General features: G+C 44.1%; 1 protein-coding gene across 1 annotated transcript; it reads left to right on the plus strand.

The window, feature by feature from the left end:
- Positions 1 to 23,818: 23,818 nt before the first annotated feature.
- LOC121534938 (neuronal tyrosine-phosphorylated phosphoinositide-3-kinase adapter 2) lies at positions 23,819 to 52,486 on the plus strand. The gene is made up of 7 exons (XM_041841570.2): positions 23,819 to 24,589; positions 27,038 to 27,241; positions 38,592 to 38,914; positions 44,027 to 45,106; positions 47,220 to 48,305; positions 49,633 to 49,730; positions 49,847 to 52,486. Exons 2-7 carry the CDS (start codon positions 27,063 to 27,065, stop codon positions 50,045 to 50,047), a joined length of 2,967 nt encoding a protein of 988 aa, XP_041697504.1. The 5' UTR covers positions 23,819 to 24,589; positions 27,038 to 27,062; the 3' UTR covers positions 50,048 to 52,486.
- Positions 52,487 to 72,089: the final 19,603 nt, after the last annotated feature.

The raw sequence follows: 72,089 nt of genomic DNA on the forward strand, positions 1-72,089 counted from the left end.
GTTTCCCAAGACCTTTAATAAAATCCTTGTTTTGGTTGAACCTGGCCTCCTTGCACTACTTGAGCAATCCCGCTGAAAGCTGTGTAGCCTCTCGTGACATCACACCAGTTTCCCTATTTTCTTATGGTCTTGCCTACGCCTAGCAAACAGTTTTTTAAATTATATGAGAAAAACACATTTTATTTGGAACGGCCAGCCAGACAAAATTAAACTGGCCTATTTATATAATGAAAATTCTTGCTACCAATATAATGTTATTTGTATGGGGTACATAATCTTCCCAGCTCTGCAGATATGGCTGCGAAGAGACAGAATCATTAGATCATTTGTTTTGGTACTGTCCATTTATAGCTTGTTTTTGGACACAGGTCCAGGAATGGCTGAAGGATTGCAATATTTACCAGTAACTGGAGACGTCGGTTCAGCTTCAACAATTAATCTTCTCCTTTCCCCCTTCTGATAACTAGGTGGCGAATCGCATCTCTGCATGTCTGGCAGACATATCAGTGTGGATGATGGATCCTCGTAAATCCTCGATGGATCCTCGGAAAACTGACTATCCTACCGATCCTTGACTTCGGCGATGTCATTTACAAAATAGCCTCCAACACTCTACTCAGCAAATTGGATGTAGTCTATCACAGTGCCATCCGTTTTGTCTCCAAAGCCCCATACACTACCCACCACTGTGACCTGTACGCTCTTGTTGGCTGGTCCTCACTACATGTTCGCCGTCAAACCCACTGGCTCCAGGCCATCTATAAATCACTGCTAGGCAAATCCCCGCCTTATCTTAGCTCATTGGTCACCATAGCAGCACCCACCCGTAGTCTGCGCTCCAGCAGGTATATCTCACTGGTCATTCCCAAAGCCAACACCTCCTTTGGCCGCCATTCCTTCCAGTTCTCTGCTGCCAATGACTGGAATGAATTGCAAAAATCTCTGAAGCTGGAGACTCTTATCTCCCTCACTAACTTTAAGCATCAGTTGTCAGAGCACCTTACCGATCACTGCACATTTCAGCCCATCTGAAATTAGCCCGCCCAACTACCTCATCCCTATATTGTTATTTATTTTGCTATTTTGCACCCCAGTATCTCTATTTGCACATACTCTCTTGCACATCTAGCATTCCAGTGTTAATACTAATTGTAATTATTTTGCACTATAGCCTATTTATTGCCTTACCTCCATAACTTGCTACATTTGCACACACTGTATATATATTTTCTGTTGTATTTTATGACCTTATGTTTTTTTTACCCCATATGTAACTCTGTGTTGTTGTTTTTATCGCACTGCTTTTCTTTATCTTAGCCAGGTCGCAGTTGTAAATGAGAACTTGTTCTCAACTGGCTTACCTGGTTAAATAAAGGTGAAATAAAAAAATAAAAAAATGGATCACCACCTCAAGCTGAACATCGGCAAGACGGAGCTACTCTTCCTCCCGGGGAAGGACTGCCCGCTCCATGATCTCGCCATCACAGTTGACAACTGTGTCCTCCACCCAGAGTGCAAATAACCTTGGCGTGACCCTGGACAACACCCTGTCGTTCTCCGCTAACATCAAAGCGGTGACCCAATCCTGTAGGTTCATGCTCTACAACATTCGCAGAGTACGACCCTACCTTACACAGGAAGCGGCACAGGTCCTAATCCAGGCACTTGTCATCTCCCGTCTGGATTATTGCAAGTCGCTGTTGGCTGGGCTCCCTGCCTGTACCATTAAACCCCTACAACTCATCCAGAACGCTGCAGCCTGTCTGGTGTTCAACCTTTCCAAGTTCTCTCATGTCACCCCGCTCCTCTGCACACTCCACTGGCTTCCAGTTGAAGCTCGCATCTGCTACAAGACCATGGTGCTTGCCTACGGAGCTGTGAGGGGAACGGCACCTCCGTACCTTCAGGCTCTGATCAGTCCCTACACCCAAACGAGGGCATTGCGTTCATCCACCTCTGGCCTGCTGGTCCCCCTACCTCTGCGGAAGCTCAGTTCCCGCTCAGCCCAGTCAAAACTATTTGCTGCTCTGGCACCCCAATGGTGGAACAAGCTCCCTCACGACGCCAGGACAGCGGAGTCACTCACCACCTTCCGGAGACACTTGAAACCCCACCTCTTTAAGGAATACCTTGGATAGGATAAAAGTAATCCTTCTACCCCACCCCCACAAAATATAATATATATATATATATATATATATATATATATATATATATATATATATATATATATACAGTGAGGGAAAAAAGTATTTGATCCCCTGCTGATTTTGTACGTTTTCCCACTGACAAAGAAATGATCAGTCTATAATTTTAATGGTAGGCTTATTTGAACAGTGAGAGACAGAATAACAACAAAAAATCCAGAAAAACGCATGTAAAAAATGTTAGAAATTGATTTGCATTTTAATGAGGGAAATAAGTATTTGACCCCTCTGCAAAACATGTCTTAGTACTTGGTGGCAAAACCCTTGTTGGCAATCACAGAGGTCAGACGTTTCTTGTAGTTGGCCACCAGGTTTGCACACATCTCAAGAGGGATTTTGTCCCACTCCTCTTTGCAGATCTTCTCCAAGTCATTAAGGTTTCGAGGCTGACGTTTGGCAACTCGAACCTTCAGCTCCCTCCACAGATTTTCTATGGGATTAAGGTCTGGAGACTGGCTAGGCTACTCCAGGACCTTAATGTGCTTCTTCTTGAGCCACTCCTTTGTTGCCTTGGCTGTCTGTTTTGGGTCATTGTCATGCTGGAATACCCATCCACGACCCATTTTCAATGCCCTGGCTGAGGGAAGGAGGTTCTCACCCAAGATTTGACGGTACATGGCCCCGTCCATCGTCCCTTTGATGCGGTGAAGTTGTCCTGTCCCCTTAGCAGAAAAACACCCCCAAAGCATAATGTTTCCACCTCCATGTTTGACGGTGGGGAAGGTGTTCTTGGGGTCATAGGCAGCATTCCTCCTCCTCCAAACACAGCAAGTTGAGTTGATGCCAAAGAGCTCCATTTTGGTCTCATCTGACCACAACACTTTCATCCAGTTCTCCTCTGAATCATTCAGATGTTCATTGGCAAACTTCAGACGGGCCTGTATATGTGCTTTCTTGAGCAGGGGGACCTTGCGGGTGCTGCAGGATTTCAGTCCTTCACGGCGTAGTGTGTTACCAATTGTTTTCTTGGTGACTATGGTCCCAGCTGCCTTGAGATCATTGACAAGATCCTCCCGTGTAGTTCTGGGCTGATTCCTCACCGTTCTCATGATCATTGCAACTCCACGAGGTGAGATCTTGCATGGAGCCCCAGGGAGATTGACAGTTCTTTTGTGTTTCTTCCATTTGCGAATAATCGCACCAACTGTTGTCACCTTCTCACCAAGCTGCTTGGCGATGGTCTTGTAGCCCATTCCAGCCTTGTGTAGATCTACAATCTTGTCCCTGACATCCTTGGAGAGCTCTTTGGTCTTAGCAATGGTGGAGAGTTTGGAATCAGATTGCTTGATTGCTTCTGTGGACAGGTGTCTTTTATACAGGTAACAAGCTGAGATTAGGAGCACTCCCTTTAAGAGTGTGCTCCTAATCTCAGCTCGTTACCTATATAAAAGACACCTGGGAGCCATAAATCTTTCTGATTGAGAGGGGGTCAAATACTTATTTCCCTCATTAAAATGCTAATCAATTTATAAAATTTTTGACATGCGATTTTCTGGACTTTTCTGTTGTTATTCTGTCTCTCACTGTTCAAATAAACCTACCATTAAAATAATAGTCTGATCATTTCTTTGTCTGTGGGCCAACGTACAAAATCAGCAGGGGATCAAATACTTTTTTTCCCTCACTGTATATATATATATATATATATATATATATATATATATATATATATATATATTTGTAAAGTGGTTGTCCCACTGGCTATCATAAGGTGAATGCACCAATTTGTAAGTCGCTCTGGATAAGAGCGTCTGCTAAATGACAAAAATGTAAATGTAAATGTAAATGAAGTGAATCAGTTTGTTAAACAGATGGTTAATCGGAGCAGCTGAAGGGAGAAGGTCAATTCCATTTAAATTCAGGAATTTACATGGAAATGACTCCATTCCTTCCTATTTATATATTTACATATTACATATTAATTACATACATATTTGTTAGGGACAGTCATACATTTGATCAATAGATACATTGGAAGGTATTCAATCATTTAATTAATATAATAGGATGAGGGAAACACATGGTACAATGCTTTGACTACCTGTTGCCGTATTGACGAGGTGTCCACTAAACCTGAATCGTCAGGGGTCATGTCCAGGTCAAGGGCCAAGTGACCAGTCCTACAGAAAAAAGCAGAACACATTATAATACTTTCAAAATATGACAGAACACAAATGGATTCACCACATGAAAAATATTTTTTATCTTTACTGGCAGCAACACTGCAAAAGCCAACATCTCCATACTGTATCCCTAATTGTATTCACAATTTTCACAATTGAATTCACAATACTACCTACCTCACCTCACTTCTAAATTGGAAATCTAGTAACTAGAAGACTCACTCAAGACTGGTTGGTTCTAGAGTTTCCACGGGTGTCCTCTGTTAGGGAAGAGTGCTTTCAGTTAATATGCCCCTCAGTCCTGGAATGACCTACAGGTCACTCTAAAACTTGATTATTTGGTCCCAAAAGGTGAATTTAGGGCTCTGATAAAAAAAATGTGACCAGTGAAAACTGCACTTGTTTTGATTGATTATACTGTATATACACACTGTATATTTATTTTTACTGCCCTTTTGAATGTAACGTAATTTATTTGAAATGTTGTAACTTACATTTTGTAGTGATTATGCTTGAATTGTTGCTCACATTGCTCACATTGCTTGAACTGTTGTTCTCAGGGCACCATTGGAAATGAGACTCAATGGGTTCCCCTTTTTTAAATAAAGGTTAATAAATAAACATTCTGAATACTTGACTCAGAGAATTGGAATTGTTTTTCAACTTTGAAAAACGGACAAATCAGTTTTAGCTGCGCAAAACACTCCATTACCACTCTGAGAGGGGTTAGCCCAAAGGTGAGAAGTCATGACTCGGTGCGTCAGCATCATTATTGAGGGGGTAGGAAAGGGTTTATGCCAATACAGCAGTACCTGAGCAAACAGAAGCGAACATGAGCCAACTCCATGCAGTCTAATGTCATACCATTAGAACACGCACACACATAGGTCAAAGTCACCTTGATTCAGCGCAAAAGAAGGACAAAGTCATCATGAACAAATATAAAGAGGGGCTATAGTCGACAGACTGGCTGTATGATGTTATTCTGGAGAATCACTGATGTTGCAAGATAGAATAGTCCAAGGAAACCTGTTAATAGTAGGTACACCAGGGGTGTCCAACCTTTTCTAGCATGAGATCTACTTTCAATTATGAAACATGTTGCAAGCTACTCATAAATTTTTTCCTAGCTTCCAAATAGGCACTCAGTTTGATACTCTCAAAATTACAATGATCAAATCAAATCAAATTTTATTGGTCACATGCGCCAAATACAACAGGTGTAGACCTTACAGTGAAATGCTTACTTACAAGCCCTTAACCAACAATGCAGTTTTAAGAAAAATAAGTGTTAAGTAAAAAAATTGATAAGTAAAAAATTAAAAATTAAAATAATTAAAGAGCAGCAGTAAAATAACAGTAGCGAGGCTATATACAGGGGCTACCAGTACAGAGTCAATGTGCGGGGGCACAGGTTAGTCGAGGTAATTGAGGTAATATGTACAGTACCAGTCAAAGGTTTGGACACACCTACTCATTCCAGGGTTTTTCTTAATTTTTACTATTTTCTACATTGTAGAATAATAGGGAAGACATCAAAACTATGAAATAACACATATGGAATCATGTAGTAACCAAAAAAGTGTTAAACAAATTTACCACCGGGGTGGCCCGTCAGGAAGTCCAGGATCCAGTTGCAGAGGGAGGTGTTTAGTCCCAGGGTCCTTTGCTTAGTGATGAGCTTTGAGGGAACTATGGTGTTGAACGCTGAGCTGTAGTCAATTGATAGCATTCTCACGTAGGTGTTCCTTTGTCCAGGTGGGAAAGGGCAGTGTGGAGTGCAATAGAGATTGCATCATCTGTGGATCTGTTGGGGCGGTATGCAAATTGGAGTGGGTCCAGGGTTTCTGGGATAATGGTGTTGATGTGAGCCATGCCCAGCCTTCCAAAGCCCTTCATGGCTACAGACGTGAGTGCTACGGGTCGGTAGTCATTTAGGCAGGTTACCTTAGTGTTCTTGGGCACAGGGACTATGGTGGCTTTACAGACAGGTTGAAAATGTCAGTGAAGACACTTGCCAGTTACTCAGCGCATGCTCGGAGTACACATCCTGGTAATCCATCTGGTCCTGTGGCCTTGTGAATGTTGACCTGTTTAAAGGTCTTACTCACATCGACTTCGGAGAGCTTGATCACACAGTCATCCGGAACAGCTGATGCTCTCATGCATGCTTCAGTGTTGCTTGCCTCGAAGCGAGCATAGATGTAATTTAGCTCATCTGGTAGGCTTGTGTCACTGGGCAGCTTGCGGCTGTGCTTCCCTTTGTAGTCCGTAATAGTTTGCAAGCCCTGCCACATCTGACGAGCTTCGGAGCAGGTGTAGTACGATTCAATCTTAGTCCTGTATTGATGCTTTGCCTGTTTGATGGTTCGTTGGAGGGCATATTGGGATTTCTTATAAGCGTCCGGGTTAGAGTCCAGCTCCTTGAAAGTGGCAGCTCTACCCTTTAGCTCAGTGCGGATGTTGCCTGTAATCCATGGCTTCTGGTTGGGGTATGTACAGTGAGGTAAGAAAGTATTTGATCTCCTGCTGATTTTGTACGTTTGCCCACTGACAAAGACATGATCAGTCTATAATGTTAATGGTAGGTTTATTTGAACAGTGAGAGACAGAATAACAACAACAATAATCCAGAAAAACGCATGTCAAAAATGTTATAAATTGATTTGCATTTTAATGAGGGAAATAAGTATTTGACCCCCTCTCAATCAGAAAGATTTCTGGCTCCCAGGTGTCTTTTATACAGGTAACGAGCTGAGATTAGGAGCACACTCTTAAAGGGAGTGCTCCTAATCTCAGTTTGTTACCTGTATAAAAGACACCTGTCCACAGAAGCAATCAATCAATCAGATTCCAAACTCTCCACCATGGCCAAGACCAAAGAGCTCTCCAAGGATGTCAGGGACAAGATTGTAGACCTACACAAGGCTGGAATGGGCTACAAGACCATCGCCAAGCAGCTTGGTGAGAAGGTGACAACAGTTGGTGCGATTATTCGCAAATGGAAGAAACACAAAAGAACTGTCAATCTCCCTCGGCCTGGGGCTCCATGCAAGATCTCACCTCGTGGAGTTGCAATGATCATGACTCAACTCAACTCGCCGTGTTTGGAGGAGGAGGAATGCTGCCTATGACCCCAAGAACACCATCCCCACCGTCAAACATGGAGGTGGAAACATTATGCTTTGGGGGTGTTTTTCTGGTAAGGGGACAGGACAACTTAATCGCATCAAAGGGACGATGGACGGGGCCATGTACCGTCAAATCTTGGGTAAGAACCTTCTTCCCTCAGCCAGGGCATTGAAAATGGATCGTGGATGGGTATTCCAGCATGACAATGACCCAAAACACACGGCCAAGGCAACAAAGGAGTGGCTCAAGAAGAAGCACATTAAGGTCCTAAAGTGGCCTAGCCAGTCTCCAGACCTTAATCCCATAGAAAATCTGTGGAGGGAGCTGAAGGTTTGAGTTGCCAACCATCAGCCTCGAAACCTTAATGACTTGGAGAAGATCTGCAAAGAGGAGTGGAACAAAATCCCTCCTGAGATGTGTGCAAACCTGGTAGCCAACTACAATAAACATCTGACCTCTGTGATTGCCAACAAGAGTTTTGCCACCAAGTACTAAGTCATGTTTTGCAGAGGGGTCAAATACTTATTTCCCTCATTAAAATGCAAAACAATGTATAACATTTTTGACATGCGTTTTTCTGGATTTTGTTGTTGTTATTCTGTCTCTCACTGTTCAAATAAACTACCATTAAAATTATAGACTGATCATGTCTTTGTCAGTGGGCAAACGTACAAAATCAGCAGGGGATCAAATACTTTTTTCCCTCACTGTATATATATATATATTGTAAAGTGGTTGTCCCACTGTGGGGACGACGTCATCGATGCAGTTATTGATGAAGCCAGTGACTGATGTGATGTACTCCTCAATGCCATCGGAAGAATCCCAGAACATATTCCAGTCTGTGCTAGCAAAACAGTCCTTTAGCTTAGCATCTGCGTCATCTGACCACTTCTGTAATGAGTGAGTCACTGGTACTTTCTGCTTTAGTTTTTGCTTGTAAGCCGGAATTAGGAGGATGTAATTATGGTCAGATTTGCAAAATTGAGGGCGAGGGAGAACTTTGTATGTGTCTCTGTGTGTGGAGTAAAGGTGGTCTAGAGTTGTTTTTCCCTCTGGTTGCACATTTAACATGCTGGTAGAAATTAGGTAAAACGGATTTAAGTTTCCCTGCATTAAAGTCCCCGGGCACTAGGAGCGGCGCCTCTGGATGAGCATTTTCTTGTTTGCTTATGGCCTTATACAGCTCGTTGAATGCGGTCCTAGTGCCAGCATCGGTTTGCGGTGGTAAACAGACAGCTACGATAAATATAGATGAAAACTCTCTTGGTAAATAGTGTGGTCTACAGCTTATCATGAGATACTCTACCTCAAGCGAGCAAACCTCGAGACTTCCTTAATATTAGATTTCGTGCACCAGCTGTTATTTACAAATATACATAGACCGCCACCGCTTGTCTTACCGGAGGCAGCTGTTCTATCTTGCCGATGCACCGAAACCCCCCCCAGCTGTATGTTATCCATGTCGTCGTTCAGCCACGACTCGTGAAACATAAGATATTACAGTTTTTAATGTCCCGTTGGTAGGATATTCTTGATCAGAGCTCATCCATTTTATTATCCAATGACTGTACGTTGGCTAATAGGACTGATGGTAGAGGCAGTTTACCCACTCGCCGTCGGATCCTTACAAGGCACCCCTACCTACGTCCACGATATCTCCGTCTCTTCTTCATGCGAATGACAGGGATTTGGGCCTTGTCGGGTGTCTGAAGTAAATCCTTCGCATCCGACTCGTTAAATAAAAAATCTTCATCCAGTACAAGGTAAGTAATCGCTGTCCTGATATCCAGAAGCTATTTTCGGTCATAAGAGACGGTGGCAGAAACATTATGTACAAAATAAGTTACAAATAACACGAAAAAACACACACACAATAGCACAATTGGTTAGGAGCCTGTAAAATGGCAGCCATCTCCTCCGGCGCCATTATGGGAACTCCAACAGACAGTGCACTGCTACTCCCCTCTCCTTCTCCATCCTCCTACCCCTCTTTCCCTTCATTGATCACCTGTTATACACTCTTGTTCAACCGCCTTCTCAACTCCCCTTAACTTGTGCCTTTGTCGCGCTTTCGTCCTCTGTTTTCTCCTCGCTGTCTCACCACCGTCACTCTCAAACTCCTCTGATCAGAATATCTGTGAGAAAACAAACACATCCAACATGTTCAGGAATAATACTATCAGAGTGTATTTTAATTTACAAAGCACTGATTCTATTAAACTAGTACAACACTGGAAACCAGCTCAAATTAACTGTGGGAAACCTGGCTACTATGGCGAAAGAGCACACAGCTCCCTTTGTTGAACCTTGGCTCATGACATCATGCTTCGTTACCATGACCTCATTGCTACATCTTTAATAAACATGAATCACTGTGTGACATTCAAATAGTATACCATGTAGCATTGCTTTTCTAGGCAAATATAACATAAAGTCACCACAAGCAGAAAGAGTGAAGAAACAGGCAATTCTTCAAATATTCAATTGTTCTGAATGAAGACGATGTCACGCCCTGGCTCTGGGGACTATGTTATGTTGAGCCAGGGTGTGTGATTCTATGTTTGTATATCTATGTTGGCCTGAGTGACTCCCAATCAGAGGCAACGAGTGTCAGCTGGTTGTCTCTGATTGGGAGCCATATTTAACTGTCTGGCTTTTCACTTTGTGTTGTGGTTTCTTGTTCCGTTAAGGTTTGTTGATGTAACCAAGGACGTCACGTTTCGTTGTTTTGATCGTGTGATCATTCGTATAATAAATATGTTTGCTTTCAACGCTGCGCCTTGGTCCTCCTCTTTGGTAGACGATCGTGACAGAAGAAACCACCATAACAGGACCAAGCAGCGTGAAGAAGAGAGAGGATGGACTTGGGAGCAGTGGAGTAGGAGTCTCGACTGGGCCAAGCCAAGCGAAGAGGAGAGAGGTTGGACTTTGGAGCAGTGGGGTGAGAGTCTGGCGAGAGGGATGGAGGCCTTGGCCACGGGTAGGCGTGAAGCCCATAATTTTTTTAGGGGGGGGCTAACGCCGTGGACGACGGGGCAGCAGGAGGCTGCCAGGTTACGGGAGTCACTGGTCACCAGGGGGAAGGAGGATGTAGAGGCACGGCGAGAGGTACTGGCGTGTGTTGCCAGTCCGGTCCGGCCTGTTCCTGATCCCCACGTAGGGCCAGTGGTGTGTGTTCCCAGTACGGTCCGGCCTGTTCCTGCCACTCCCACCAAGTCTGTGGTGCGCGTCGCCAGCCCAGTCCGGCCCATCCAAGCTCCCCGCACCAAGTCTGTGGTGCGCGTCACCAGCCCAGTCCGGCCCGTTCCTTCTCTCCGCACCAAATCTGTGGTGCGCGTCGCCAGCCCAGTCCGGCCCATTCCTGCTCCCCGCACCAAGTCTGTGGTGCGTTTCGTCAGCCCTGTCCGGCCCGTTCCTGCTCTCCGCACCAAGTCTGTGGTGCGCGTCGCCAGCCCAGTCCGGCCCATTCCTGCTCCCCGCACCAAGTCTGTGGTGCGGTTCGTCAGCCCTGTCCGGCCCGTTCCTGCTCTCCGCACCATGTCTGTGGTGCGCGTCGTCAGCCCGGCTCGGCCCGTTCCTGCTCCCCGCACCAAGTCAGTGGTGTGCTTCGTCAGCCCAGTCCGGCCTGTCCCTGCTCCACGCACCAAGCCTACGGTGTGCGTCGTCAGCCTGGTAAGGCCCGTTCCTCCTCCACGCACCAAGCCAGGGGTGCGCGTCGTCAGTCCAGCACAACCCGTGCCTGGGTCATGTCCGGAGCCGGATCCGCCGCCGAGGCGGAGTGCCCACCCGGTCCCTCCCCTGTTGTGGTTGTTTGGCGCGGTCGGAGTCCGCGCCTTTGGGGGGGGGTACTGTCACGCCCTGGCTCTGGGGACTATGTTATGTTGAGCCAGGGTGTGTGATTCTATGTTTGTATATCTATGTTGGCCTGAGTGACTCCCAATCAGAGGCAACGAGTGTCAGCTGGTTGTCTCTGATTGGGAGCCATATTTAACTGTCTGGCTTTTCACTTTGTGTTGTGGTTTCTTGTTCCGTTAAGGTTTGTTGATGTAACCAAGGACGTCACGTTTCGTTGTTTTGATCGTGTGATCATTCGTATAATAAATATGTTTGCTTTCAACGCTGCGCCTTGGTCCTCCTCTTTGGTAGACGATCGTGACAGACGAACCATCTAAATGTGCGAGGATCAGGCTACACTGCTTCGTTGTTCAACCAAAACTGTCTGTATTAAACACAATTAAAGTATTGAAATGTAAAGATCTGCTTAAATCTTTCAGTGAGTTACTGCAACTACTGATTGCGTTCTATCCATGAACCTGTTTGTTGGGTTCTCTCTCCATGACAACTGTGAAGTCATCTTTTGTGATGTCAAGCATCAGTGTTACATCACCAAATGTCACAATTTGTAACCATGACTTACATTTCTTTAATTCTATCCATTCTGTCACTATAGCAACCACTTTATGATGTCAGAGCTGATTACACAGGCTGAGGCAAGTTGTAACCTAGGGCTTTCTTCAACCTAGGTTGTAATCCATTTCAATTAAATGAAAACATTGACATTATATCAGTCTCATTCGTTTCTTTCTGTATTTGCTGTTAGAAATATTGGCTACTTAAAGGGGCAATCTGCTGTTCAAACAATGACAAAGCGGTCACCTCGCGGCCTTGCCACTGTTTTGGTAAAGAGCTGAGGGATGAGGCTGGAGAAATGTCCATCCATGACCATCAACATTATAGTTGTTTTTAGGCATTACATTGTTTACAGACATTGGAGTAAAACAAGCTTATATTTGGGGTTCTGATGGGGTTTAAGACATTAAAAGTAAGTTTATGTGGCATGTGTATATACTGTATATAATGTACAGTGGGTATAGAAAGTCACCACCCCCTTTCAAAATGTTCACCTTTTGTTGCCTTACAGCCTGAAATGAAAACACATAATATTAGACTTTTTCCGGCTTTATTTACACACAGTAACTCACAATATCTAAGTGAATTAAAAAAACTAAAAAACTAAAGAAATTAATTTAAAGTAAAACAGTAAAATTTGGATAAGTGAACACCCCCCCTTAGATTTGCAATTGCAAACTTGCTGAGGTATAACCAACCACCTTCCAGATCATAAATCAACCTAATTGGCTTCCATATGTGATCAATTGTACTGACTTTGATTAGTTCAGAATATCAGCAGTTGTTCATAGAGGACTCCACTGCTTAGTAGTGCAATTCAAAGCAAAGAATCCCCTATGGGCGGAAAAGTACTTTCAAAAGATCTACGAGATAAAGTTGTGGAAAGGCACAAGTCAGGGGATGGATATAAAAAGATTTCAAAGGCTTTGTCTATCCCTCTGAACACAGTTAAGACCATTATTAAGAAGTGGAAGGCGTATGGCACCACCCAGACCCTGCGTAGATCAGGCCGTCCCTCCAAACTGGATGACCGGGCAAGGAGGAGACTGTTCAGAGAGGCTACCAAGAAGCCAATGGCGACTTTGAAGGAGCTTCAGACCTTTATGGCAAAGACTGGTCAATGTGTGCATGTGACCACAATATCACAAGCGCTCCACAAATCTGGCCTCTATGGGAGGGTGGCAAGAAAAAAAACACTCCTCACAAAAAGCCATATCAAGTCTCGTTTGAGTTTTGCCAAAAAGCACATTGTAGATTCTGAGGCCAAGTGGCAAAAGGTGCTGTGGTCAGATGAGACCAATTTACTTTGGCCTGAACGCAAAACGATATGTCTGGCGAAAACCCAATACACCACCCAAAGAACACCATGCCTACAGTAAAGCACGGCGGTGGCAGCATTCTGTTGTGGGGGTGTTTCTTTTCAGCAGGGACTGGAGCACTTGTCAGGATAGAAGGGAAAATGTACAGTGCAAAATACCGACAGATGCTTGAGGAGAACCTGCAGCCCTCTGCCAGGAAGTTGAAAATGGGAAGATGGTTCACGTTTCAACATGACAATGACCCAAAGCACACCACCAAAGCAACCATACAGTGGCTGAAGGACAAGAAGGTGAGTGTCATTGAGCGGCCTAGTCAGAGCCCCGACCTAAATCCCATCGAGAATCTGTGGAATGACTTGAAGAGTGCAGTCCATGAGAGGTCACCATGCAATTTGACTAGGCTTGAACAATTCTGCAAGGAAGAATGGGCAAATATTGCGGAATCTAGGTGTGCAAAGTTAGTAGAGACGTATTCAAAGAGACTCATGGCTGTAATTCAAGCAAAAGGTGGTTCCACCAAGTATTAACTCAGGGGAGTGTTCACTTATCCAAATAGGGTATTTTACTGTTTTAATTTTAATACATTCAGAGTTTATTTTTTTATTATTGGATATTGTGGGTTACTGTGTGTAAATAAAGCTGGAAAAAGTCTGATTTGATGTGTTTTCATTTCAGGCTGTAAGGCAACAAAAGGTGAATATTTTTGAAAGAGGGTGGTGACATTCTATACCCACTGTATATATATACACTGCTCAAAAAAATAAAGGGAACACTTCAACAACACAATGTAACTCCAAGTCAATCACACTTCTGTGAAATCAAACTGTCCACTTAGGAAGCAACACTGATTGACAATACATTTCACATGCTGTTGTACAAATGGAATAGACAACAGGTGGAAATTATAGGCAATTAGCAAGACACCCCCAATAAAGGACTGGTTTTGCAGGTGGTGACCACAGACCACTTCTCAGTTCCTATGCTTCCTGGCTGATGTTTTGGTCACTTTTGAATGCTGGCGGTGCTTTCACTCTAGTGGTAGCATGAGACGGAGTTTACAACCCACACAAGTGGCTCAGGTAGTGCAGCTCATCCAGGATGGCACATCAATGCGAGCTGTGGCAAGAAGGTTTGCTGTGTCTGTCAGCGTAGTGTCCAGAGCATGGAGGTGCTACCAGGAGACAGGCCAGTACATCAGGAGACGTGGAGGAGGCCGTAGGAGGGCAACAACCCAGCAGCAGGACTGCTACCTCCGCCTTTGTGCAAGGAGGAGCAGGAGGAGCACTGCCAGAGCCCTGCAAAATGACCTCCAGCAGGCCACAAATGTGCATGTGTCTGCTCAAACGGTCAGAAACAGACTCCATGAGGGTGGTATGAGGGCCCGACGTCCACAGGTGGGGGTTGTGCTTACAGCCCAACACCGTGCAGGACGTTTGGCATTTGCCAGAGAACACCAAGATTGGCAAATTCGCCACTGGCGCCCTGTGCTCTTCACAGATGAAAGCAGGTTCACACGTGACAGTCTGGAGACGCCATGGAGAACGTTCTGCTGCCTGCAACATCCTCCAGCATGACCGGTTTGGCGGTGGGTCAGTCATGGTGTGGGGTGGCATTTCTTTGGGGGGCCGAGCCCTCCATGTGCTCGCCAGAGGTAGCCTGACTGCCATTAGGTACCGAGATGAGATCCTCAGACCCCTTGTGAGACCATATGCTGGTGCGGTTGACCCTGGGTTCCTCCTAATGCCAGACAATGCTAGACCTCATGTGGCTGGAGTGTGTCAGCAGTTCCTGCAAGAGGAAGGCATTGATACTATGGACTGGCCCGCCCGTTCCCCAGACCTGAATCCAATTGAGCACATCTGGGACATCATGTCTCGCTCCATCCACCAACGCCACGTTGCACCACAGACTGTCCAGGAGTTGGCGGATACTTTAGTCCAGGTCTGGGAGGAGATCCCTCAGGAGACCATCCGCCACCTCATCAGGAGCATGCCCAGGCATTGTAGGGAGGTCATACAGACACGTGGAGGCCACACACACTACTGAGCCTCATTTTGACTTGTTTTAAGGACATTACATCAAAGTTGGATCAGCCTGTAGTGTGGTTTTCCACTTTAATTTTGAGGGTGACTCCAAATCCAGACCTCCATGGGTTGATAAATTTGATTTCCATTGATACTTTTTGTGTGATTGTGTTGTCAGCACATTCAACTATGTAAAGAAAAAAGTATTTAATAAGATTATTTCATTCATTCAGATCTAGGATGTGTTATTTTAGTGTTCCCTTTCTTTTTTTGAGCAGTGTATATATAAGCCCTATCACTCTCTCACAACTGCCCTAGAACTCATGTTAACCAGCCATTCACTGACCGCAACCTTGTGGTTATCATGCATTTTTTTCTCAGTAGTTGTTCAATGTGCTTACTCTGTCAGAAAAAGGCCATTAGAAGAAAAATCCAGTTTCTTTCAAAGAAAACACAAAACAATTGTGGACCCTATAGGTCCACTAAAATGAAGATTGCTAACTTACTTACCAACAAAGTCTCCTGTGTCAGTCAAACTGCAGTTGTGAAGCTCGTGTTCTGGCTTTCTGTCCCCAAAGCTCTCTCTCCATGCCAACCCCATTGTGATGTCATGCCTGTAGCACCTGTAACTGTGACATCACAGTTAGACAACTGGCTACAGTAGGAGCAAATAGGTAGCCATTGATCTATTGACATAATTAAAATCCTGGTCTTGCACTCTTCCATACACTCACTCTTGTGTTATTTTTCAGAATCACACAAACTCGCCATATACGTCTTTGCAATACTGAATCACCTAATTGCATTTTGCTGAAACATTTTTCCTCATCAGAATTAAGACAGGATCATTTGTTTTTAGCAGTTCAGTTTGGAGCCTGTGTTCGCTGATTTAGGCCAACAGATGGCACTCAGTATCTGCACGTTCAGTGGAACTTGTTTTGAGGGTGAAACCAGGTGGCCATAAGTATCAACATCAATATCTTTAATAAAGTGCACACCACCTAGTACAGTCACCTCCGTAACCTCAGTGCATTAACAATAATATCCAATGACTCCTATGCTTAACCTCTACAGTCATCACCATAACCACAGTTAATTTCAAAACGGTCAACACCGTAACCACAGTGCACCTCTCACACATAGTCGTCATCTCCATAACCTCATTGCATCTCCTGGTCAACTCCGTAACCACTGTTCCCCTCCGACGTGTCCATCCGTTGAACACTCAGGGATGAGGAGGGTCTTCTGTCTGGGTCCAGCCTGTCTGCAGCCATGCATTGGGCTTTAGCCCATCAGTTTTGGACGTCTAAACTGGGGATTTAAGGGCTTATGGGGGGTTAAACCCCCGGATTCAAGCCCCCAGGCGCCTGTTTGAGGGATTACACTCCTCAGACCTCCATTTTCACCTCTTCATCTTGGCTAACGAGAAGTGGGGGTTGTCTTTGTGGTCGTGTCTCGGCCTGACAACTCTGGGGGCAAGCGATCTCTAAATGACTGGGCTAGCTGCTCTTAGATGTTAAAGAGATTCTCCTGTACTTTTGTATACTTTTTAGCCAGTAGCTCTGAAAGTAGCGCCCATGAGCCAAAAGTGGTCCCCAAAAATGTCATACTACAGATGTAGGATCTTAATTTGAGCCAGTTTGCTACAGCAGAAAAATAATCCTGCAGCAACAGGAAATGTGAATTATTATGTGTATTAAAATTAATGGACATTTTTTGTAGGGGTTTAGAAATACTTTTTAAACCTTGAATACACTACAAGTTTGCATTTCCTGCTGTGCAGGAAAATTCTCATCAACAAAAGAGTGATCAAATTAAGATCCTGCATCTGTACGTCACAAATGTGCAGATATGTGCACCACGTCATTGCTCTCTCTCTCTCTCTCTCTCTCTCTCTCTCTCTCGCTCTACTGTGTCTGCGCTTGCTAGCTGTCACTCAACTGGCGAGGGGCTGAAGCTTATTGCCTGAAAAGCTTACAGAAAACAGTCGTTTTCAAACTAGGGATTTCATGGCTAATTGAGGTAAGACAGTAATTCTGCTCATAGATTATGCATGTATGAACTACACATTGACACATCCAGCCCAAAGCGGGAGGTTTAAAAAATACTTACTAGTCTCCAAAATACCAGAGCATGTCTTTAAATCCCCTATTTAAGCGGTTCTGGACCGGTTTTGACTGACTTTTTGGTGTACAAATCGCTCTGTGAAAGTTGCAGGCTTCAGTGCCTTATAGTGACAGAAAGCCCCATCTGTCTGCTACCGCTTGAAGTGTTAGGTTTCACACTCCAAATTCGCATATGGAGTGACGTGTCACGTTGTCTGGCCTATCCAGACAAATAATCAATTTGCTCTCCCTCTGAACAGCCTGGGAGGTGGCATATTCCAGGGGACAGTCTAGCGAATGCAGCAGTCGTAGTTTCATTTCGATGTGATATTCTCAGCCGGATTCTCAGCTCTCAACATTAAAAAATACTAAATAACTTAGTAGAATTGAAACACGACCACTTTCTCTTGGTCACAAAGGGACGAAACCGCTATGTCGTCAGTTATATGAAATGGGGCCAAATTTGTACTGTCACTAATTATGATCATATTTATTTGACAATTATACGTTTCAATCTCACAGTAAGGTAGTTTGTCATTTGATTGATACTATATTTAGAAAGCAGTTCAGTCATTTCAAGCCTTGTTCCTTCACTTTTGTTGAATAGTATGTTTCTTCTTCACATTTTCATAATATTTGTACACCTCAGTAATTTATAACTATTTTTACCAGAAAGGTGAGTTTCAGACCTTTGTAGAACTATGCAGCATTGCTAGTTATTGTTTATGGACATCTCATGAAAAAATATTACTTTTAGGCATGTCTATTTGGGTGGAAATTTACATTTTGCCATATTGTTCAAGAGGTTAGAAGGTTGTGTAAGTGGGACACGGTACATGCTGTATTGTAATGTAAAGACGAATGCTGAGGAACTTTACAGTGTTGTGACAGATAGAAGCCAGTGGAATGCACCATATCTTTTTGAGGGGGGTCTGATGCAACAGCAAAAACATCAGAAGAACAGACATCAAAGATTCGACGTATGTCTACAACAGTATTAACATATCGATGATATTGACTACACAATGGACTGCTCTGCTCTAATGGCTTACAACAACTGCCTATACTAGCAGTATGGTAATGATTTGACAATATGGATGTGTGCATGCGCTGCATGTGTGTGTATTTGTGTGTGAGAATGAGGTCAACTTTGTGCCTATGTGAATGAATGGAAAAGTGTGAGTGCGTGTTTGTGAGTGCATGTATGGGTGTGTTTTTGTGTGTGCCTTTGTTTACCGGTATGTGGTTTTGTGTGTGCGCATGTTCCGGTATTGGTGCGTGTATTGGTGTGCTGGCCAGAGCGCAAAGCTTACGCTCCACTTCAGTGTGTGTGTGTGTGTGTGTGTGTGTGTGTGTGTGTGTGTGTGTGTGTGTGTGTGTGTGTGTGTGTGTGTGTGTGGTGTGTGTGTTCCGGTATGCCAGGTGTCCGTGCACTTGCTGGCCAGAGCGGGAAGCTTACGCTTCACTTTATAAGGGGGCCTACAGGGGTGGAAGTAAGCTGCCCTGAAACTTTAATGAGAGTCTGACATCTTCAACACGACTGTCTCACTGCCCTCATCCTCATCCAACACTCCCTAAAGAGAGAGAAAACCAGACAGACAGCCTACTTTACTACCAGACAGACATTCTGCGGTCTCCTACACACAAAGACACTATTGACACTATTTATGGAGTTTTATTGTGAAGATCAACAGCTAGCTACAAAAATAGGTTTCCACTCATGTTTTAATTATCTTGTGTATAGTACATTAAATGTACATGCAAGTTGATGTTGACTTGTTGATGACTGTTCCTAACGATTTTGCTTTCTTAATTGTTTTTGATTGATTGGCTAATTGTCCTATAGCCACATCATACGCCAATTACAGTAGCAGATCAATATTAGTTTACATCGTTACGTGCTTGGCTGAACTGTAAAAACACTGGAGTACCATAAATTCAATATTGGGAAAGCCCTGATTAATTATGAGATCTACTGTAAATCAATGACCCATATCAACAATGTATGCTGACCTCCTATCACTTATATCTACACTACTGTAAGTACATGCACCTCCTTAAAGGAGGACTATCCCATCTCTATTCCTGGGGTTGGGTAGGGTAGTGGTTACGACAGAATTCAAATAGCCTACCTCAGTGGCAGTTACATTGACCAAAACCCTTCATTGGAAGTAGTTCTCTTTTATCCCCTCACCCACCAGAGTCAGTTTAGTTACACTAATAGAGCCTGTTGAGTTACACAAACAGACTCTGTTATCTTTAGTCTGTGTGCACTGACCTCTGCCAGGGAGTAACTGTTCCTTTGAAGTGCAGCACTCACAGGCTGAGGGGAAGAGGTCAGACGGACCTTTTCTTTTGTCCTCTGAAGTGACGGATGTCGGCTGGCTTTGTGTCTGTCCAGTTAACCACGTCGCCCACAGAAGGTACCATTATTAACATGGTTGACACTTCCTTTACAGTGCATTCGACCAGTAAAAACCCCCAGTAAAACAAGCTGGTAGTGACTGGCTATTTAGTTGTGAGATTGACATGTGGTCAATTATTTAGAAATCAATGTCATTTAACTCATATCTGGTTATGGCATACTGTACCTTATGACAAGAGAGCACGTGTGATTCAATTCAAAGTTCTTGATTGATACTCTTACTCAGTACCAGCTCTCATGATGGAAGTACCATTTAAGTACAATTACAGTGCTGGATTAGCCATCTAAAATAACAAGCACATGCACAAGTACATGATATCCACTAGTAGTAATAACAGTCTGGAGCTATAGTTTGTGACTGACAAATCCTGTGTTGAGAAAGTAACTGCACAACAAAACTGAAAAGGACTTGGCTCTTGAATTTGACTGCTTTCTTACTGGGCTACTTATATGCATTTTTAATTTGGGACTGAACCATATCTACAAAAGCTAGTATAGACATACATCTTTTCCTATTGACTTTCGTGTACAGTTCTGCTCGTTCTCTAGGGCTAAAAAGGTACTTAAACAAACGTAACTCTCAACTGCTGACTGAATTTCTGTTGTTCTTATTAATAGATCTATAACATGCAACTTGTAACTAACTCAATCTTAACACTGTAGCTGGTCTCTTACCCACTACTGTGCACTGACAATTAGCCTGATTCTTTCCTCTCCTCCTCTCTGCTGGGGCCTCGATTATCAACCGTGTGTACATTTCTTACAAAATTGAGATTCTGGGATTTGCATGCGCAACAAATTATTGGGATTTATCAAACTGTCGCACACAACATATACGTATGTTTTCATTGATAAATAAGAGCCATACTATACGTGAACGAGCGCTACAACCCCGCCTGGAAAACGTCCTCCATTCACGATTTATGGTAACAAAAATGTCCTCATTTGCTGGGCCATGTGAGTTTTTAAAAGAAAGTGCAAAGTCTAATTTTTATCACATTTCTGTTGTGGTGTGGGTAGAATGTTTTAATCTTTTGCAGTGACTTTTCAAACAAAAAATGCATGCCACTTATAGCGAGTGCCAAACACTGGCTACGCATTCTGCAAGATTGATTGTCTATTCAAACAATTTAAAAGTAAATGCTACAGCCCATACTTCTTTGCAATATTATACACTACATGGCCAAAAGTATGTGGTTGTTGAACATCTCATTCCAAAATCATGGGCATTAATATGGAGTTGGTCCCCCCTTTGCTGCTATAACAGCCTCCACTCTTCTGGGAAAGCCTTTCACTAGATGTTGGAACATTGCTGCGGGGACTTGCTTCCATTCAGCCACAAGAGCATTAGTAAGGTCGGGCACTAATGTTGGGCAATTAGGCCTGGCTCGCACTCGGCGTTCCAATTCATCCCAAAGGTGTTTGATGGAGTTGAGTTCAGGGCTCTGTGCAGGCCAGTCAAGTTCTTCCACACTGATCTTGACAAACCATTTTTGTATGGACCTCGCTTTGTGCACGGGGCATTGTCATGTTGAAATAGGAAAGGGCCTTCCCCAAACTGTTGCCACAAAGTTGAAAGCACAGAATCATCTAGAATGTCATTGTATGCTGTAGCGTTAAGATTTCCCTTCACTGGAACTAAGGGGCCTAGCCCGAACCATGAAAAAAAGCCCCAGACCATTATTCCTCCTCCATGCATTCGGGCAGGTAGCGTTCTCCTGGCATCCTCCAAACCCACATTAGTCTGTTGGACTGCCAGATGGTGAAGCATGATTCATCACTCCAGAGAACGCGTTTCCACTGTTCCAGAGTCCAATGGCGGCGAGATTTACACCACTCCAGCTGACGCTTGGCATTACGCATGGTGATCTTAGGCTGCTCGGCCATGGAAACCTATTTCATGAAGCTCACGACTAACAGTTTTTGTGTGCTGAAATTGCTTCCATAGGCAGTTTGGAACTCGGTAGTGAGTGTTGCAACCGAGGACAGATGATCTTTACGCGCTACGCGCTACGTTTCTACTTCACAATAACAGCACTTACAGTTGAACGGGGCAGCTCTAGTAGGGCAGATATTTGACGAACTGACTTGTTGGAAAGGTGGCATCCTATGACGGTGCCACGTTGAAGTCACTGAGCTCTTCAGTATTGGCCATTCTACTGCCAATGTTTGTCTATGGAGATTGCATGGCTGTGTGCTCAATTTTATACACCCGTTGTGTGGCTGAAATAGCCGAATTCACTCATTTGAAGGGGTGTCCACATACTTTGTAGTGTATATTGTTCAATATTTTGTTTATCAATACATGATTGTGTTTCCTTCTCCTGCCTTGGTATAGGCTCTGAGATGACATAGGCTGTGATGTTGCGCTTATATTGTACAGCAATACTGTATCCTACACATACTGTTGAATAGTTCAATAGCTTGGCTATTGAATTAACAATGGATAAATGGTAGACACATTTTTGTTATGTAGCGGGAATAAACCTATTTGACCTTTTGATGTCAGAAAAGTAGGGACAGTTACATGTCCTGCAATATGATTATGATTTAAGCCTACATAATAAAAGTAAAATGAACATAGGCCTATTAGACTACATGCTGCTATGCGATATCATTACCAATGGCAAATGCATCTGTTTTATAATTTGTCCTATGTTTTAATGTTTTTATTAGCCTACCATTATTATAGTTCCCGTCCACCAAATACCTCGATGTTCCCCAAAATAACAACATTAGCATGCAACTCAATTGATCAACCACTAGAAGTTGTGCGTCCGCATGGTTTGAGCTTTGCGCACATTTTTACCAACCTTTGCAGGAAAACTGATGCACGCAAGGTTTAGAGTCTTTTATGTGCGCACGCACCTTTGATAAATGAGGCCCCTGCTCCCTATCTGCTCTGCTCTCTGCAGTCCCTAATTCAACAGCAGTTAATACACCCTCAATTCCCCAATTCACCACCGCCTGTTTCTGTAAACTAATTTTGGTCGCCTCTGACACAGTTTCCCCCCACTCCTCTCTCTGCAGGACTCCTTGTTTCTGCAGCCGAGTGCGAGACCGAGGGGGGGATGGAGGGAGGGGGGAAAGTGAGGGGAGGGGGAGGGGGCGAGGGGAATGGAGGGTAGGGTTGATGAAAACAACAGATCGTTGCTACCCTAATCCTTTTGTGTATACAGTGTTAATCCAGCCGTAAAAGCCCCCTGCAGCCGCGCCTTGTACCCGAGCGCTCCCATCACACAAACAACTAGACTATGTCTTTATGGAAAGCAATGTCTGGACAGTCATACTGTAAACACAGCACTAGCAGCAGTAGCATCTCATAACAAACACACAGCAACACAACCTCAAACTCTAACTGTGCCTGTTGTGTGTCCATTCGTCTGAGTTGCCCCAGGGATGTTACAGCCTTAACATAGATTTCTTCTTTGCGTGTTTGTGCAGAGTGTGTTTTAATTAATATGGGTGTGTTTTGGAAATGGGTTTTTAATTTTTGGGTACTTTCTGACATTTTCTCTATGTGCATTTGTTGTTTTTGTTCCATTTGTGCATACAGAGTTGTTGGTTTGTTTGGTATAGATGTGTGAATGCATACATGTGAATGTAGTCAGTGTATTCATTATGTGCTGTGTTTTTGTGTGTATCCCGGGCTTGTTTACAAGCTGAGAGAGAGAGGGGAGGGGGGAGGAATAGAGGGAGGGAGTGGTAGTGTGGTTGCCAGGGCAGGGGGTGGCTGTGTCTAAAGAGGACACACCCTGGCAGCAGCGGAGGCACCAATGCCCCTCCCACCCCCAACCCCCCTCTTCTCCAACCCACCATGCCAGGCAGCTGATTAGAGAGCTCTCCATGGTGCTGAAAAGAGAAAAACACATTCAGTGCAGCACGGCCATGAGAGAGAGAGAGAGAGAGAGAGAGAGAGAGAGAGAGAGAGAGAGAGAGAGAGAGAGAGAGAGAGAGAGAGAGAGAGAGAGAGAGAGAGAGAGAGAGAGAGAGAGAGAGAGAGAGAGAGAGAGAGAGAGAGAGAGAGAGAGAGAGAGAGAGAGCAGAGAGAGAGAGAAACAGAGAGAGAGAGACAGAGAGAGAAACAGAGAGAGAGAAACAGAGAGAGAGAGAGGGGAAGGTTGAGTAGGCGTGTTCTTTGTGTTGTGATCTGCGCTTCTGAAGCCTGGACTCATCTGCTGTGGCTCAGGCTAGCAGAGAAGAGCTCTGTGTGGATGAGAGCGGCAGTGGAGGGATGCTCCGACTGAACACTCCCTGACACACACACACACCACTCTCCTTTTCAACTACGGACACAAACTGACACACACACCTGGACAGCTGAGAGTTCATCGGATCAGACAGAAGAAGCCACGAAGAACGCCTCCGGAGTGTGTGTTCATTCTGCAGAAAGTGGCTGCAAGTCAAGAGGAGTGTACGCGAGGCTTGTTTGTGTTTGTCAGTGAGGATGTGTGTGTGATGCTGGTAGGGTCTGTGCCAGTGCTGCTGCCTCTTCCCGTGCTCTGTAGCATGTGCAGATGAGTGTGAAGCTGGCCCCTGGGTTGGAGTCTAGCATCGTTTGGACAGAGGGTTTGGATCTCTCCGGCTACCCAGGGGAGGGAGCACTGGCTTGGGCATCCACCGGCCTTGCTGCCCCCTGGCACCGCCCTGGCCCTGGAGGACTCCTCTGAGCAAGCCTTACTGTCGGGAGCGTACAATGGCTACTGGACTTCCCTGTGGATTTAAGTGGAATTCTGCACAGGTGCTCCAGTATCTGTCCGAGTTGTTCAGCGGCTCGCACTGGACTCACCTGGAGAACACTTCTTTGGCCCTCCTCAAGGCAGCAGGGACACAGCTCCACTGTAAGTATCACCACACACACACACACGTGAACGCATGCACACAATCACACACACACACACACACACACACACACCTTCCCCTAACAGTGCCATTGAGTTCATAGGGTACACCTTTGTTACCTGATCCTCTGTATGATGAGTGATGGTTTTCACTGAGCTGGCTGTGCAATTTTTGACACCGCTCGAGAATATCCCCATACCACCTGTGACACCGTTGCCTAGATACAGACATAGTGTGCCACTTTCAATTCCGTTTTGAGAAAAGGGCGCCTCGGACAACCAATTGTTGCAGTCAATGTCACCTAAGGAGAGGAGAGGATGGAGAGGACAAGAAAAAGTGAGGTATAGTGAAGGAAAGAGAGGATCTAGGTTCGGAGCTGCAAAACAATGTTTTAAGAGAAAAGATTGAGTAAAAAATTGCACGCACGGGAGAGAGAGCTTCTCCAATAGATATAGCTGATTTAAAAGAGAGAAAAGACATGAGAAGGAGAAAGAGGTGAAAGAAAATGAAAAGATGAACTGTGCCAGACCATAGGATGAAAAACGGGACTGCAAGGTTTTACTGAAAAACAGTGTGATAAACAAGCTGATTCCAGCGCTGCACAGCGCTGCAGGCTTACAGGGATGACAGAAGCGGGCTTAATTCAGCTCCAGCAGTGTTTGAATCCTGCGTTGCCCCCCTTCCCCGTCACTGACAGAATTTTCCCTCTGCACTTAACACATCCACTTAACATATCACTTAACACTCACTCAACACTTCAACACTGAGATTTCACGATGGGCTTCAACGGTGCTTCACCACTCAGCAGCTTCATGAAACCACTGTGCTTAGAAACTGTGGTACATGGACCAACATTCAACCAGTCGATGCATTGTAGATGTACCTGTGTATCAATGATAAACTTCAACTATGAGGTACAATTCTGCAGCATTAACCGTAGCACTTCAGCTACGAGCTGAAATACAGTACTGTACATTAGGTCTGTCTCTCGTCTCTCTGTGACACTGATTCAAAACTGGGCCCTTTAAAAATGAGTAGTCTCTGGAGCAAACCGGATAGAACTGCCCCACATGCAGTTAAACTCACTAACCCCAACGTAGAGGTTATTCATGGATAGACAGAACAGACAGACAGTAGAGGTATAGTGTGCTAGACAATTTTCTGGTCTTTCTAAGTTAGCCATGCAATCCATCTGGCTGCCCTCCAACCTCTCTGACTCACACACACACACACACACACACACACACACACACACACACAGTCTAACATGCACACACAGACAGACACACAGTCTCTCTCTCACACACACACACACACACACACACACACACACACACACACACACACACACACACACACACACACACACAGTCTAACATGCACACACAGACAGACACACGGTCTCTCTCTCACACACACACACACACACACAGACACGTGCTCATACACGGTCACACACACAAACACACTGTCCCCCAGGCCCCCTCCCCCCGCTCCATACACACACACACACACAGTCCACTCAGTCTCTTAGGCAGATCTGAAAACATTGACCTACATAAGAGCATGCACTGTCTTCTCTTCCGCTACAGACTTCTGCAGGATACACTGTGCTATTGCACACACACATACCGGTACACACACATTCCCTCTCAAACAGCATCTATGCACAGTGTACACTCTGCATCTACACACACACATTGAATCACACACCACATCATTAGATGCTCAACGGTGTGTTTGGATGTGGCTGTAAACAGTGCTGTATTCACCCTCCATTCTCCTCATTTGAGAGCATTAAAGAAAGCAAAGGGATAACAGTCGAACTGACGTCAGGGAAGTCTTTTTTTCAATGGAGCATCCTCCTTCATGCAGCTCGCCTGTGAATCACAACTGTTTGTGGAGGAATCTTATAAAGAATAATCTTGTAGAGAATCAGACAAAAGCACAAACCAGATTATTTGATCAGGAATCGCAGCAGTTCTATGTGGAAATCCAGCACAAACCACAGGACTGCGCATAAATGCAATCAGTACCATAATGCCTGAAATGCTGTATGCATAGTACATTATGTTGAAGGACTTCTCAGTACTGTATGTTGCTTCATCCTAGTCCCCTAAGTATAAGGCTACTGTGTCATTCTCTTTTGTGTTATTTGTTTTCCTTCTTTCATCCTTCTTTCATCTTGATCCATTGAAGTCATTTATCAGAGCGACTAGATAGTGTGGCCCCTTCAGAGCTGTGTGTTTGTACTGTGCGTTCCCCATGTGGGGGGGGGGTAATGATGAAACTTGTGGTCGCAGTCATGACGCAACTATTACCACAAATACTAACAACCCTTTATAAGCAAAAAAAAAAACACCCAGACACAACCACCAGCCACCGTGAACGTCACTGTGCCACTATGCCATATTTGTCATTAACGCTACCCTATGTTCCTCTCGCAGAAGGCTGCCGGATCGCTTGTGAAGAATGATGAGCTCCAAAGAGGAAGAAACTCTGAGATTTTTCCAGTATGTTGAAGATAGCGGACTAAGAGCCTACAGCGGGCTGGTCTCTCAGAACCTGGACCACGCCATGAATGAGAGGAACAGGATTTACCTACAGGAGAAAAACGACAAGAAGAGAAAACAGGAAGAAGCCATAAAGAGGTAGGAGGCTTAAAATGCGTTCATACACCTACAGGATACTCTGGGCCGCAGACCTTTGATAAATAATACATACATACATGTCATGCTTGTCTATAGATGTGAGATGTTGCATCATACTCGTGTGAGGACTTAACATTACATGTAACAAAGCATCAAAGACAGTCATGCATCTTATAATACACCCCAAAACAAACACACACACAAACACTGCATGCTTGTCCAGTTATATATAGATCCACTTATACATTACATGCTTGTAAAGTCACAGGCTTAAGTTGTTGCTCTGTGCTGCTGATGCCACGGACCTCTTACAATCACAGCTAACCTAAGCCTCCAAGACAGACAATGAAACTGGCCCAAACAAGCCCTTAGGGCACCCAGTCCAATCTTTCAAGGAGGCCTTCGGAGTTCCGCTCCCTTAAGCTGGGTGTACACTACGTGATTTTGGCCCCGATTTCGCTGTCCCAGACAAGTTTTTGCGATCGGAGACAAAATCCCATGTCGTTGCCTACTCGGGGAGCGCGGCCATCACCGACGCTCTTTTAAAGTGAACGGGTCAGAGATGGAATCTGAGGGCTACCGAGCCCGTCTTTGAGCAGTCCCAGACGTCCCGATATTTGGAAACGTTTGAATTTATCGGCACAAAATCTGCAATGCTCTTGTACTGTGAGATATGCAACGACAAGATTTGAGAACAGTGATCTTCAATAGCCAATGAGAGCTCTCCAGAGAAGGAGCCAGTAAGATGATGATGTTGTATCGCATCACACAGAATGTGTACTCTCGAGCAGGAGCGATGACTCTGACAAGCTCTTTACACGCAATGTTATTATATTCAAAATGGATTGGCTAGATATTTCAACTCTGTATCGCAAGCATGAATGTCTGACTGAAAACGTTTATGAGGCTGCTTTGAGCCACAGCTCGTTCTAGCTATCTAATCACATCACATCCTTGTTTTAGCGAGACAGTGTAGTATTTTTATGGTGTGTGACCCCCGTCTGTGCACACCACTACGTTGGCAAGACAGAAACACAACAGGAAAGACTGTCATTTAATATGAGAGGCTCAGCGATGTTAGGATTTTAAAAGTCGTGTAGTGTTCCGCCCGGCATTATGGTGCGTCATTCTGATTTGGATCAAAGGCTTGTACTGCATTGGTCAAACTGTTGAGTTTCCATACACAACAGAGAAGAAAGGGGGCATGTACTCTATGTGGTTCTTGAGTGTGTGTGCATGGGTTGTGTGTGTGGGTCTTGAGTGTGTAACATGTCCTCAGTCCCTTCTGTTAAGAGCTCACAGTGTGTGTGTGTCCCGTAAGCTATTACCATAGCTTGGGGTTCCAGTGGGTCAGTGCGGGCCTCTCTACGGAGTAGAGTTAATTTGTCATTTACTGACTTATTTGGGACTTGTCCTTGGCTAGAGGTCGTCCCTGCCTGTTCCACTTGATGGAGAGTAGTTTTAAGGTAGCCTGGTCTCAGATCTGTTTGTGCCGTATAGCCAACCCTTATGGCCGTTGTTTGGCATGGCAACGGCAATAGGACTTGGCAAGACAGCAGAAACAGATGACAACAACCATAGGAGCACAAACAGATCTGGGACCAGGCTAGATTTAGGGGGATTGTGCTCATAAAATTGATGGATGAGCCCACATTCACTATTGGACATGAGTGTTTGGTTTAAGGTTGTTTTTAATGTAGGGCCAATCAACAGAACTATAGGCTATATTTGTTAGCTGGCTAATGATAGAAGAGTGGGCCAAAACTCAAAACCAGTCATACATAATGTGCATAATATTATTTTCTAACTGAGAGTTTGTAATTTCAGTGGTCTGATACAGTGGTTACAAAAAGTTTTGTCTGATTCTGTACAAAGCATTGGAATTCGCATTGGAATAGTCAGTAGTGTCTTGCAAATGTTTGCGTCCTCTTTCACCCTCTGTCCCGGTGAAAGTGAGGCAGAGGAGACTGGTTGTCCTGACTTGGGGATGTGTAGCGGCACCACGTGGCGAACAGGAAGTGGGCGCACAACGTGGGCAGCACGTGGAGACGGCGTGCTTTGGTTGTGTGTGAACAAGTAGGTGCTGTGGAGCAAATGTGTGGTTCACCCATAAAGGATGATAGCAGATGGATAGAGAGTTGCAGGCGTCTGGTTGTGTGCGCTTTCTAATGCTACATGCTAACAGTGGTAGCAGAGTTCCTCGACAGATTCTCTTTCTACATGGTGGCAAAGTCTCTGCAACATCTTCTAGGTCCAGGAAATATGTTCCAAAGCTGAACAGTCATCACTCTTTAAGCCTTGAATGGCATTGATTGCTTTCACCTGTTAAGCTCTGCAAATGTTGTCGAGAGTGTCGAGTATGTGCAGTGCCTTAAAGCTTTGGCCATTTAGTGTCTTCTTCTGATAGTAAATCTGACTTCAACTACAGTTGACTCCTAATATTATAGTGGGTGTCAGCAGTGTATACATTTCCATTCGTTAACTGTACTAGTTCTCTGCACTTGCAATGTTTACACGCACAACACTGTTTATATTAGTAGCATTTATGAGCAAGGTCTATTTGAGCAACCAATAGTGCATGTTTTAAAGCACAAAATCCTAGGTCCTTCAGTCCTATGATGAAACGTTCTATGGAGTGCAGAACAAACTCATAGAACCTTTCACTCAAAAACATTGCAGCAAAAGTTACCTAGCACACCCGACAGCGAGTCTGAAGTCATCCTAACTTTGTACCCATTCCAAGGGAGGTGCTGCCTTGAGGAAAGTGGTATCTAGTGTCCTGATATCTCTCTATCCGTCTCTCAGCTGTTGTCAATGTAAAATATTAATACACAGAAGCTAGAGGAAGAGTATAAAAAATAGCTGGATTTTTGATGAGGCCTATAAGTAGGTCAATGAGATGACCCATTTTTACAGTAACTGATGGAGGGAGAGAGAGGCAAAAAGAGAGAGATTGGTAAGGAGAGAGGGAGAAATAGATATATACGAGAGAGAATGGGAGAGAGAGAACGAGGGAGAATGGGAGAGAGAGAGAGGAGAGGGAGGGGGAGAGAAAATAAACCTGTTAGAAAGAGATTAAGTGTGAAGAGCTCGCTAGCAGGAGATGTGTTCTGCCTGGTGACAGCTGGAACAGCCGCAGGCCAATCAGATCACCACGTTGGTTTGAGTGAGGAGGGTCTTCCTGCCTACACTGCTATCCCACTTGTGTTTCCATTGTATCTGAAGGAGTAGTTATTCACACACACAGGGATATACACACAACTGTTGTCGGGCAGTTCTGGTTCTGTGTCTACACTTGAGTCTCTGTGACTTGGAACGTGCAATATGTCACCAACAAACAAAATAATTGGGTTTATGTGTGAGGTTAACTGTAAGGGAAAAGTCTGTCCATGACACTCAGTGTGTGTTGTCACTCGCACACACGCACGCACGTGCGCATGCACGCACACACACTCTCACACACATGTATATGCACAGCAAACCTCACACACAAACTTAGTTCTGTTATTTTTTGGTGTGTTATTGTGCATTCAATGTCACATAGACTCAAGTAGCATACTGACACAGAGCCAGAACTGCCCGACGACAACCCTTCATCCAACTGTTCCATGTGCACCTGTGGTCTAAGTTCCAGCCAATCACTGGGCAAAGATCCTATAAATAACACACATACACTCCACCAGTTACACACCTGGTGCACACAGTTCTGTATGTGTTTATGTTTATGAGTGCTTTCCTGCAGACACCTGTGTGTGAGCGAGCAGAGCTGAATTATTATTACGTATGATTATGATTACATTATTATTGTCATTTCTGCAGAGTATACAAATTAAGTACCACCATGTTATAGTGAAGCCATATTTCCACATTTCATGGATAAAGTTGTTCTAATTCTAATGAAACGACAAATGATTATGAAATAGGCTAATGTTATGACATTATTATTATAATTTCTGCAGGGTTTATGAGTTAAGAGCAAAAGCTACAACTCGTTACTTGATTTACTACACTGAAAACAATGAAGGTTCTTAAAGGGTTCTTCCTCAGCTGTTAAGGTTCCTTGGAGAACTCTTGGCCGATAAAGAACCTTTGAGTTAAGTGGAGGGTTCTTAACGTGACATCTACGGTTCTTCGGAATTCTAAAAGGTTCTTGAAATAATAATATGCCATTTAGCAGACGCTTTTTTCCAAAGCCACTTACAGTCATGCGTGCATACATTTTTTTGTGTATGGGTGGTCCCGGGAATCGAACCCACTACCCTGGCGTTACAAGCGCCGTGCTCTACCAGCTGAGCTACAGAGCCTGCAGATGTGTCCCTTTTATAGCATACAGCAATTAACACTCAGTTGTGTAAAATAACCCCAGTGTTGGTGATGATAATCAAAGTTGAACCAAAACCATGCCATCGTTATCGTATTTCCCAGCATGCTCTACTGCAGGTAGATTTTTTGAATTGTTTGTTTCAATATCTATGTTTTTGCATGTACATGATTGATTAATTAATCTTATTCTACTCAAATATAAATAACGTACATTTTTCTAAACTAATTCAATCTGTTACTTGTTCCACTTTAGATTGGCTCATATCTTAGTCTTCCTAACCCTGGCAGTCATTCTGTAAGCAAATGTTGGCTATCCCCGCTCTTGCTGGATTCCAGTTGGAATTACACGCATAATGTGACTTTCAGGCCTGATGTGGCCTGTAAACCATGAGTTTCAGGCCACTGTATTAGGGTAAAACTAGGCCCTCAAAATAAGGCCTAATGAAATATGTATTATACTGTCCTAAATAATTATTATTTTATGATAACACAATCACTTAGGATTTTACTTGGTGAAGACCACAGGACTGAACATTTATGAACGCAACAACCATGTCACTAGTAAACACAGTCATGGGTGGTCTAAAATAAACTTGAAAGGCACCCTAGGAAATATGCAAATAAGGCTCAACAACAAGGTGTTGAGTGTATGTGGTTCTTCAAAGAACCATCCCATTTAAGGTTCTTCAGAGAGCCTAAAATGGTTCCCCTATGGCATCGCTCTGAATAACCGTGTTCGGTTTCAACTTGAACCTTGATTTTTAACAGTAAACATAGGGAAAACAATAACTCCTGCCATTCAGATACCATGGTTAGTGTGTTTTATGACAGAAAAAGAAGAATAGAAAAGTACCAAAGAGAGTGTTTGAAATGGGCACTGTCTTCTAGGCTACATAACATCAACAGTGCCAAGCTCCTCTGGGCACAAGGCACGACCAGGAATACACACTGAGAGCGGTGTGATTTTCCCTCCCTGGTCTTGAAAATGCCAGCTCAACGCTACCTCCATCATGGGCGTGACTGGCACGGTCTACTGCAGTGATTCATAACCTGAGGTCCTGGAACCCTCAGGTGGTGTGGGATAGGTTTGATAGCTGGAGGAGGGTAGGTGTCATATAGCTGTACACAAGGGAGGTCTACAGGTTAAAGGAAAGATTCACCCTATTTGAATGCTACATCTGTGAGCGATGTTCTATTGATTCCTGGGGTCATTTCATGTTTTCATGTGTATCTGAGCTATTGTCGTTCAAGCACGCAGAAATTCGGCCGGTATGACATAGCATTGTGATAAAGCCGCTCTCACTACACTGGAAGTTAATAGGAATATGACTTTTAGATCGCAAAAACGTCTATCATATATGTCAGATTTCAATACTGGCTGATATCTCAACGCGGGAGCCATTGATAATATTTTTGCAATATTCCTACCTCGAGAAAATTGTAATTTAACAGAGGGTCCACCACATATCTCCTATTTGTCTGCCTCTTCAGTCCAGGGTGCATTGAATGATGCTATTGCATGGCCGTTGTGAATGTCAGACTCCACTCTGCGAGGCACATCGTTCTGTAAGTTGAACATGGTGAGATTGTATCTCATCCTAAATTGATAGTGCAGTTTGTTTAGGCGATTTTACAGCTAACTAGCTTCTTTACATGCTGATATTGACTTTGGTATTATTGTGTGTAACTACGTTTGGTAGCTAGCTACCTAGCTTGCTAGCCAGCCATCCCATAAAGAGAGCATTGCATTGTGCGTTTTGTAGTCGACTTGAACTGCAACAGATTTCCACAACGATTTTCACATGTTGCTACCAATCTTATTATAACAATAAAATGAAACATTTGTGTTATTTAACACTGTAAATTATAGGAATTAGTGGTTTTGGGTGGATTTTTCCTTCAAGAACTACAGATGGGAGTTTGGGACATGGGACCTGTAGTTTCTCATGTGTGCGTTTGTTGTGCTGAACTGGCCAGCTGCAGGCTTTGTGTCTGGTTTCCGTGGGTACCCTGTTGCTAGGCAATGTTAAGCCCCTGACCAATGAACCCAACCCTCCAAGCTCCTGCTGCTCAGCAGCTGGCTTGGAGTCAGTGGGAGTCAGCAAAGTCACACATGCACACACAAACACGCAAACATCCACCCACCCCCGCACACCCATGCATTCAAGCATTTGTACGCACACAATGTCACAATAATCTTCCAACTTTGTATTTTGACTGACACATTGATTTAATGTATGGATAAACTCTTGGACTTAATTTCCATTATGTGGGCTAAACCATCAAAAGATACCAAAACACAGAAAAGCCATTGGGTTGGTTTTCCTATAACTAACTGATTTAGTGCAGATGATTGATTCCCCTCCATGATAGTAACTAGACAAAAACTGTTTAGAGTACTAACATATCAACATCACTGATTCTGTCCTATTGGTCTTGATAGGACATCCATTCTATGTTGTCCAAAACAACAGTTTTCTAACCTTTTCAAAGAGGCACTCTGCAACTGGAGTACTGTCCCCATCAGGGTTGAACTACATGGGGTTCAACTATCATCCACTGACATTGTGAAAACTCTGCATCGGTGCAATGAGGAGTTTGATTTGTACTTGAGCGCCAACAGAGAAAGATGTAGGGAGGAAGTGCATATTCAACACAGTGGATGATGCACAGTAGTTTGAATGGCCACTATGTGAGTGGGTGTGTGCATATGCCAAAAGTTCCGTAGTTGTGTGGCTGGAGAGATAATATTTGTTAGGCTATTTGTTTTTGTAGGGTTCAATTGATTTACAGGTATGTAAATCAATTGAATGTATGTTTGCCCAAAAAAAAGTAGAAGGGTTGACCTTATACCACAATCAACACATTTTCGTATCTGACGATATCTGATGATATACAGTGCATTCGGAAAGTATTCAGACCCATTCCCTTTTTCCACATTTTGTTATGTTACAGCCTTATTCTACAATTGATTACATTAATTGTTTTCCTCATCAAGCTACACACAATACTCCATTATGACAAAGTGGAAACAGGTTTGTAGAAATTGTTGCAAATTTCTAAAAAATAAAAAACAGAAATACCTTATTTCCATAACTATTCATACCCTTTGCTATAAGACTCGAAATTGAGCTCAGGTGCATCCTGTTTACATTGATAATCCTTGAGATGTTTCTACAACTTGATTGGAGTCTAGCTGTGGTAAATTCAATTGATTGGACATGATTTGGAAAGGCACACACGTGTCTATATAAGGTCCCACAGTTGGGGGGAGGCACAGATCTTGGGAAGGGTACGAAATCATTTCTGCAGCATTGAAGGTCCCCAAGAACACAGTGGCCTCCATCATTCTTAAATGAAAGAAGTTTGGAACCACCAAGACTCTTCCTAGAGCTGGCTGCGCAATTGGGGGAGAAGGGCCTTGGTCAGAGAGGTGACCAAGAACCTGATGGTCACTCTGACAGAGCTCCAGAGTTCCTCTGTGGAGATGGGAGAACCTTCCAGAAGGACAACCATCTCTGTAGCACTGCACCAATCAGGCCTTTATGGTAGAGTGGCCAGACGGAAGACACTCCTCAGTAAAAGGCACATGACAGGCCACTTGGAGTTTGCCAAAAGACACCTAAAGACTCTCAGACCATGAGAAACAAGATTCTCTGGTCTGATGAAACCAAGATTGAACTCTTTGGCCTGAATGCCAAGCATCACGTCTGGAGGAACCCTGCCACCATCCCTATGGTGAAGCATGGTGGTGGCAGCATCATGCTGTGGGGATATTTTTCAGCGGCATGGACTGGGAGAATAGTCAGGATCGAGGGAAAGATGAGTGGAGCAAAGTACAGAGAGATCCTTGATGAAATCCTGCTCCAGAGCTCTCAGGACCTCAGACTGGGGCGAAGGTTCACCTTCCAACAGGACAACGACCCTAAGCACACAGCCAAGACAAAACAGGAGTGACTTCGGGACAAGTCTCTGAATGTCCTTGAGTGGCCCAGCCAGAGCCCGATCGAACATCTCTGGAGAGACCTGAAAATAGCTGTGCAGCGACGCTCCCCATCCAAACTGACAGAGCTTGAGAGGATCTGCAGAGAAGAATGGGAGAAACTCCCCAAATACAGGCATGTCATGCTCAAGAAGACTCATGGCTGTAATTGCTGCCAAAGGTGCTTCAACAAAGTACTGAGTAAAGGGTCTGAATACTTATGTAAATGTGATATTTCAACATTTGCAAACATTTCTAAAAACTGTTTTTGCTTTGCCATTCTGGGGTATTGTGTGTAAATTGATGAGGGGAAAAAACAATTTCATCCATTTCAGAATAAGGCTGTAACGTAACAAAATGTGGAAAAAGTCTTTTTTTTGTCCACCACATCTCCAAACTGCATTTAAACTTTAGCCGTGACATCTTCTGTTTGCTGGTTACCTTTTAAATAAAAATAAATAAAAACAGTACTTGAAATGAAGCTAAAGTCACCACCATCTGGCAGTAAGAGAGTCAGAAATCAACTCTATAGTCCTGTGACTGTTAAAAGCCCCATCCTGCCACATGAACCACTCCATTCAGGCCAATCATCCGTGTTTTTAAAGAGTGATCGATGGTGGCTGGAGTGGGGGACTTCCATCGTGTCATTGTGTCTCTGAGGCTGGGAGCGCTGAGCTAACCGTGCCCAGGGTTAAACACAAATCAATGGCTACCCACAGAGAGATTCTCTCGGCTGAGTGGCACTAACGTGGCTCTCATTGTTGGTGCTTGCATCATTTGAGCCATCACAAAGAGACTAGTGCAAGCGGAAGCACACACACGTGCACAAACAAACATCAAAGTAGACCTCTGTGTGCTATTTTTGGTTCAAGTTCTTGTGAAAGGGCAGACTTCCAGAGGTGAGGGAAGGACTGATGTATCAGTGAGGTTTTAAGTTTTCTCATGCTCTTTATAGATGGATATTTGTCACAGTAACTTACTACAACTGTTTGAATGAAAGATTGATCGATTTATTGTTTATCATTTCTGGATCAATCATTTTGGATTTGAAAGCAATACATTTCAGCTTTATAGTGTTCAGTGCGGTTACATTTGTTTGTTTTTTAATATGCCATTTAGCAGACACTTTTATCCAAAGCGACTTACAGTCATGTGTGCATACATTTTTACGTATGGGTGGTCCCGGGGATCGAACCCACTACCCTGGCGTTACAAGCGCCATGCTCTACCAATTGAGCTACAGTTTTTCCATCCATAATAAATTGTTTCTACAGTTGAAGTCGGAAGTTTACATACACCTTAGCCAAATACACTTAAACTCAGTTTTCCACAATTCCTGACATTTAATCCTAGTAAAAATGTCCTGTCTTAGGTCAGTTAGGATCACCACTTTATTTTAAGAATGTGAAATATCAGAATAATAGTAGAGAGAATTATTTATTTCAGCTTTTATTTATTTCATCACATTCCCAGTCAGAAGTTTACATACACTCAATTAGTATTTGGTAGCATTGCCTTTAAAATGTTTAACTTGGGTCAAATGTTTTGGGTAGCCTTCCACAAGCTTCCCACAATAAGTTGGGTGAATTTTGGCCCATTCCTCCTGACAGAGCTGGTGTAACTGAATCAGGTTAGTAGGCCTCCTTGCTCGCACACGCTTTTTCAGTTCTGCCCACACATTTTCTATAGGATTGAGGTCAGGGCTTTGTGATGGCCACTCCAATACCTTGACTTTGCTGTCCTTAAGCCATTTTGCCCCAACTTTGGAAGTATGCTTGTGGTCATTGTCCATTTGGAAGACCCATTTGCGACCAAGCTTTAACTTCCTGACTGATGTCTTGATTTGTTGCTTCAATATATCCACATAATTTTCCTTCCTCATGATGCCATCTATTTTGTGAAGTGCACCAGTCCCTCCTGCAGCAAAGCACCCCCACAGCATGATGCTGCCACCCCCGTGCTTCACAGTTGGGATGGTGTATTTCGGCTTGCAAGCGACCCCTTTTTTCCTCCAAACATAATGATGGTCATTATGGCCAAACAGTTATATTTTTGTTTCATCAGACCAGAGGACATTTCTCCAAAAAGTACGATCTTTGTCCACATGTGCAGTTGCAAACCGTAGTCTGGCTTTTATATGGCGGTTTTGGAGCAGTGGCTTCTTCCTTGCTGAGCGGCCTTTCAGGTTATGTCGATATAGAACTATTTTTACTGTGGATATAGATACTTTTGTACCTGTTTCCTCCAGCATCTTCACAAGGTCCTTTGCTGTTGTCCTGGGATTGATTTGCACTTTTCGCACCAAAGTATGTTAATCTCTAGGAGACAGAACGCGTCTCTTTCCTGAGCGGTATGACGGCTGTGTGGTCCCATGGTGTTTATACTTGCGTACTATTGCTTGTACAGATGAACGTGGTACCTTCAGGCGTTCGGAAATTGCTCCCAGGGATGAACCAGACTTGTGGAGGTCTACAATTTTCTTTCTGAGGTCTTGGCTGATTTTGTTTAGATTTTCCCATGATGTCAAGCAAAGAGGCACTGAGTTTGAAGGTAGGCCTAGAAATACATCCACAGGTACACCTCCAATTGACTCAAATTATGTCAATTAGCCTATCCGAAGCTTCTAAAGCGTGACATCATTTTCTGGAATTTTCCAAGCTGTTTAAAGGCACAGTCAACTTAGTGCATGTAAACTTCTGACCCACTGGAATTGTGATACAGTGAATTATAAGTGAAATAATATGTCTGTAAATTGTTGGAAAAATTACTTGTGTCATGCACAAAGTAGATGTCCTAACCGACTTGCCAAAACTATAGTTTGTTAACAAGAAATTTGTGGAGTGTTTGAAAAGCGAGTTTTAATGACTCCAACCTAAGTGTATGTAAACTGCCGACTTCAACTGTATATCAAATGTAAAGATAGTTCTGCATACCGTCATGCGTTATGACACGAGCACCTATACTATCAGATTCCAGATCAGTCGTCATGTATCGTAACATAAACATTTCTCTCTCTCCCTCTCTCTCTCTCTCTCTCTCTCTCAGGACGGGTGAAGAGGTGGTGACTGAGGTGAAGCTCCTGCGCATGGGCTCCATGACAATGCCGCCCCCCCCGGAGCGCATGCCCGTGCCCCCCTATCTTGCTTGCGGGCCGGGCTTCACCGTGCGCTCCCAGTCCCTACACTCGGTGGGCGGGGGCAGTAATGGTGGCGGGGAGGAGGAGGTGGGCAGCCCCACCTCCCGCAAGCTGCCCCCGCCCAAACCCAGGAGGGACCCGGCTACCAAGCTGAGCATTTCCTCTGAGACAGTGGACCACAGCCCCACCTTGGTCTGCAGGGGCTGCAGGGCCAATCCGGACAGTTGTGATGGTAAGTATGGAACTGCACGGCTAGCTAAGCAAACATAGCCTGTAATTCAACGTAGCCAAGGCAACATAGCCTGTAATTCAACGTAGCCAAGGCAACATAGCCTGCAATTCAACGTAGCCAAGGCAACATAGCCTGCAATTCAACGTAGCCAAGGCAACATAGCCTGCAATTCAACGTAGCCAAGGCAACATAGCCTGCAATTCAACGTAGCCAAGGCAACATAGCCTGCAATTCAACGTAGCCAAGGCAACATAGCCTGCAATTCAACGTAGCCAAGGCAACATAGCCTGTAATTCAACGTAGCCAAGGCAACATAGGCCTAGTACACACCTATGAAAAAATACTACCCAATGCACAACTACACAAACACACAAGACCATTATGCAACAACGAACAATTACGGAAAAACACAACACAACTATGAAAAACACTGCTGCGTACACATACCACACAGCTAAGAAAACAAACTACAGGACAACACACAACTATACCAACATTACGGAGAAACACTACACCACAATATGCACTGGGTGGTGTACATGTGACAGCACTGTACAGCATTCCTGTCTGACATTACATAACAACACCACACTCCATTTGTCTGAAGCAGGCGATCTCAGAGGGCTGGGCTGTAAACGAATTACAAGCCAGAGTGCAGTGAGTGTACATGAGGTTGAGTGCAGCAATGCGGATGAACTCCATAACAAACCAAACATAGGCTTCTAGTGAGTGAGGCTCTGCTTGGTCATTCAATTCCACTGCTCCTGCCGTTTATATAGGCCTACATGTACAGTATGTCAGCCCAGTCGGCCAATGTTTGCCACTATTACTGCATGGTGGACGTGCGTACAAACTTTCTTTTCATCATACTTTCTCCTCCCCACACGGACATGTTGCAGTGTTAGATCCCCCCCCCCGCTCATCTTAGTCTTGGGATTTCACCACAGGAGGCTGCTGAGGTCTCACGACTCATAATAATAGACGAACCGGAGCAAATGGAATGGTATCAAACACCTGGAAACCATGTGTTTGATGTATTTGATACCATTCCTCCAGTCATTAACATGAGCACGTTCTCCCCAATTAAGGTGCCACCAACCTGACTCTACTAACTCATTCAGGCTTGAGGAGGTTCGAAGGGTGCGTGCGAAGTGACCGGTCTCATTTTTGATGTGCTGTCGAAAGCTAACCGTTTGGAAAATGCCTCCCCACAGCATGTGCAACATACAGTATCTGCGTTCTACAGTGTCTGCTCATCCGTTTTCTCCTTAAAACCCACAAAGACCCAGTTTACATTTCGCAAGAGAATGTGCTCCAAGAATGGTCACATCCGGAGAGATCTGATCTTGATGTCCTGGTGTGACTCGTTTAGCCTATGTGATCAGCTCTAGCATGAATCCTCACCAGGTAGACAAAAGTGATCCGCTCTGCGCCTGTTGTGAGCAAAAGTGTCAGAGGTCACTGCAAGTCGTTGTTGCATGCAATTGGCAATTCACCGGAATTTTATAATAACAGCAGATATCAAAGGAAAACAGATGAATGAAATGAATGATGGAAGCAGGACACATTGGGAAAAATATGATTACTGTAATAGAAAATGTAAATAGAGACAAGGTAATGAATGGATGGACATTCAACCATCTCTAATCAGATATGATTTGTTTTTACTTGATTCATTATAAAAGCAGTAGTGTGGCCTTCTGGTTACTGGAATGGAAACTAATAGAGCATAAGAACCATAAATCACTGTTCAGCTGTAGACTTATATCATATAGCATGAAAACAACAAAATACTTTGACAGAACAAAGAACACCTGCTAAGCAAGGAAACAACAAGTGCTGCAAAAAATGAAGAAATTAACAGGCTATTAAAGTCTTATAGTCTTAAAGGGCTGTGAGAAACTTAAAGGGGAATATACAACCGCATTTGACTGCGTTGCAGTTTGACGTGTGTGCCAATGTGATGGTTGGTTAGGGAGTTGCCCTGGTTGCCTCAGATTGGAGGGGATCACTGTATGCACACAGATCTTCCTCTGCACCACGGCAACCATCCCACAGAAACAAGACCCCCGTAGCTCGGCCAATCAGAACAGCAGCAGGCAGAGAGAGCCAATGAGGCGGCAGCAACGGTTGAGCTCTAAGGCGTCCTGGCCAATCGCCGTCGGAGTGTGGGGGTGTCCATCACAGAAAGCAGGGTTGTTGCGTGAGCCGGAGCAGGCTTTGCGCCGAGCAGGGGGGAGGGGCCAGTCGGAAGCAGAATTCATTCAGGAGGAGCGATTGACCTAGATTCCTTTTCCCCCAGGAGGACAGGGGGTGTGGGTAAACACATCCGCTACGGGGGAGGGGGCGAGAGAGCGGGCGAAGGGAGGCGGGGGAGGATGAACTCATCATCTGTTCGTGAAACAGATCTCAAGATCCACCATGCAACCCAGTTAGTGTAATGATAATAATAACAGGCCACATATCCGTTGCGGAGACACAAATTACACAAAGCCACATCTACAATTGAAACACACACACACACACACACACACACACACACACACACACACACACACACACACACACACACACACACACACACACACACACACACACACACACACACACACACACACACACACACACACACACACACACACACTGGACCACAGCTGACTGTGCTCAAATTTCCTATTATCATCCGGTTGAGAAAATGGTAATGATAAATAAAGACCTGTTGAATTTACAACCTGTGTTTTAATGTGCACTTGTTGGAGGAAAACAATATATTTGCCCTTTACCTGTGTGTGTAGTAGGGATAGATTTAAGTTCAGAGACTATGAATGTTAATATATTGAGGTTGGGTTGAGGTTATGGGTGTACTGTGTATGAAAGATTTCAAAGGGATGAATGGTGTGTGTGTGTGTGTGTGTGTGTCGTGATGGAGGTGGTGAGTCATAGAGAGGAGCATGCGACTGGACCATCTGGCGTCTGAATTATTAAAGGTGTAAAATCTGCAGTTTGAAGGAAACATGTTCCAGCTCTTATCTTCCACTTTCATCTGACCAACGGGAAAAAGGGACACACTAATACACTAATTGACCTAGAAATACACCCTCTCCCTGCACTACAATATACTATAACCAGAACATATCTAGCCTAAAGGAACACCTGTCTCTATATGGCTGTGATATACAAGATCCAAATGGATTCACTGCAATGCTACGTCATACCAACCTGAAAAAACCCACACAGTTTGACCCAGATACACTTAACTACTACACTACCGTATATCTGACCTAAAAACATGAGGTTGAACTGTCTCTATATGTAGTCATACATTATATGAAATATGTGATATCTATTAGCTGAATAAATTAGCTGAATACAATGATATATAGATATATATTATTTATACAGTACCAGTCAAAAGTTTGGACACACCTTCTCATTCAAGGGTTTTTCTATATTTTTACAATTTTCTACATTGTAGAATAATAGTGAAGACATCACAACTATGAAATAACACATATGGAATCATGTAGTAACCAAAAAACTGTTAAACAAATCAAAATATATTTTAGATTTTTTTTAGATCCTTTGCCTTGATGACAGCTTTGCACACTCTTGGCATTCTCTCAACCAGCTTCACCTGGAATGCTTTTCCAACAATCTTAAGGAGTTCCCACATTCTGAGTACTTGTTGGCTGCTTTTCCTTCACTGTGCGGTCCAACTCAATCCAAACCATCACAATTGTTTTGAGGTCGGGTGATTGTGGAGGCCAGGTCATCTGATGCAGCACTCCATCAATCTCCTTCTTGGTCAAATAGCCCTTACAGCCTGGAGGTGTGTTGGGTCATTGTCCTGTTGAAAACCAAATGATAGTCCCACTAAGCGCCTACCATGGGATGGCGTACCAATGGGATGGCGTATCGATTCAGAATGCTGTGGTAGCCATGCTGGTTAAGTGTGCCTTGAATTCTAAATACATCACAGACAGTGTCACCAGCAAAGCACCTCCACACCATCACACCTCCTCCTCCATGCTTCACAGTGTGAACACACATGCGGAGATCATCCGTTCACCTACTCTGCATCTCACAAAGACACGGCGGTTGGAAACAAAATTCTCAAATTTGGACTCATCACTGCCAAAGGACAGATTTCCAACGGTCTAATGTCCATCGCTCGTGTTTCTTGGCCCAAGCAAGTCTCTTCTTATTATTGGTGTTGTTTAGTAGTGGTTTCTTTGCAGCAATTCGACCATGAAGGCCTGATTCAAGCAGTCTCCTCTGAACAGTTGATGTTGAGATGTGTCTGTTACTTGAACTCTGTGAAGCGTTTATTTGGGCTGCAATTTCTGAGGCTGGTAACTATAATGAACCTCTGCAGCAGAGGTAACTCTGGGTCTTCCTTTCCTGTGGCAGTCCTCATGAGAGCCAGTTTCATCATAGCGCTTTATGGTTTTTGCGACTGTACTTGAAGAAACTTTAAAAGTTCTTGAAATTTTCCGTATTGACTGACCTTCATATCTTAAAGTAATGATGGACTATCATTTCTCTTTGCTTATTTGAGCTGTTCTTGCCATAATATCGACTTGGTCTTTTACCAAATAGGGTTATCTTCTGTATACCAACCTTACCTTGTCACAACACAACTGATTGGCTCAAATGCATTAAGAAGGAAATGAATTCCATAAATTAACTTTTAAGAAGGCACACCTGTTAATTTAAATTCATTCCAGGTGACTACCTCATGAAGCTGGTTGAGAGAATGCCAAGAGTGTGCAAAGCTATCATCAAGGCAAAGGCTGGCTACTTTGAAGAATCTCAAATATAAAATATATTTTGATTTGTTTAACACTTTTTTGGTTCATACATGATGTGTTATTTCATAGTTGTGATGTCTTCACTATTATTCTACAATGTAGAAAATAGTAAAAATAAAGAAAACCCCTGGAATGAGTAGGTGTGTCCAAAGTTTTGACTGGTACTGTATATATTTTATACATCCGAGTCAATACATTTTTTTCAGCTATTGCAACCTACATCCGACCCAAAGACATGTAACACGTAATAATACAGTAATGGTTTACTATAATTTCACGTTTTGTTTTTCTGCTCCTTCAGCGCCACAAGGCTGCGGTGAAGACTGCAAGAGGGTCCCTCCCCCCAAACCCAGGAGGAACCCCAACACCCAGCTGAGCACCTCCTTCGATGAGTCCTACATCAGGAAGCACGGAGGCTCCAAGGGTCACTCCCCCTCTGTGGAGCGAGAGCGCAACCCCTCGCCGCCGAGCGACGAGAGCCCCAGCCACCACTCTGACTCGGATGAGCCCGTCTACATCGAGATGGGTGCCAGTGTTGGGGGCGGGGGGCAAACAGAGGCACCCAAGAGTGAGGACGAGGAGCCGGACGAGTCGGTGTACGAGGAGATGAAATACCCCCTCCTGGATGATATGGACTACCGCTGGGACCCCCCGGGATGCCGCTCCGCCTGCCCCACCCCGGCGCCACTGGACCCCGAGCCCCTCAGTCGCTGCTCCACCCCGCGCAACATCCCCCTCTGCGACATCCCCGCGCCCTTCCCCAACCTGCTCACCCACCGGCCGCCCCTCCTGGTGTTCCCCCCTGCGCCGGCCCAGTGCTCGCCAAACTCGGACGAGTCCCCACTCACCCCTCTGGATGCACTGACAAAACTGCCCATGATGGACAACTCCGGTGCCTACAGCAAGTCGCCCACCTCCTCTTCTGAGCCCCCCTCGGCACACCTACGCCGTGAGCTGACCGCCACGCCCACCCTGACCGTGTCGGGTCGCTCGTCGGCCCCGCCCCTGCCCTGCACCCTTTACAAGTCCTCGGCCTCCTCAGCCCATGGCTATCAGCGCAGCCACTCAGCCTGCCCCTCGCCCGTCAGCATGGGCCGCTGCCTAACGCCCCTCAGCCTGATGCGTGCGCCACCCTTCGATAACCCCATTCCCTTCCCAGGCGGGCTGCCACGCAGCGCCTCTGCCACGCCCCACGGAAAGGGCTCGCCCCCCCAGGACTGCATTGCCGGGGGCAGGCTGCATGGGTCAATGCAGAACGTGTCGACGGGGCGCTCACGCACACCGACCAGCCCCCTGGACGAGCTGACCAACCTGTTCACCGCCGGCAGGAACATGATGAAGAAGAATGCCAGCGGGAGGAAGTCCAAGGAGCCTGGGGAGAGTGAGTGTCAATCATTCAGTCAATCAATCAGTCAATCAATGCATGACATGATCTATTTGTCAATCTAGTTACAGAATCAGTCAATATCAACATAGAGGTAACAAAATAGTTCCTCCACAGGTATCCACTATCCAGTCTGATCCAAACTGACTGCAGTGCCATAACCCACACAGTGTAACATTGACATGTTGTTGACACATTGACGCACAAACTACAGCAATGGTTCAAGCTTTTTTGTGAAGTTAGTTATTAGTGGTCTCATCAGTGTCATGTTAATATAAACCCCTTTTCATCTGCTAAAGCAACTTCCAATCCCGCTAAATTAGGAGATACTGCTGCTGATGTTTGCCATGGGTGTTTGTGGGTCTTTGCAAGCATTTCCTTCGTGAGCCCGTTTAATCTATGCCCACCAAACGTAGACTGATACAGATCATATGATTTAATCTGGCCGGATTAGGGAGTAAAGCGGTCAGCATGCCTCTCAAACCCTGCAATGGTATTAAGCCACCGCACAGCATTACTCTTAAATATGTAAACATCATGTTTAAACACAGGAGGCCAATGCGTCCAGTGCAGGACGGTGCCAAAATTACACGAATGGTGAATCCAGATAGTTACCCAACTCCGGAGATTAACACATTTCTATAAAACTTCAGAACCGGTTTTCCGTATTCATACTTCGTCGACCATCCTGTGATCTGTATATTCAGCCATTATATTTCTCCTAGTTACCGACCCCTGTTGAGACATGGCCTGAAACTTCAAGGAATAAAATATGAATTTGTGTTTGAAACCATATACAATACTGTATTGCAAATTGTAAAGGAGTAAATGGTGTGTAGGTATTCAAGACTTGTGTTCCTTAATTGTGGTCACAAGAGCAGTGAAGTGTGTTAATGGGTTTTTATCAGATTGGTTGATGATTTTGAGAGAGATCTAACATAGCAACTAACTCCATGGGAGAATTCCCACTGGTTGAGTGTATTTGAACCCATATAGGGCTATACATAAAAAATGACTGGGCACGTGTCAATCTGCACTTATCTCCGAGAGCTTCATAGCAACCACCAACTCCAAACCAGTCATAGCAACAGAAGGAGCCTCTCTTATTTGCAGCATCCCTCCCAGTGGGGAAGTGGGCCAATCGCAGCGCAGGTCACACCAGCTTCCAACTGATCATGTGCAGCAGCAGCAGCAGGCTTCCTGAGAGACAACCAAGGCTTTTACACCTGATCAGAGAGTTCTATTCCTCTCTTGGCCCAATCAGCTAGTAAAGATTGAAACAAGGGAAACAGCTTCACAGTCACCAATCAGGAGAGAGAAAGAAGCCGTTGCTGACTTCCTGGAATTGTAACACCACAATCTTCTCTGACTGTAGGAAATATTGGTTGGTGGTTCTGGCAAATGTTTGCATCTCGCCTTTTATGCAAATTCTGTGTATTTCTTGGTTTTAATTGGCCTGTGGGATTATTTGTTGGCTCTGTCCTCTTCATGCATATGCAGTAATGTCTTATTGATGCACAGTTCTGTGTTGTCCTTTAGCCCAATAGAGAGAGACAAGTAGAGAGAGATAGAACATTACAATTGTCAAATAGGCCTACTGCATTGTTTTAGAAATATTTCACCAAATATGACAGATTAAAACAGCAAATAAATGTGTGAAATAAGAATGCATTGAAAATGGTTACTGAGCCTTTACCTACCCATTTATACTAGTATCTATGCAATTCACATCCTGGATGTCTCCATGACATCTGTCAAATGAAACAACAGCATTTCCCAGTAATTCAGGCAAAATGACCTCATCTCATGCCAATGGTTCATTGCGCCCACAGCGCATGGGTGACACCAAGTGTCCGTATAGCGTTAGTGCAGTGCTTTAATAAAAAATGTAATCTTTATATAGGCTATGTTTACTAGTTATTTTGTGTTGAAGTAACAGAATATACTACTAACTAATTGGTAGGGACATGCAGGAACTTGGTATTTTAAGGTATTTGACTGTGTTTCTCTTAGGAAATAACAGGAGATACCACTAGGCATAACTAATAACTAGGGACTTGAAGAAACTTGGTATTTTACGGTGTCTGACTGTGTTTCTGCTCTGTTACAGCCGAGTCCAAGAGTAAGCCTAACAGCGAGTCCAGACGTGACGGAAAGGAGCGGCACAGTCACAGCAAGGAGTCCAAACGGGAGAGCAAGGAGTCCAAACGGGAGAGCAAGGAGTCCAAACGGGAGAGCAAGGAGTCCAAACGGGAGAGCAAGGAACGTAGCAAAGAGTCTTCTTCTCACAGACGCGACACCAAGGACAGGGGCTGTAGCAGTGTTGAACCCCTGCCTATGAAACGGGACAGCAGAGACCGGGGTTGTAGTAGTGTGGAGCCCTTGCCTATGACAAGAGACAGCAAAGACAGGGGTTGCACTAGTATTGAGCCCCCGCCTGTCAGACGGGACAGCAAAGACAGGGGCTACAATAACATAGAACTGATGCCTAGGCGCAATAGCAAAGACAGAAGTGTCCACGGCATGGAGCCTTTACTACGGCAGGACAGTAAAGACTCTCCCCGGAATGGTGTGGAGTCCAGACATGACAGCATAGAAAGGCTCAACCACCAGAACCCACCGGATCTTCTACCCAGGCAAGATAGCAAAGACCGAACCAGGAACGAAATGGATTCGAGACATGACAGCAAAGAACAAATGGATCAGCCACCAGAGCTCCTACCCAGACAAAATTGCAAAGATTCACCCAGAAATGGCCTTGAGTGCAGACGTAATAGCAAAGACCGAGACAGGGCGAGCTACGGCCTGGAGTCTAGACAAGAGGGCAAAGAACGAAGTTACAATGGAATGGAGCCCTTACCCCAACAGGACATCAAAGAGTCAGCCAGAAATGGCCTTGAGGCCAGGCGTGACAGCAAGGACAGAAGCTGCAATGGCTCAGAGCTGCCCCCCCGGCGCGATAGCTACGGCAAGAGTGCCAATGGGGTAGATCCTAGGCGCGACAAAGACCGGGTGGGTTACAGCGCAGAAGTTTTACCCAGGCGTGATAGCAGAGATAGGGGGACCTACAGCGTTGAGCAATCAAAAGCACAAGAGAGGAACTGTGTATCAGGGCAACAATCATTGACGGCCACACCAACTCGGCACGGAAGACCTGCTGGCAGTCCGCCAATGATGTTGGGAACTGGCAATACAGGTGAGGATAGCCTAATTGAAATTGCACATACAGCTCAACATAACTTGTGGTAAATTATTTACACGCACTAAACATGTCCTCATCATACACAATTATCTGCAAAGTTTAGAGAGATGCTATACTGTTAATTGCAATAACATGTAAGTAGCGTATCCATAATCAAACAATTTGAACATTCTCTGACTCGGTTGCATGGGTAACTAAAATGTACATACAACCAAGGTTATTACTGATAAGTTATTGGCATAAAATAAACTTGCTAAAGTAAACTATATACACAGTACATTACTGACCCACTGTCAAAGATAGTTTAAAGCAAAGTTGTCAGGACTGTGTGTGTCCTGCTGAGGTAGCCTAGCGGTTGGAGCGTTGGGCCAGTAACCTTGTTTGAATACTCGAGGTGACAAATCTGTCAATGTGCCCTTGAGAAAGGCACTTAACCCTAATTTGCTCCAGAGCCACCGTACTACTATGGCTGACCCTGTAAAACAGGGGTGTCAAACTCATTCCACGGAGGGCTGAGTGTCTGCGGGTTTTCAGTTAAGACCTAGACAACCAGGTGAGGGGAGTTCCTTACTAATTAGTGACTTAATTCATCAATCAAGTACAAGGGTGGAGCGAAAACCCGCAGAAACTCGGCCCTCCGTGGAATGAGTTTGACACGTGCTGTAAAACAACACATTTCACTGCACCTATCCGGTGTGTGTGACAATAAAACATATTTTGAGTGCGCTTGTTAGCTAGCTTGCTAGGCTAATTTAGTCAGGATATTGACTGTCACCTTGGCTGTCAGTTGAAGACATTGAATTAATTATTAGGATATTTAAAGTTTGAAAATTAAAAGAATAAACACCATTTTACACTTTTCAAACGAAATAAGCAACTTACCTAGGCCAACTTTTCTCATCAAGTTGCAGTCTCAAACTCAAGAAAGTTGATTTTCTCTGGTTTTGGCAGAAATACTTAGATAATCACACTGCGCGCGCCCTTGACCAGGTGCAGGTGCTCTTTTGAAACACACTGTAGCCGACATAGCTAGTAGCCTAGGCTACCCAACATATAAAATTAAATATGATTCCAAGTGTTATCTTATAGACAAGACGTAAAACATGGTGAGAGAACTACAAAGTAGCCTACACTATTTATTCTGGTACTGAAAGATGGCAATGGATATCAATTAATGTGGTGGTGATTGGTAAGGGTTTGAGATTGTGTTTAGGCTTGCAACTGTGTATTGCTACACCATAACTTTCTGTTTTGTTGCATGTAAACCATTAAAAGATTGAGCTAAATGTATTAATTTAAATGCATTTGTCCCTTTTTATAGAGCTGAAACCAGCACTTCCGAAGTATGGCCGCTCCTCCTCCGCCCCAGTTACACCCTCTCCCTTGGGGACCCCACAGAGGCAAGCACCAGAGGCACAGGTAATTCGATGAGATAGGCCCCTACTGCAGACCTGGATCAATATCTATTCGTTTTCTTTGATTCTTGAGATGTGCTTGATTTACTTTCCCTGGTTGCCTACTGCTCTTCTCCCCAGGTGCCCCAGATGCCGTGGATGTGTGGGGACAGCACCATGCTGGAGCAGATCGAGAGGAAACGCACCCTGTGCATGGAGATCCGCTCCAGGCAGCGGCACCCAGACAGGAACCTGTGCAAGCAGAAGAGCAACGGGGCCAAAAAGATTCAGCCGCCCCCCTACCCCACACAGACCACTGTGTTCTGGGACACAGCCATCTGACTATAACCAATTATTAACTATAACCCACTTGGCCCCACGCCCAACCCCCATCTAGACTTTGTGCCTACTGATTGGCCTACTCCGCATCACGGGGGTCAGGGGCAGCCAATAAGAGCAGGGAGGGGATCGCTGATGTCAAAGGACAAATGGTGGTTACCATAGCAATATTTCCGCTTGTTCAGGTTGTAATGTTTTCTCGTCATCAATGGTGATATTTGATATTTTTCTATTTCAAGTGACTCCATGTAATATACTTAGTATGAATAGATATTTTCTAAACAAAAAGGGATAAAGCAGCAAAAACTAAGTAGATGTAGAGCAATCCAGTGTTTTTATTTAAGTTTTTGTTTTGGTATTTTACATTTTAAAGCATAATCTATCACGCATAATTATTTATGCCAAATGCTCAATGAATTTCCAGTGCTCTAAGCACTCTTTTGAATGGAGGATATTCTGACTGTCAACACTGCCACTGTTGTAGGTTGAAGAGTTCAGTTGACATAGGTTTCTATCAGAGCCAAAATATTTAGATCTAAATACATGGCTCTGGTTGCCTTTAGCCCTTGGGCCAATGTGTTCTAGAATGTACAATACTTAGTCCTAGAACAGGTCAGGAATCTTGTGCTTCAGTTTGTACGTTTACAAGCTGTGTAGTCAGTCAGAGCCTTTGACAAGGATTTATTTGTTATGAGATGGGGTTGGCTAGCATGTACATAGTACACAACACTAAGATAGAAACAAGGGTGGGTCAGGGAGATAAACCTAAGGACAAACCTATTATCCCAAACCAGCCAAAGCCTGCTGAGGTAAAATTGTGGGTGGGTTTGCATTTTGCAAGGGTTGGTTATCTAATATGGGTTGGTGGCAATAGCTGGCACAGGTCAGCTCTCCTACTCTGCCAGGCACATTGAGGGCATCATCCCACAGAGTAGATACGGTACTCAATTCACACCAACAACCAGCCGGAACAATCAATGCCTAAGCTTTTAGACAAAAACGTAATCTTTCGGCAGAATATGTGTATATTGTGCACTTGCTTGAGAAATAACTTTGAAAAAATATGCTTATATATTTTTTGTAAAATGTAGAGTAGTAGAGCTGTGCCATGTAATACGTTATCACTGGTTGGCTGGGTGGTATGATCGCAGATGACTGGCTGTCTGTGACATGCTGTCATCCGTGACTGGCTGTCTGTGACGCATTATCCCCCGTGATTGGCTGCTTGGCAGCATCCATTTTAGGGATCAGATGATAAGGACCTATAGCGTGGCCACAGCTCTGCAGTATAAGGACATGGGTTGCATAAGGGCCTACAGATCAAGGCTTTGTAAAGTACAGATTAATAATGAAAAACTGCACTACCCATCATCCTCCATCACACTCAATTAGGCTGGATCCATGTCCCGCTACACCTCCACTCCCCCTCTACCTCCTACATCATCTAAAGAGGTTATCTTTTGCATGTAAGAAATGCAATGTCTGCATTGCCAAACTGTTTTAGATGTATCCCCCCCCCCTCCCCTCCCCCATAGACCAGCATGCACCTGCATGGGCAATAGGGGTGTGACTGAAGTCACGGGTGACTCAGGAGTTGCCTCTAACTGTTGTTCCAGGGCCAGATTTCTTAATGGTCTCCTAGGTTATGGTTAGAATTTGGGTAATCTGACCCCAGATCTGTGTTGGGGGATGCTCCTACATCAAGCAATGAATCCCTTTGAGGTTGTTTAAGGTGCAGTGTACTGTAGTGATGTTGGGCATTAACATGGGTGTGAGACCAATAAACGGCTAGAACCCCAAATCTGTTCATTCATTGGCAGACGTGAGCAGCAGTCCTATAGGAATGGAGGAAAGGAAACCTAGGAGTGGCATGAACAACATAACTGGTTAAGCCAGTGCAGTACCCCTTCCATTGAGAAATCAACACGGAGGTCCCACCGAGTCCTTTATCCCTGTATGTGTGTGTGAGTGTGTGTTAGTGTGTGTTAATGTGTGCGAAGCTACACTGTATGCAGGTCAACTCTGAAATGATTGTTTTAAACATGAACTTTTCTGCCCCATGCAGGTCAGAAATGTGTAACGATGTACAATCTCTTTTGTGTGTGTATAGAAAATGTGCACTGTGAAGGGTAGAGAGAGCACAGCACTGTGAAGGGTAGCGAGAGCACAGCACTGTGAATGGTAGAGAGAGCACAGCACTGTGAAGGGTAGAGAGAGCACAGCACTGTGAAGGGTAGAGAGAGCACAGCACTGTGAAGGGTAGAGAGAGCACAGCACTGTGAAGGGTAGAGAGAGCACAGCACTGTCGGAGTCATATGTCTTATTTCTAAAGGAAAAGAAGAAGAAAAAAAATGTTTGAGAAAAATAAGTACTGTATGCTGACTGTCACATGGGTTCTGTTGTCGAGAGAAATAAATATGAACTTCAACCTGCTGTGGAATAGCTCAGACTCCTGGTGAAATATGTGATTGGGCTTTTGGTTTTCACAGTTTACTCTGATTTATTTGGATACATCTGGTTTTTCAATAGTAACCCACATTGTAGTACTCAAAGGGCACTTGGTAAAGTTAATGGAAAAGGTCCCTGTAAACGAGAACATGATTCAAAGGGATTTTTGTTCTTGTGGATGAAACTGTTAAAGAATAAAAACATCTGCTTATCTGTAATACTAACATTTCATAGCACAATTTGATAGCAAATTCAAAACCATAAGAGCACCACTGTTATCAGCACCAACAAATAAAATGGATATTTACACCGACACAAGCAAAAAAATTGAACTATTTCATTTGTCATTTCATTTTGCACAACTAAAAACAGGTATATAACACAGTTATGATGTACGTTTATAGCTGTAATAGCAGTATTGTAAATTATATAAATTATAACATTATGACATGGCTTTTTAATACAACAATATAACATTGCTGGTTATTTCAACTACACAAGTTAAGATCATTTCTGATTAAGGCATACTGTGTCTTTTAGCCTGTAGTCGTTGTGAGAGTGAATAGCTGGTTTTCCACTGTTGAGCACTCTCTGAGAAAGCCAGTGCATTCACATTACTACTTTCCCAGTGTCCGCTTTCACTTCCTGGTCTGGGAGGTGCTCAATGCGGGTTGATCAGTGCTTAACCATTGTGCTTATGACCTGGCCAATGCCCGCCATCAAGAAGTTAGTTAAAAGGATTATCCAGCGAAATGACATCATCTTCCACACTTTATATATTTGTTTCCTTACCTCGAAAGCAGTCTATCGACAAGGATAGACAGCAATCCACAATATGGTTTTGTTAAATTAGCCTCCATGGTCAAATGGTAGATGATGGTGGTAGCCCTGACGAGTTGACAAATAAGGCTCTACAGTGGGAAACCAACAGGGCTAGCATAGCATTGGGAAAAACCAAAATAGCAGTGATGTACTGTAGAGGGGTCGGGGAAGTTTGGTAATCATATTATGAGGTAACTTGATTGAAATAGGAGGTGACGTGGCCTGGAGTGGTTTAGCGATCTAAGCCACTGCCTCTGGAGCACATGTATGATGTATGGCTGCCAGAATGGGTTCAAATCCGGCCCACTGCTCTTTCAGCACTCTCTCTCCTATCTTTCACCTCCATCTCTCTCAATCCAATAAACATCCAATAAAGAAAATAAATAGGAGGTGACATAAGGTGTTCAGCCCTTGGTACACCCGTGGCAGCGGCTGACCTGCTGGCGCTGTTGATTGGCGGCACACGCCAGGGAAGGGGGCGGTGCCAAACTGCTTGGTTAGGGTAACGCGGGTCAGCCAGAAGCTGTAGACATTGGCAAAGTATTGGCACGTGCCACTCCACGAGACTGACCGCCGCCCTCGCCGTCAGCTCCAGAGTGCGGAGAGGATAGTGTGAGCAATACACAGTCATATACACACACTCCTACTGTATATAGATAACACACACACACACACATTACATTAAACATCAACACACAGCTTTGCACACAATAAAGTCATACACACATGCAGAGATCCCCTCCACAAACTCGGGGGGGGGGGGCAGCTGGGGGCGATGTGATCTTGGCTTCGAGGGCATCTCACACACGGCACAGCTGCTGATGTGGGCGAGGATGTCGCGGCCCGACACGGGCATCACGGGCATGGCCGCAGTGGTGGAGAGCCTGTAGGACTTGTCGTTGCGGCTGGCGTGGTCACAGGTGCCTGTGTTGCAGTAGGAGAAGGGCATGGTGCTGAAGACTTGCAGACACGAGCCTGCCTGGCCTGGGGGGAGGGGGGTTGTGTACATGTGAATCGGGGTTGGGGTCAATTCCTTTTTAATTCAGCCAATTCAGAAGGTAAACTGAAATCCCAGATCCAACTTCCAAAAGTTGGGTTAAACTGAACTCTGATGTGAATACATTGAAAGAGCAGACACAAAGTAGAGATGCCTAATAAATCACTATCCTGTCTCTCCCTCTCTCTCTCACACACACACACACACACAAACACACACACACACACACACCAGTTGACCACGGTCACCCTGAGGACCCTGATGACCTGTGGGGAGAGGGAGGGAGAGAGATGAGTTGAGTTGGGTACATGTGTTTACACCGAAGGACTAATGTATACATGTGAGATGAGAGGTTAGTATACTGAATTATGTTGAGATCTACAGTGAGACGGCTTAAGGCTTAGCTACTTCTGTTACTTCTGTTACTTTTGAAGTGAGAGAGTCTGTGTCTCTGTGTGTGCACTGTGTGTGTGCCTTTACCATGTTGTCCCACGAAACCTTGCTGTCCATGAGCGCCTGGGTCTCCTAAAGGTCCAGGTGGACCTAGAGCTCTGTTACTCCCTAGAGGCCCTCGCAACCCAGCATGACCCTTAGGACCCAGGAGAGAACACAAACACCACAACCAGTCAGTGTGGAGGTAAGGGTGCGCGCACACACACACACACACACACACACACACACACACCTCTCCTGTTTCTGTAGGTCACCTACCATGAGGCCCAGCATTGCCCTAGGGCCCAGGGAGCCCAAAGGGGGCTGATACCATCTAAAACGCGACCGGGACGGTCTTTGGGACCTGCAGGGTTATACAGAGGAACCGCGTTGTCAGAGGGACAGGCTAAAACAGCTAGAAGTGTCTCAGTTAGCTCTGCTGGTCTCAGTGCTCACCTGCGTCTGCCGTAGGCACCTGGATGACCTCTTGGTCCGTTGGGGCCCATGTGACCCCCGGGGCCTCTGGCACCTATCAGAAAATATCATTAGGCACCAAATAGAAGAAAACAGACATCGACTTGCCAAAGAAAAAATTGTCATTTTCGTTTTAACACGTTTTCTGTTTTGGAGTTGTGTGTTGTGTGGTTACCTTTCGGTCCTTGTGGTAGTCTGGTGGCCTGGGGAGGGCACTGCAGTCCTAGTGGGACCCAGTTCACCGGGTGGTCCTTAAAACAGAGCACTTGAATACTGGAAAACACACACAGAAACACCTTACACATGGTAACCCCCCCCTACGCACCAGAGTATGTGAGCAGAGCGGAGCTGGAGCAGACCGAGGAGCGGAGCATGCCCAATTTGACTGGAGCGAGATTCCCAAAGTCTGGAGCGTAGGCCTTCACTCCAATTTCATTCCAGTAGCCTCCAGTAGAGCTCAAAGCATTCCTGGCCAAGCATGCATCTGTAGTCTACTAGTATGCTGCTATAGCACCTTGCTTTAGCTACTGTCATGGAGTTCACTAAATATTTTCATAAAGAAACTAATAGAACACACAGGTGCTAAATCAAGGTGAGTTACAAAGATGAGGACTAAGAGCAAGACAGGGAGTGCGGTGATGTAGTGTCCAAAACTAAAGAATCATTGTGGAATATGAAAAGACACTTATCCCGAAAGCATGATGGTGTACTTATTACGCTAAAAGAAAGGAACGAGGTGGGCAGCCAACTATATTGAACAAAAATATAAACGCAATATGCAACAATTTTACTGAGTTGCAGTTCATATAAGGAAATAAGGCAATTTAAATAAATAAATTAGGCCCTAATCTATGGATTTCACATGACTGGGAATACAGATATGCATCTGTTGGTCACAGATACCTTTTTTTTTAAAGGTAGCGGCGTGGATCAGAAAAACAGTCAGTATCTGGTGTGACCACCATTTGCCTCATAAAGCGCGATACATCTCCTTCACATAGAGTTGATCAGGCTGTTGATTGTGGCCTGTGGAATGTTGTCCCAAATCTCTTCAATGGCGGTGCGAAGTTGCTGGATATTGGCAGGAAATGGAACACGCTGTTGTACACGTCGATCCAGAGTATACCAAACATGCTCAATAGGTGACATATCTGGTGAGTATGCAGGCCATGGAAGAACTGGGACATTTTCAGCTTCCAAGAATTGTGTACAGATCTTTGCGACATGGGACAGTGCATTGTCATGCTTAAACATGAGGTGATGGCGGATGAATGAATGACACGACAATGGGCCTCAGGATCTCATCACGGTATCTCTGTGCATTTAAATTGCCATCGATAAAATGGAATTGTGTTTGTTGCCCGTAGCTTATGCCTACCTATATCCATAACCCCACCGCCACCATTTGACAATGTTTTCATCAGAAAACCGCTCGCCCACATGACGCCATAACGTGGTCTGCGGTTGTGTAAGGCTGGTTGGACATACTGCCAAACTCTCTAAAGCGATGTTGGAGGTGGCTTATGGTAGAGAAATTACCATTCAATTCTCTGGCAACAGCTCTGGTGGATTCCTGCAATCAGCATGCCAATTGCACACTCCATCAAAACGTGAGATTTCAGTGGCATTGTGTTGTGTGACAAAACTGCACATTTTAGAGTAGCCTGTGCACCTGTGTAATGATGATGCTGTTTAATTAGCTTCTTGATATGCCACACCTGTCAGGTAGATGGATTATCTTGGCAAAGGAGAAATGCTCACTAACAGGGATGTAAACTCATTTGTGCACTACATTCTAGAGACATAAGCTTTTTGTGCGAATGGAAAAATTCTGGGATCTTTTATTTCAGCTCATAAAACATGGGACCAACACTTTACATGTTGTGTTTATATTTTTGTTCAGTATAAGTGTGTCATTGTAGTAAAGTATTTCAGATCTGTTAAAAGTTTTGTTCATTTTTGTTCTATTATCTATACGATAGGCCATAATAGGATTTTGGCTCAATAGGCCTGGCATATTCCCACTTTCAAGGAGCTTTCTGTTTTGATTGGGTTATTTGGCCTAAAAACCGTTAGGCCTACCTACAGAAGAAAAATAAAAAAAACTCTGCATCTCTGCCCAGCCTGGCAAGAGTGGCCAAAAGGGTGTTTAGCATCCCCAGTGGCTCTGCATTAGCGGAGAGGATATTCTCTACTGCTGGCCTGCTCTCCAGGCACCATCTCGTCAGCCTGAAGCTACAGACTCTGGCCAAACTCGTGTTTCTAAAAATGAATTAAAAGGCATTGTAGACTGAGCCTAATAAGACATTTTTCGATTAATTTGTATTTAATTCTAAGTAAGTCACAGCCTATATGCACAATGTATAGACTATAATGATTTAATACAACAAAATGTTATTTAAATGCTGAGCCCTTTATGTCCCTACCAGCCTATTGTGTTGCACTCGCAAATGCTTCACAATGTATTTCTTTGTAGGCTGTAGCCTTGAACACATTTTTATAATATAGCCTAAATAATTCATTTTCTTCCCTTCTTAGTCTCCATCTGGCTCCTGACCTATTTAGAGTGTTTATATGCTGTTTAATAGGACATGTAGCCTATTTGAAATGATGAGCGCTTCTTACATTTACCTTTTCATGTTTATTAAAATACTTTTCATTCAAATCATATGGTTTGGTTTCAATACTTCAAAACCAAATGGTTGGTCCAGGTAGTCACACAAATAGATGGGTGTTGGTTCAATTGTGATTTTAATGAATGGGGCAAATTCAGAGCGGCAGTTTTTCTTCCTGTGAGAGCAAAGCGGAGCAGTTGGAAAGGATGTGGAGCGTCGTGCTCCACGAGAGATGAGCAGGATTTCTGACCGCTCAACTCCGCTCACATACTGTGCTACGCATTCACTCACTGACAAACAGATACAGACAGACGCAAATACACACACACCTGGAGGTCCATGAATGCCTTCGTATCCTGGGTCTCCGTTGGGTCCTCTAAGTATAGTCTTGATTAAAGACTAATTGATTAGAATCAGGTGATGTTCTTCTGTGCACTCTTCACCTGAACCAACAGGGCGTCCTGGGGATCCTGAGAGACATCACACATTCAATCAACCATACAGGAGTTATTCAGTAGCTAACATCATGTTAACAACCCAACCACTCTAAAAAGCAATTCCATGCAACACTCATTTGTACACCACCCCACCAGGGAACTACACAGAGACGTTTTATACACTACCAGTCAAAAGTTTGGACACACCTACCTAATAGTGAAGACATCAAAACTATGAAACAACACATATGGAATCATGTAGTAAAAAAAAGTGTTAAACAAATCGAAATATATTTTATATTTGAGATTCTTCAAATAGACACTCTTTGCCTTGATGACAGCTTTGCACACTCTTGGCATTCTCTCAACCAGCTTCATGAGATAGTCACCTGGAATGCATTTCAATTAACAGGTGTGCCTTCTTAAAAGTGAATTTGTGGAATTTATACCATACTCTGGAATTCTTATCTTCACATTGCCAACACCCCATCATCCCTAAATAACTTCAAGCGAAGACTGGGGGTCAGCCTGATGAACCAAACTACCCAATAATCCCCTCCATGAAGACTGGGGGTCAGCCTGATGAACCAAACTACCCAATAATCCCCTCCATGAAGACTGGGGGTCAGCCTGATGAACCAAACTACCCAATAATCCCCTCCATGAAGACTGGGGTCAGCCTGATGAACCAAACTACCCAATAATCCCCTCCATGAAGCTGGGGGTCAGCCTGATGAACCAAACTACCCAATAATCCCCTCCATGAAGACTGGGGGTCAGCCTGATGAACCAAACTACCCAGTAATCCCCTCCATGAAGACTGGGGGTCAGCCTGATGAACCAAACTACCCAATAATCCCCTCCATGAAGACTGGGGGTCAGCCTGATGAACCAAACTACCCAATAATCCCCTCCATGTAGCCTAACTCTCACACTCATACACACACACACACATAATCAAACATGGTTTTTGTTGTATACTGAGTATATCATGTACATTTATAATTAATATGCTTTGTTTAACTGATTGAACAAAGTTGTTTTTTTACTTACATTTATTGAGTGGTTTTCATATCAGCCCTTTTGGGCTTCCAACCTCACCTGCACACCGTTTTTACACGTTATTTTTTATCTGTACTGTCTTGTCTTTCACTTATTTTCTTCAGTGCGAATAAATAAAACCTAAAACATATATATATACAGTGGGGAAAAAAAGTATTTAGTCAGCCACCAATTGTGCAAGTTCTCCCACTTAAAAAGATGAGAGAGGCCTGTAATTTTCATCATAGGTACACGTCAACTATGACAGACAAAATGAGAAAAAAAATTCCAGAAAATCACATTGTAGGATTTTTTATGAATTTATTGGCAAATGATGGTGGAAAATAAGTATTTGGTCAATAACAAAAGTTTCTCAATACTTTGTTATATGCCCTTTGTTGGCAATGACACAGGTCAAACGTTTTCTGTAAGTCTTCACAAGGTTTTCACACACTGTTGCTTGTATTTTGGCCCATTCCTCCATGCAGATCTCCTCTAGAGCAGTGATGTTTTGGGGCTGTTGCTGGGCAACACAGACTTTCAACTCCCTCCAAAGATTTTCTATGGGGTTGAGATCTGGAGACTGGCTAGGTCACTCCAGGACCTTGAAATGCTTCTTACGAAGCCACTCCTTCGTTGCCCGGGCGGTGTGTTTGGGATCATTGTCATGCTGAAAGACCCAGCCACGTTTCATCTTCAATGCCCTTGCTGATGGAAGGAGGTTTTCACTCAAAATCTCACGATACATGGCCCCATTCATTCTTTCCTTTGACACGGATCAGTCGTCCTGGTCCCTTTGCAGAAAAAACAGCCCAAAAGCATGATGTTTCCACCCCTATGCTTCACAGTAGGTATGGTGTTCTTTGGATGCAACTCAGCATTCTTTGTCCTCCAAACATGACGAGTTGAGTTTTTACCAAAAAGTTCTATTTTGGTTTCATCTGACCACATGACATTCTCCCAATCCTCTTCTGGATCATCCAAATGCACTTCAGACGGGCCTGGACATGTACTGGCTTAAGCAGGGGGACACGTCTCGCACTGCAGGATTTGAGTCCCTGGCGGCGTAGTGTGTTACTGATGGTAGGCTTTGTTACTTTGGTCCCAGCTCTCTGCAGGTCATTCACTAGGTCCCCCGTTGGTTCTGGGATTTTTGCTCACCGTTCTTGTGATCATTTTGACCCCACGGGGTGAGATCTTGCGTGGAGCCCCAGATTGAGGGAGATTATCAGTGGTCTTGTATGTCTTCCATTTCTAATAATTGCTCCCACAGTTGATTTCTTCAAACCAAGCTGCTTACCTATTGCAGATTCAGTCTTCCCAGCCTGGTGCAAGTCTACAATTTTGTTTCTGGTGTCCTTTGACAGCTCTTTGGTCTTGGCCATTGTGGAGTTTGGAGTGTGACTGTTTGAGGTTGTGGACAGGTGTCTTTTATACTGATAACAAGTTCAAACAGGTGCCATTAATACAGGTAACGAGTGGAGGACAGAGGAGCCTCTTAAAGAAGAAGTTACAGGTCTGTGAGAGCCAGAAATCTTGCTTGTTTGTAGGTGACCAAATACTTATTTTCCACCATAATTTGCAAATAAATTCATTAAAAATCCTACAATGGGATTTTCTGGATTTTTTTCTCAATTTGTCTGTCATAGTTGACGTGTACCTATGATGAAAATTACAGGCCTCTCTCATATTTTTAAGTGGGAGAACATGCACAATTGGTGGCTGACTAAATACTTTTTTCCCCACTGTATATATACAGTGGGGAAAAAAGTATTTAGTCAGCCACCAATTGTGCAAGTTCTCCCACTTAAAAGATGAGAGAGGCCTGTAATTTTCATCATAGGCTACACGTCAACTATGACAGACAAATGAGGGAAAAAAATCCAGAAAATCCCATTGTAGGATTTTTATGAATTTATTTGCAAATTATGGTGGAAAATAAGTATTTGGTCACCTACAAACAAGCAAGATTTGGCTCACAGACCTGTAACTTTTCTTTAAGAGGCTCCTCTGTCCACTCGTTACCTGTATTAATGGCACCTGTTTGAACTTGTTATCAGTATAAAAGACACCTGTCCACAACCTCAAACAGTAATACTCCAAACTCCACTATGGCAAGACCAAAGAGCTGTCAAAGGACACCAGAAACAAAATTGTAGACCTGTACCAGGCTGGGAAGACTGAATCTGCAATAGGTAAGCAGCTTGGTTTGAAGAAATCAACTGTGGGAGCAATTATTAGGAAATGGAAGACATACAAGACCACTGATAATCTCCCTCGATCTGGGGCTCCACGCAAGATCTCACCCCGTGGGGTCAAAATTATCACAAGAACGGTGAGCAAAAATCCCAGAACCAACGGGGGACCTAGTGAATGACCTGCAGAGAGCTGGGACCAAAGTAACAAAGCCTACCATCAGTAACACACTACGCTGCCAGGGACTCAAATCCTGCAGTGCAAGACGTGTCCCCTGCTTAAGCCAGTACATGTCCAGGCCCGTCTGAAGTTTGCTAGAGTGCATTTGGATGATCCAGAAGAATGTCATATGGTCAGATGAAACCAAAATAGAACATTTTGGTAAAAACTCAACTCGTCGTGTTTGGAGGACAAAGAATGCTGAGTTGCATCCAAAGAACACCATACCTACTGTGAAGCATGGGGGTGGAAACATCATGCTTTGGGGCTGTTTTTTCTGCAAAGGGACCAGGACGACTGATCCGGTAAAGGAAAGAATGAATGGGGCCATGTATCGTGAGATTTTTGTGTGAAAACCTCCTTCCATCAGCAAGGGGCATTGAAGATGAAACGTGGCTGGGTCTTTCAGCATGACAATGATCCCAAACACACTTTCCGGGCAACGAAGGAGTGGCTTCGTAAGAAGCATTTCAGGTCCTGGAGTGGCCTAGCCAGTCTCCAGATCTCAACCCCATAGAAAATCTTTGGAGGGAGTTGAAAGTCCGTGTTGCCCAGCGACAGCCCCAAAACATCACTGCTCTAGAGGAGATATGCATGGAGGAATGGGCCAAAATACCAGCAACAGTGTGTGAAAACCTTGTGAAGACTTACAGAAAACATTTGACCTGTGTCATTGCCAACAAAGGGTATATAACAAAGTATTGAGAAACTTTTGTTATTGACCAAATACTTATTTTCCACCATAATTTGCAAACAAATTCATAAAAAATCCCACAATGTGATTTTCGGGATTTTTTTCTCATTTTGTCAGTCATAGTTGACGTGTACCTATGATGAAAATTACAGGCCTCTCATCTTTTTAAGTGGGAGAACTTGCACAATTGGTGGCTGACTAAATACTTTTTTCCCACTATATATATATATATATATATATATATATATATATATATATATATATATATATATATATATACACACATATATATATATATATATATATATATATATATATATACACATACATATATATAATTTGTTGTGATCTAAAACCAGTAAATTAAAAATATTCCAAAAAGAAGAAAAAAAGGCTTAATACAAGTAATTTATCCTATTTCAAGATATAATTGTTTGACATACGAGATATGATCATACACTCATAGTATACAGTGCTACTGTGATGTCACCACTAAACTGTATACAGGGCTGTCAGACTACTGCGATGTCATCTCTAAACTGTATACAGGGCTGTCAGACTACTGTGATGTCATCTCTAAACTGTATACAGTGCTGTCAGACTACTGTGATGTCACCTCTAAACTGTGTGGGAGTTTTAGTCCAGTAGGCTTGGTCAGGGAAAACCGCTCTGTATGATCAACTAATCTCATCTCCTGTATTCTGTTGATGTCATCATCTCAAAGCTGTAATCCGCCCTAATAGCATTGTTTGTGACTGTTTGCTCTGTTTGAAATGTGTCCAAAAGTAGTGCCCCAGATTCTCAGGCTCTTGCCAAAAGTAGTGTAGTGCACTGTATAGGGAATAGGGTGGCATTTTGGATGTATTGTACAGTATTGTGATCACCTCTGTGTCCCGGAGGACCAGGTGGTCCAGGAGTCACCTGTAGAATATGGTCAGGGTTGGAGTTTCAGTTAGGCACGACATCAGGATACAGAGGAGATATTGGTCGGTATTACAGCACTTTCACTCTGATAATAACCCATGTATTGGAAACTTCTCCCCTGTCCCTTTAGCTAATTTTCCCCAAACATCAGACACCCCCTAACCTCGGACACTCTCTAGCGGTTGGAGGACTGAATCACCTCGAGCTCAACATTTAAATGGACTGAAATATAACGGTAAGTTTTGTGACTAACGACACCCTTTTAGCTAGCTGACCACCGATTTTCAGTGCAATTTCTGTAAGTTAAGTTAGGTTTTGAGAGTTTTCAAAAAAGTTATATGTACACATTTTGTGGAACACGCTGCATATTGTAAAATTCGACTGCGCGACAGACCACACCTAATTTAATATCCAACTTTTTACCTCTGAAATATAGCTAACGGATGTTCTAATGTTGCTATCTTAGTTGCTAAATGTTGATAGAACTGCTAAGTAAGCAAAAAGGAAAGAAATTGTAAGTGTTAGATAATACATATCACGAAAACAGCTGCATGTTGTCAAGCTTTACCGTATCAAAATTGGAGTCCTCTGACGGAGGCGTTTTGCACAATCTGCAAAAATGTATTTGGAACTTTGAACCATGAACTTTTTGACACCTATCACTGTTGGCTATGTTTCATCTTACAACAGCTACATAGAGGCAGTATTTAGTTAAATGGTACAATGTGTATGCATCAATATTACACTAATTGGGACACTAATTTTCATTACAGATAACATCAAACAAAAAAACGTGGGTACACTTTCAGTTATTGTGAAAACTTTCATCACCTTTCAATGCCTTAGCTTTGAAATGTAAATGTTTATACATATTCAGATTGAGTTATCTTTCTAAAATGTGTATAGTATGCCAAGTTATTTAGCTACATGTATTTACCACTGCAGCATGGAGAAAGTCAAGAGGAAGCAGTGGAGTGAGGTGGACATGTTCCATGCCATGGAGGACTCGGGGCAGGGATGGCTATCCGCCAGGCTGCCAAGGTTAGGCATCTTTTGTTTTTAGGAGATTACCATGTGTATGTGAATTTTATCTGCTAGTAACAGTTTTCTTTTCTTATCTACCAAGGTGCATGGTGTACCTCGGCAGACCCTGGCGGACAGGCTGAGCGGCCGGGTGACCCATGGTTGTCGCAGTGGACCACCCACATTGCTTGCACCAGAGGATGAAAAGTCTCTGGTGCAGTACTGTATCTACTGCGCCAGCCATGGGTTCCCCTTCACCAGACAGAGGCTGATGAAATACGCCGACAAAATACGCAGGTATTTGGTGTTCTATGTGTTTATGTATGTAGAATGCTGGACTGACTGTTATCAATGTGTGTGATGATGCCAAAACAAACATTTTCATCCTGGATGGACAATTATATATTCTATTCTATTGTAGGTTTCGGCACCCAGGGGAAACAATCCCACCACTGGGGAAGAGGTGGTGGGAAATGTTCAGGAGGAGGCACAAGAACCTAAGCATGAGGAGGCCGGACACCCTGGACAGGGGGAGAGCTGAGTGTGCCACACGTCCGACGATGGACACCTTCTTCACTTCTTATGAGAAGCACTTGGAGGAGAGTGGGTTGAGGGAGAAACCCAGACAAATCTATAACTGCGATGAGTCTGGGTTTCGTAAGCGACCAGAGCAGGCACAGAGTGCTGGCTCCCCGGGGCGCAAAACACGTGTACCAGCAGGCTCCGGGGACCAAGGAGCACATCACAGTGCTGGCCTGCTTCAACACAACTGGGGAGGACATCCCCCCGTTTATCATCTACCCCAAGTGTTTCCCCGGTGGCCACTACACACTGGGAGCCCCCCCCCAAGCCTCGTATGGACGGTCAAGCAATGGCTACATTGACGGGGACCTGTTCAGGAAGTGGTTTCAGCACTTCATTAAGTATGCAGTGAAAGAGCGCCCTCTCCTTCTCCTCTTTGATGGGCACAAGAGCCACATGGACCCGGAAGTGCTCGCGGTGGCACTAAGGGAAGGGGTTATACTTCTTTGTCTTCCACCACACTGCACCCATGTCCTGCAGCCGCTGGACGTGGCATACCTGGCCCTTTAAAGGCTGAGTTCTCCAAGGTAGCTGGAGACCTTAGCCATTTTGACCACTCCTACATGGTAAACAAATCAGAATTTGCCAGAGTATTCCGCTACCCGTACCAGCGATGCAAGGACATGCGCTATGTGGTGGAAGGGTTTAAGAAGTGTGGCCTCTTCCCTTTTGACCCTTCAGCCATTGAAGGGTCCCGTTTAATGCCGTCTCGGACCCTACCGGGTCCCAACACCGCCTCTACTGGAACCAGCAGCAATGTGCCATCCATCAGCACCTCCTCCCCAGCGACCACAGGAGGACCCTCAGCCCCTGCCCCAGTCCCAGCTGCTGCTCCAGTCCCATCCCTAGCTCTAGAAGAGCACCCCCTAATAGAGGGGGGGCTGATAGCGAAGGACCTGGGGCACATCCTTACTGTCCTGAAGTATCGGCTGGACCGATACAGAAGACTCCCTGTGGTCGCCACATGCCTCACCGGGGAGGAATACACGCGCCAGTGGCAGGAGAGGGGTGAGAAGGAGAGGGCCGGGGCAGAGGAGAAAGAGCGTCGGGCAGCCCTCAGAACACAGAGGGCACAGGAGAGAGGGCTGCCATGGATGAGACCATTGACGCCATCGCCTCTGCTGGACCCCCTGCTGGAACCACTCCTGACAGCTGCATCACCACTGCCAGTGCCTCCCAGTGTGCAACACCTGTAGGAGCCGCCGGAGTCCCCAGCTGCAGAAGAAGGCCACATGCCTACTCTCCCGGCCACACCATCGTCGGCCCCTCAACCCCACCATTACAAACACCAGCTCCTCCAAGCCATCGTCGGCGGTTTTGTCCACCACCACCCCAATGCACACCACCCCCATGTCTGTCACCACCAACACGGCCTCCTCTGGACCAACTGCCTCCTCCGTCTCCCCTGGTCACACCACCATAGCAGCCTCGTCTGGTGTCCCTGCCCCCTGCAATTTGAATACCACCACCTCCACAGGTAAACACATGTTAAATTACGAAAAAATGACTGTTTGTTATCTGTTTTATAAAACAGCAATGTAAAAAAAAATATATATATATCTTTATATATCTACAGTAAATAGCACCAGCACTCAAGTCATCTCCGCCTCCTCCAAAACCTCTGCAGCTTCCTCCAGAGGTATTGATGTAAAAAAGTTGAAAAGGGTTTTCATGCAACATGCTCTGTCTAACACTACTTTTTCTCAAACTGCAGCACAGAAAAGGAAGAGAAAAGCTACACCGGTCACATCTGTCACACCACCCATGGCACCACTCTCAGGTACTTCATAATCTGTTTTTTCGCTCTCTCAGTTGTATCAATTACTATTGTTGTTGAAGAACTTCTACATTTTGCAAAACCATATTAATCAATTTGTATTATTATTTAATTTTTTTATAAAGAAGACCACCTGCTGTGCTCGCTGCGGGGAGCGTGATCCGCCTGCAAGCTCCTCTCAGGAGTGTAGATCCGAGGTGCCATGGGTGTGCTGTGACTTTTGCCAGCACTGGTTCCACTGCAGGTGTGTGCAGTGGGATCAAGAGGTAGCGGTGGAGCTGGATTTTTATTGTGATTTTTGTGACAATATAGGGATGGAGGTCGAGATTTAATTGTTTGTTTTGTTTGTGTTCATATGAAATTATTTATTTGTTCAAAAAAATAAATGTCTAAAATATAATATATATATATTTATTGAACCCATCTTGTGTATTTCTTCCTTTACTTTCCAAGTGCACCTCTGCAACACAAACTCCAAAAGTGTTTTCATTGTTTTATGTTAATGCACATAACTGAAATTAAAGTGTATTTGATGTAAATTATTAATACTCATATTTCATTTGGTTACAACACTGAATATGTTGGCGAAGAACAATTTTTTAAGAGTCCACAAGAGGGCGCACCGGGCTACGCAATGAAAAGTTGACAGGCAAATCATTATTTTTTACCTGAAGACTAGCCAACTAGTCAACTATCTAGTAAACACTTCGGGTACGTGGTTGGTGTCTTTTTTTCAACAAAATTAAACGGATATATCTTGTAATTGAACAAAATAGTAAGGTGCCCAATAACTGGGGGCCGATACAGATAATACGGGGACGTATTTTTTTGCTAAACCGCTTATCAAAAGCAGATAACAGTAATATTTTCAAATGAAATGTCAAACTTGCTAATTGCTAAACCGTTAGCTAACATTTTTACGACACCAATAATCACAAAACATTGAAGGCTTGATCACAAGATAACACTGTTGAAGGTAATATATTTCTTAAACGCTGTTGAATATGACGATAATACGGGATTCTACGCTATAACCTCTGGTTATCCTTATCATGTTTGTTGTATCTCTACTAAGCCTGGGAATCCTGGACGGCCTGTTGTTTTGGCCCCTGCAAGGAGCCACAACAACAGTCACTGGCATGGCAACTCACAGTAACACCCACATACCAAGATACTCACATATAACATTCCTGTGTCTTAAAGACATTTGATCTTACATTACTTCCAAGACAACTTACTTGGAAAGGAATAATACTCTCAATTTACACACTTACAGACATACTGAATCTCATTTATCAACATTGATTAGCATTATTTTGTCTGCTAATTAATTAATATTAGCATTTCTTTAACCAAAGTTTTAGTCGTTTGATGAGGTAAACAATGAACATGCAAGAAGTAGTGATGTTTTATTGTGTAACTGATCACCGACTGGTCTAGGGAATCCCACTACACATCTGAAGCCTTTAGGTCCTGGTGGTCTGAGGGGGCCGGGTAGACCAGGTCTACCAGATGGTCCTGGGGGCCCCTTCTCATATCCAGGGGGACCATCCCACCCATTCACCCCTGGTTTACCTGGTGGCCCACTTGGGCCCTTTTCTTTCCTTGATTTTATTTTTTTAGGGTGTAAATCAGCTTTAATACTGCAGATAGATTGTAACTTCTATCAATGTAATTGTCTGCATCACTTCCAATCCCCCATATATGTTTTTTTAAACAAACAAACAAATATATACACACACGCACACACACACACACACACACACACACACACACACACACACACACACACACAACCGTTCAAAAGTTTGGGCTCACTTAGAAATGTCCTTGTTGTAAGGTTCTGTATTAGTTTTCTTAGTTCACCTTTTGTTCTTGTACGTAGCCCTGTCTTTCATTTTTGTTCATTGATTTCACCTGTGTTAGTTACTCACCTGGTCTCATCAGCTCCTTATTTAGTTCAGTTCTTTCTGTTTGTGCCTTGTGAGGTATTGTTTGTTTTGACTCTACTAAGCCTTTTTATAGCTTGTTTGTGAGAACCAGTTACAGCCTTCAGTCCTAGTTGTTTTGATTCTCCTGCCTGTTTGCCTACCTGTGTATGACCATTGCCTGCCTGTGACCATTCCTGCCTTTTGCGAAGGCGATTAAACACCTGCCGCGCTCTGCGTCAACAGAAAAAGCCATATCTCAGACAGGCCAATAAAAAGAAAAGATTAAGATGGGCAGTCTAAGTTATGGCTTTTTCTTTGCAACTCTGCCTAGAAGGTCAGCATCCCGGAGTCGCCTCTTCACTGTTGACTTTGAGACTGGTGTTTTGCGGGTGCTATTTAAATGAAGCTACCAGTTGAGGACCTGTGAGGCGCCTGTTTCTCAAACTAGACACTGTAATACATTTGTCCTCTTGCTCAGTTGTGCACCGGGGCTCCCACTCCTCTTTCTATTCTGGTTAGAGCCAGTTTGCGCTGTTCTGTGAAGGGAGTAGTACACAGCGTTGTACGAGATCTTCAGTTTCTTGGCAATTTATCGCATGGAATAGCCTTCATTTCTCAGAACAAGAATAGACTGACGAGTTTCAGAAGAAAGTTATTTGTTTCTGGCCATTTTGAGCCTGTAATCTAACCCACAATTGCTGATGCTCCAGATACTCAACTAGTCTCAAGAAGGCCAGTTTTATTGCTTCTTTAATCAGCACAACAGTTTTCAGCTGTGCTAACATAATTGCAAAATGGTTTTCTAATGATCAATTAGCCTTTTAAATAAAAAAATAAATATGCCATTTAGCAGACGCTTTTATCCAAAGCGACTTACAGTCATGTGCGCATACATTTTTACGTATGGGTGGTCCCGGGGATCGAACCCACTACCCTGGCGTTACAAGCGCCATGCTCTACCAATTGAGCTACAGAGGACCTTCAGCCTTTTAAAATGATAAACTTGGATTAACACAACGTGCCACTGGAACACAGGACTGATGGTTGCTGATAATGGGCCTCTGTACGCCTTTGTAGATATTCCATTAAAAATCTGCCGTTTCCAGCTACAATAGCCATTTACAACATTAACAATGTCTAAACTGTATTTCTGATCAATTTGATGTTATTTTAATGGACAAAGAAATTGCTTTTCTTTAAAAAAACAAGGACATTTCTAAGTGAGCCCAAACTTTTGAACGGTAGTGTGTGTGTGTCTATATCCTTAAAAAAAAAAAAAAAATCCTTTATTACTTTCCAACCCCACCACCCCTCCCTTAATTGGAGTAAACTAGTGAACAACAACGCTTAGGCCTCTACTTCCAGCTTAGACATACTATATACATTTTATGGACAGTCAATTTTACAATAATTCTATTTTGTTTGTTTTTACTCCTGAATTTCCTTTACCCTCAACCTCTCTGATCATTTTCATGATGTCCATTCGGTTTGCCTCTACATGCCATATCACCCAAACTGTGCTCTTTCACAAAAGTTCTCAATGTATATACAGTGGGGGGAAAAAGTATTTAGTCAGCCACCAGTTGTGCATGTTCTCCCACTTAAAAAGATGAGAGAGGCCTGTAATTTTCATCATAGGTACACGTCAACTATGACAGACAAATTGAGATTTTTTTTCCCAGAAAATCACATTGTAGGATTTTTAATGAATTTATTTGCAAATTATGGTGGAAAATAAGTATTTGGTCACCTACAAACAAGCAAGATTTCTGGCTCTCACAGACCTGTAACTTCTTCTTTAAGAGGCTCCTCTGTCCTCAAATCGTTACCTGTATTAATGGCACTTGTTTGGACTTGTTATCAGTATAAAAGACACCTGTCCACAACCTCAAACAGTCACACTCCAAACTCCACTATGGCCAAGACCAAAGAGCTGTCAAAGGACACCAGAAACAAAATTGTAGACCTGCACCAGGCTGGGAAGACTGAATCTGCAATAGGTAAGCAGCTTGGTTTGAAGAAATCAACTGTGGGAGTAATTATTAGGAAATGGAAGACATACAAGACCACTGATAATCTCCCTCGATCAGGGGGCTCCATGCAAGATCTCACCCCATGGGGTCAAAATGATCACAAGAACGGTGAGCAAAAATCCCAGAACCACACGGGGGGACGTAGTGAATGACCTGCAGAGAGCTGGGACCAAAGTAACAAAGCCTACCATCAGTAACACACTACGCCGCCAGGGACTCAAATCCTGCAGTGCCAGACATGTCCCCCTACTTAAGCCAGTACATGTCCAGGCCCGTCTGAAGTTTGCTAGAGTGCATTTGGATGATCCAGAAGATGATTGGGAGAATGTCATATGGTCAGATTTTTGGTAAAAACTCAACTCGTCGTGTTTGGAGGACAAAGAATGCTGAGTTGCATCCAAAGAACACCATACCTACTGTGAAGCATGGGGGTGGAAACATCATGCTTTGGGGCTGTTTTTCTGCAAAGGGTCCAGGACGACTGATCCGTGTAAAGGAAAGAATGGGGCCATGTATCGTGAGATTTTGAGTGAAAACCTCCTTCCATCAGCAAGAGCATTGAAGATGAAACGTGGCTGGGTCTTTCAGCATGACAATGATTCCAAACACACCGCCCGGGCAACGAAGGAGTGGCTTCGTAAGAAGCATTTCAAGGTCCTGGAGTGGCCTAGCCAGTCTCCAGATCTCAACCCCATAGAAAATCTTTGGAGGGAGTTGAAAGTCCGTGTTGCCCAGCGACAGCCCCAAAACATCACTGCTCTAGAGGAGATCTGCATGGAGGAATGGGCCAAAATACCAGCAACAGTGTGTGAAAACCTTGTGAAGACTTACAGAAAACGTTTGACCTGTGTCATTACCAACAAAGGGTATACAGTGGGGAAAAAAAGTATTTAGTCAGCCACCAATTGTGCAAGTTCTCCCACTTAAAAAGATGAGAGAGGCCTGTAATTTTCATCATAGGTACACGTCAACTATGACAGACAAATTGAGGAAGAAATCCAGAAAATCACATTGTAGGATTTTTATGAATTTATTTGCAAATTATGGTGGAAAATAAGTATTTGGTCACCTACAAACAAGCAAGATTTCTGGCTCTCACAGACCTGTAACTTCTTCTTTAAGAGGCTCCTCTGTCCTCCACTCGTTACCTGTATTAATGGCACCTGTTTGAACTTGTTATCAGTATAAAAGACACCTGTCCACAACCTCAAACAGTCACACTCCAAACTCCACTATGGCCAAGACCAAAGAGCTGTCAAAGGACACCAGAAACAAAATTGTAGACCTGCACCAGGCTGGGAAGACTGAATCTGCAATAGGTAAGCAGCTTGGTTTGAAGAAATCAACTGTGGGAGCAATTATTAGGAAATGGAAGACATACAAGACCACTGATAATCTCC

Source organism: Coregonus clupeaformis, chromosome 21 (assembly GCF_020615455.1).
Source record: "Coregonus clupeaformis isolate EN_2021a chromosome 21, ASM2061545v1, whole genome shotgun sequence".
Classification (NCBI taxonomy): domain Eukaryota; kingdom Metazoa; phylum Chordata; class Actinopteri; order Salmoniformes; family Salmonidae; genus Coregonus; species Coregonus clupeaformis.

Bases quoted from the DNA above. Each gene is read 5' to 3' on its own strand.
- LOC121534938 (XM_041841570.2), top strand. From the start codon at position 27,063: ATGATGAGCTCCAAAGAGGAAGAAACTCTGAGATTTTTCCAGTATGTT. The intron at 45,107-47,219 runs GTGAGTGTCAAT...GCTCTGTTACAG, and splicing joins GTCCAAGGAGCCTGGGGAGA to CCGAGTCCAAGAGTAAGCCT. The intron at 49,731-49,846 runs GTAATTCGATGA...TCTTCTCCCCAG, and splicing joins GGCAAGCACCAGAGGCACAG to GTGCCCCAGATGCCGTGGAT.